The 72,089-nt window shown below is 37.7% G+C and overlaps 1 protein-coding gene across 3 annotated transcripts; it reads left to right on the top strand.

Moving 5' to 3' along the window:
* The first annotated feature begins 34,063 nt into the window (after nt 1-34,063).
* NEMP2 (nuclear envelope integral membrane protein 2) lies at nt 34,064-69,626 on the top strand. Of its 3 annotated transcripts, none has more exons than XM_007494526.3 (9): nt 34,064-34,393; nt 53,947-54,059; nt 54,977-55,208; nt 55,353-55,425; nt 56,908-57,001; nt 59,144-59,258; nt 60,889-61,114; nt 64,254-64,363; nt 66,958-69,626. In XM_007494526.3, the coding sequence occupies exons 1-9, from the start codon at nt 34,267-34,269 to the stop codon at nt 67,332-67,334; spliced, it is 1,467 nt and encodes a 488-aa protein (XP_007494588.2). In that variant the 5' UTR covers nt 34,064-34,266; the 3' UTR covers nt 67,335-69,626. The 3 variants fall into 3 exon arrangements, with proteins under 3 accessions (XP_007494588.2, XP_007494590.2, XP_007494589.2); XM_007494528.3 differs by having other exon boundaries at nt 64,254-64,358; nt 66,958-67,312; XM_007494527.3 differs by having other exon boundaries at nt 64,254-64,430; nt 66,958-67,312.
* The last annotated feature ends 2,463 nt before the right edge of the window (nt 69,627-72,089 follow it).

Below are 72,089 nucleotides of genomic sequence, written 5' to 3'. Positions count from 1 at the left end.
TTCAATGAAGACTTGACTCTGGGGCAAGGGGCTGAGGAGTTTTCCCTGAAGGCATGGGGGTGGTTCTCATGATTTGGATCAATGGGACAATCAAAGGAGGATAATCCTCTCAAGGTCAGATGTTTTGGGTTGGGAGTCCAAGGGTGTAAGGGAGCAAAGGAATTTCCCTGATAATAGTTAGAGTTTCTGGGGGTACAATGCCCATGACAATACCACCAGAAAAAATCAGCCATTGAAGGCATGAGTCATTCTGCCATCTTTGTGCTCTAGCCACAAATGCCCTTTTCTCTCTGTGCTATTTAAAATTTGTCACTAACCTCATTAATGGTATGTATAATTGTGGGATAGTGGCAGATTGGTGGTGCTGTGGATAGAGTTCTGGACCTGGAATCAATAAGCCCTATATTCAAATCTAGCTTCGGCCACTTACTAGCTATGTGATCCTGAGCAAGTCATTTAATCTCTGTTCCCCTCAGTTTCCTCAACTTTAAATTGGGGAGAATATCACTTGCCTTACAGGATTGTTGTGAGGATCAAATGAGCATTTGTCACAGTGCCTGGCACAAAGTAGACACTATAGAAATGCTCATAACTCTTCCCTTTGATCACAATCCCTGGAACTCTTCCAATAAAATCTCATTTCCTGGGCCACTATTCCCTAATATGTACTATCTTCCTCTATTAGAATATAAGCTCTTGGAGTACAGAGCCTCTCTCACTTTTGTATTTGATTCTTTAGCACCTAGCTGAGTGCCTGAAATACATTATAGGAGGCATTTAAATTTTAATGTGTTTATTGAATATATTATAATATATCATAATTTATTTAATATATTAGTTTATTTATTTTAATGTAAAAATATCTCTCATTCATTCAAGGCCAGCTTTAAATACTGACAGTTTGATTTGATGGACTTACAAGGACACACACCCTTTATCTCATTAGCCCTCTCCATACTTGAAACTACAGAATCTCTTAATAATAATCTTGGCAAAATGTCATGCAAGAAGGAAGAGAAAAGTTGTGGTCTGGAGAAAGGAAGAAGATGTCTGGATACCTAATTAGGCCTAATTAGGACATAAACCACTATTTCAAATGGGTGAATCTCTAAGAATGGAATTTCAAGCTCTATGGCAATAGAATTGGGATTTTTTTTTTAAAGCATAGCCTCATCCTAGGGCCTTTTAAATAGACCTAAAGTCCTCATTGGGCAGCCTCCTAAATGGTACCTACACATCTGGCACAGCTGGCAGAGCTCTAGAGAAACCAGGTCTGGACTGTGAACTCTGCTATGGACCGTATTTCAGTGACAGGCCCAGAAGTGTTGGGATATCCCATTTGTCATTTACATTTCAATAACAGTTATTTAAGTAAAAGTTATCAATAAAGATAACCAGGGTTCCAGAGTCCAGCATTTCCATTCAAAATATGAGGGGCTATTTTTAGGTTTTGCAATAGGGAGTGAGGTAGAAGTTGGAAAGAAAGGGCCTTCTCTTCACCAAAAAAGTTTTCCACACTCTCATCCTACTCTAGGAGGAAAAGAAAAGCTAATTATTGTACATGAGTTTGGGTGGTGGGGTGGGGAAGATGACAAAAATATTCCTTTACCAACAATCTATTTGAGGATGAGGCTTATTAAGAAAGAACATAATGGTCACCAGGCACATTACAACCTTTTAAAAAAAAAGATAAATATATTCTATAGGCCATTCTTCAGCTTGTCCTGCTACTGTGGGAGTGAGAACGAACAGGTCCTAGCATGTGAATGAGATAACCAGAGAGTAGGAGGAGGAGTGGGAGAAGACAAGAGAAGGTGGATGTGTGGGATGGCAAGCTGGGGAGAGCCAGTCAAGCGAGAGGGCCTGGCAGGTAAATCAGACCAGGTGGAGGAGAGCTACTGAGAAGGTGATGAGTGAGTGGGTGGATGAGTGGGAGAAAGAGAATAAACAGTCACAAAGACCACTTTACTCAAAGTAATTTGAAGCTCTAACTTAAGAGACTCTTTCCACATGATTATTTCTTTAAAACATGGAGATTTTGAGGTTTCTTTCAGGAGACAATAAACTATGAAATCTGTCATGAAGTCTTATAGTACTGTCAATGTGACTTTTTAGATGACTCAGTTTATCTTTACTTTTGAGAATCTCTGATACTAAGCACATCTATTTTGATTTAAATATTAAGCACTTTTTTGTTACGGAGGCTTCTCTATTGGTTGAAAGTTTTCTCTAAGGAAGCCTAGCTCCTGAGTTTGACTAACCTTTTTCTAATGTCAGTTGTTGAGTGTTTGGAGGTTTATTCACCATTTGTAGTTAGTCTTTGTAGGCTTCCCAAAGGTATAAAGAGACTCTCTGATCCAGTATCTGGTTGGAGTTGGCACTAAGAGCTTTGTCTTCTCCTGAGGATATGGTTTTGTAACAGAGGCTGGCACATAAGAAAAAGTGCCAGGCTGAAGAGTATGTGGAACTGATCACCTCAATGGGGGAGGGGCCCCAGGAGTTTGGAATCTTGAGGAGAAGACTCTGGCTGGTAGAGGAGTTGGTGTCTCAGTCTGAAGAAGCCAAAGAGAGAAGGTTGAAAGACTTTCTCCTGAGGGTTACCCACTTTTTCCTGCTTGTGTGACAAGGAAATCACTTTAAAAGACTGATATATATTAATTTAAGGTCGCCAAGGAATTCAGCTATGTAATTCCTAAATGAAAACTCAAGTCAGCAGTCACTCTTTTATGGAGTTTAATTACAACAGGAGGAAGAAAGGAATTAGAGATAGAGAGAGAGAAAAGGGAGAGAAGGGAATAGGGCTTAAATACCCCTTCTGTTTAGGCTGGGCCAAAAGGCCCAAGCCCTTAGATAGCTGGGGCAAAGAAAAGAGATCAGTCCCTATTACTCACGTGACCAAAATGGAGAAACAGTCTCAGAGGCCCCCACCTTCAGCTTCCTTCAGAGCAAGCTTCTCAGAGCACACCGCAACCACTCCGACAAACTCCTCAACCACCACCTCCAGTCTTCAGACCCCCCTGATCTTTAAGGAAACCATCCAAGTTCCCTCCCCTTGGTCCTCACATCTACCAATCACCTGTCCATCAATTTCCCTGTGCTAATGGAGGCTCTAGCTTAACCCAGGACCGCCCAGAGGTCTCTGGCTTTGCACATGTCTGTTGAAGGTCATATTTTCCAATAATTAAATCTTTGATCCTTTGCTACAGCCCTTTCTAAATCCTGTTAACCTGAGTAGGGTAGAGATTGGAATAATTAAATTTTGATCTAGGCTGCAGCCCTTACTCAATCCTGTTAGGACTGAATAGGGTGGAGATTGATTCCAAGTATCTCCATTGTATCAATTCTAAAATCAATCATGACTCAAAGAAATTCCTCTTCTATGCTTAAGCATAGGTCAAAGTCCTTTCCATTGTTCAGCAAAAGGTTTCTGTCCTAAAGTAATCTTAAGAAGGGAGGAGAAGGAACCTTCCATGCCAATGGGGTTCACATTCCAATAGCCAAGACCCACTATCAATAGGAAATTTTTCAAGTATGAAATTTCCCAATGGTGAAATTTCCAACATTTATAAGTCTAAGAAATTTTGAGGTTTACACTTGTGACTAGAAATCTCCCTCCCACCCCCCACCAACACTTCCCAATTGAAGGGACCCAGAGAAGAGAAACCTGAGAAAAGGCATTTTGAATCTCTGTCAGACTTTATTTCAGCTCCTGTTGCCCTGAGTCTGAACTGTGGCCAAGGGGCCAAACTCAGGATGAATCAACCTGACTTTCTCTCAGGGGGCTCAGGCTGCCAAGGCCTGAGTTCCCCCCAAACTCAAGGAGGGAGGGAAAAGGGTTTAGATAGAGACAGGGACCCCCTTTTCCGTACTTTCCTCTCCCATTCTTTCTCTGCCAGTTATTCCTTTATATTATCCTGATTGAGTTGACATTAAGTTATCTTTTCCCCAAGCTGTGAATCAAGGGTAAGTAAACAGATCAAAGGGAGACCCTTTGGTCTTGATTAGTGGAGGGGGGACAAGAGGGACAAGAGCAAATCTGGGAGAGCAGCCATAGCTAAGGAGGCAAGGCAGAAGGGGGAAATCTTCAAACTCCCTCTCCTCGCTCTGAGCCAACCTTAAAAATCAACTGTCTCCCCTGAACCTCACTCTGAGAAGGGGGGGTCTCCACTCTTTTCCTCTCTATACTGAAAGACTTTAACCCCTCAAATACAGTTTCCAGAGTCTCAGAACCTTTGGTTCTGTATGGAATGTGATTTATGACTCTGTGTGGTGCCCAGATTAATGAGCCTATCCCTTTATTCCTTATTAAAGAGTGGGTTTTCCGAGGGGGTGCCCATCAACTGGGGAATGGCTGAACAAACTGTGGTATATGTTAGTGATGGAATACTATTGTGCTAAAAGGAATAATAAAGTGGAGGAGTTCCATGGAGACTGGAACAACCTCCAGGAAGTGATGCAGAGCGAGAGGAGCAGAACCAGGAGAACATTGTACACAGAGACTAATACACGGTGGTACAATCAAACGTAATGGACGTCTCCATTAATGGCGGTGTAATGTCCCTGAACAATTTGCAGGGATCCAGGAGAAAAAAACACTATTCATAAGCAAAGGATAAACTATGGGAGTGGAAACACCGAGGAAAAGCAACTGCCTGACTACAGCGGTTGAGGGGACATGACAGAGGAGAGACTCTAAATGAACACTCTAATGCAAATATTATCAAAAAAGCAATGGGTTCAAATCAAGAAAACATCTAATGCCCAGTGGATTTACACGTCGGCTATGGGGGGTGGGGGGAGGAAAAGAAAATGATCTATGTCTTTAACGAATAATGCTTGGAAATGATCAAATAAAATATATTAAAATAAAAAAAGAGTGGGTTTTCTAACTACTTGGAATTTTTGTATTTATTTCCAAGTTAACAGTATTTAACATTTTATATTATGAAAGAGGCAGCTAGCACAGAGTACCAGGCCTGAAGTTTGGAAGACTCCTCTTCCTGAGTCCAAATCTGGCCTCAGACACTTACTAGCTGTGTGACCCTGGGAAAGTCATTTAACCCTGTTTTTCATCTGTAAAATAATGAGTTGAAGAAGAAAATGGCAAACCAGTCCAATATCTTTGGTAAGAAAATCCCAAATAAGGGGAAGCTGGGTTGCTCAGTGGTTGAGAACCAGACCTAGGGATGGGAGGTCCTAGATTCAAATCTGGCCTCAGATACTTCCTAGCTGTGTGACCCTGGGCAAGTCACTTGACCCCCATTGCCTTTAAAAAAAAATCCCAAATAGAGTCACAAAGAGTTGGACATGTCTAAGATGACTGAACAACAAATAGACATACATAACCTGGATTTCAGTAATGCATTTAACAAAGTTTCTCCTGCTATCCTTGAGGATAAAGTGGAGTTGTGTGTTCAAGATGACAGTATATTAATTAGATCAATTCAGAAATGGTTGAATAACTAGACTCAAAGAATAGTGATTAATAGATCAGTTATCAACTGAGAGGGAAGTATCCAGTAGACTGCTCCAAAGACACATGGATTTGACCAAATGAAAGAATGATATGGATCAACTGTGTGATATGGCACTCAAAAAAATTAATGACCTTAGACTGCTTTAAGAAAGGCATAGATGGGGGTGCAGCTGGGTGGCTCAGTGGATTGAGAACCAGGCCTAGGGACAGAAAGTCTTGGGTTAAAATCTGACCTCAGACTGACCTACCTGTGTGACCCTGGGCAAGTCACTTAACCCCCATTGCCTAGCCCTTACCACTCTTCTGCCTTAGAATCAATACAGAGTAGTAGTTTAAAAAAAAGGCATAGATGATAGTTCTCCTATACTAAAACCTGATCAGTTTTTATTAAGCACCTACTATGTATCAGACAATGCTAACCAAGCCCTGGGGATATAAAGAAAGGTAAAAGATTATCGTTGCTCTCAAGGATCTCCCATGATCCAACCACACTGAGAGCAGAAATCTTTAAACCTTGTATGAATCATGGACTTCTTTGGCAACATGGTGAAGATTATGAATCCTTCTCAAAATAATGTGTTAAAAGATGTAATATAAAATATAATATGACAGAAAAAGCCATATTTTTTTCCCATATGAGTTCACAAAACTCTTGAAATCTATCCATGGACCCCAGGGAAATAAATACTGACCCAGAGTATTCTATTCTGTTGTGAAGACCACATTTTAGAAAACATATCAGCAATAAGAGCACATCCTGAGAAGGATATAAGACCAGGATAATGAAAGGACTGAGGACTGTGCTGTATGAAGACCTTAAAAGCAACAAAGAATACTAATTTTTTAAACTCTTCCTTCCATCTTCGAATCAATACTGTGTATTGGTCCCAAGGCAGAAGAATGGTAAGGGCAAGGCAATGGAGATTAAGTGACTTGCCCAGGGTCACACAACTAGGCAGTGTGAGGTCAGATTTGAACCCAGGACCTCCCCATCTCCAGGTCTGGCTCTCCATCCACTGAGCTACTGTGATATGGAAATCACATTAAAAGACTTATATATATTAATTTAAGGTTGCCAAGGAATTCAGCTATGTAATTCTTAAATGAAAACTCAAGTCAGCAGTCAACCTTTTATGGAGTTTTTAATTACTAACAGGAGGAAGAAAGGTATTAGAGAGAGATAGAGAGAGAGAAAGAGAGAAAGAGAGAGAGAGAAGGAAAGAGAAAGGAGAGAGAAGGGAATAGGGCTTAAATACCCCCTCTGCTTAGGCTGGGCCAAAGGCCTAAGGCCTTAGATAGCCGAGGCAAAGAAAAGAGATCAGTCCCTATCACTCACGTGACCAAAATGGAGAAACAGTCTCAGGGCCTCCACCTCAAGCACCAGGCTCCAACAACCTCCTTTCCTCCACACAGGAAGTCCCCAGACTCCTCAGCTGTCCTCTACCTCACTTTCTGTGTCTCCCTGTGCCAATGGTGGCTCTAGCTTCACCCAGGACCGCCCAGAGGTCTGTCCCCTTTGCACATGTCTGTTGAAGGCCACATTCTCAAATAATTAAATCTTGAGCTTTGCTGCAGCCCTTCCTAAATCCTGTTACCTTGAGTAGGGTGGAGATTGTAGTTTCCAAGACCTGATTCTGTCATTCCAAGTATCTCTATTGTTATTGATCAGGAAATAGCCAAATCCCATCCTCTAAAGAATGGTTTGAACAGGGTTGAGTAGTTTTGAAATTCACACTATCCAGCTGCCCCCAACAAGGAATACTTAATATAAAGAAGATAAAACAGGACAACCAGAACATCTGTTCTTTAAGCACAGTGGGTCCTTGTGGTCAGCCTCATTCTCTCTTCTAGTCATCAAAGTCCAGTGAGCAAGACAAAGGGCAGGATGACTGGAGATGGCCTGGGATGCAGTAATGATGACCTTGGCTTCTTCTCTGTCCAATCAAGCTCTAGGTGCCCCATGGCCCCTGTTCCCATCCCCTTCATGGCCCTTGGAACAATTATTCTCATCTTCCCATTCTGGGAAGGGGGGTAGGGGTGGGGGAGTCTTCAGATGCTGGGAGTAGAGAACTCATAACTCACCTGTAGCTTTAAGGTCTGCCAGTTACCCTCCGCCTGGTTTAGCCAACCTGCAGAGACTGTTTTACTGGGATGTGTCTGCTGCCCATGCCTCTTGGAGCCACAGGTGAGAATCAGGTGAAAGGTGAGCACCAAAGATGGATGAGCAATTCTGAAGAGAGCTCCCTGAACAACTCATATACCCCTTTCATTAAATTGTATCACATTACTGACATTTTGGAGGAGATGCCATAATAATTAATTTATTCCAATCCAATGAGCTCCATCCTGAATTATGTGTCTCCTAAAAAGGGGCCAGAATGGGCCTGGATTAAGGAGGCAACTTTCTGTGGCTGATAAGATTAAATCTCCTTGATTCAAAACTAATTTGCCCCTTAAAAAGGGCCCCTCCAGGTGCTAAAAGACTGTCTGCCCTTTGACCCAGCCATAGCCCTGATGGGTTTGTACCCCATAGAGATAATAAGGAAAAAGACTTGTACAAGAATATTCATAGCTGTGCTCTTTGTGGTGGCAAAAAAAATGGAAAATGAGGGGATGCCCATCAATTGGGGAATGGCTGAACAAATTGTGGTATATGTTGGTGATGGAATACTATTGTGCTCAAAGGAATAATAAAGTGGAGGAATTCCATGGAGACTGGAACAACCTCCAGGAAGTGATACAGAGTGAGAGGAGCAGAACCAGGAAAACAATGTACACAGAGACTGATACACTGTAGTACAATTGAACGTAATGGACTTCTCCATTAGTGGCAATTCAGTGATCCTGAACAACTAGGGGGGATTCATGAGAAAGAACATTATCCACATTCAGAGGAAAAACTGTGGGAGTAGAAACATAGAAGAATAACAACTGCTTGATCACATGGGTAGATGGGGATGTGATTGGGGATGTGATTGGGGATGGAGACTGAACGATCGCCCCAGTGCAAACATTAATAATATGGAAATAGGTCTTGATCAATGACACACATAAAACTCAGTGGAACTGCAAATTGGCTATGGGAGGGGGATGGGAAGAGGGGAGGGAAAGAACATGATTCATGTAACCATGGAAAAATATTCTAAATTAATTAAACTTTAAAAGGGGGGGTGGGGCCTCCAGGGCCAAGTAGCCTTATCCTCCAAAATATCCATCCTGGTGTAGTAGTATTTTGATTCTCCATCCAGGGCACCCTTCTGTCTATCACTAAACACTTATTGAGCACCTACGGTGTGCCAAGTGGCATGCCAAGTGGTATAACAGAGGTTCCATGGAGCAGTTCCAACATGGCGTCCCAGAAAAAGCTGCTGTATTTTTTTAATTTTTTAAACCCTTACCTTCTATCTTAGAATCCATATTGGGTATTGGTTCCATGGCAGAAGAGCAGTAAGTGATAATGAGGAGTTAAAGATGGCACTGAGGTGGCAAATTGCAGAGACTAGAAGGATGGTGCTTTGTTTTTTTTAAACTCTTACCTTCTGTCTTAGAATCAATACTGTGTATTGTTTTCAAGGCTGAAGAGCCAAGGGCTAGGCAATGGCAGTTAAGTGACTTGCCCAGAGTCATACAACTAGGCAGTATCTGAAGCCACATTTGAACCCAGGACCTCCCATCTCTAGGCCTAGCTCTCAATCCACTGATCCCCCTAGCTAGCCCCTACTTACTTACCCTTGATGAATTCAAATCAACTAGCACAAATGAAGTATATCCTTGGTTATGAGACTCGATTGCCGAGTCACTGTGAGGGATATTTGAAAAAAAGCATAGAAGATCAATTGCTTGCCAAGCCTAGAGAATTTTGTATGTGCTGCTTCGGTGTGACTCCAGATTGGTGGTGCAAAGGCAGGTATTAGCTGCTGATCCTGCATGATTGGGTGAAATTTTCAGGAGATGTCTGGAGAAGAAAAATATTTTTTCCTTAAGACATCATGCATTCAATATGTGCCAGGCACCTAGCTAAGGGCTTAACAATTATTATTGTATTCACAACAACCCTAGAAGGTAGGTGCTGTTGTTATCTTCATTTTGCACATAAGGAAATTGAGGCAAACAGGTTAAGTAACTTACCTAGAGTCTTGTATCTAGTAAATGTCAGGGGCCAGATGTGGATTTAGGGCTTCCTGACTCCAGCCTTTGTACTCTATCCACTACACTTACTTGCTGGTTTACTTATTATTCACTGTTTGTGATGCTTTTGTCTATCATCTAGTGGGAAGGAATCAAGCTGACAAGGGTTAGTGAACCATAAGGAAGTTGCTTTTTTTGAAAACCAAAATCATGCTCCATTGCTCTGCAGTATTTAGGGAGGCAGACAGATTTTATTCCAGGCTAGTACCTTTTTTATACACTAGAGGAAAGAGCATCCTGCTTTGTGGTCCTTCTCTTACTTCCCTGACAGAAGGAATTACAGCCTTCCATGGACAAGGCAGGGCAAGATTTTATAGATATCTGTCAATACATCTTATGATGTGCCTTCAGACACCCCAGGTGGATACACATATACACCCACATATTTGTTGTTGGTCATTTTTTTGTTGGTGTATGACTCTTCATGACCCCATCTGGAGTTTTCTTGGCACAGATACTAGAATACTTAGCCATTTCCTTCTCCAGCTCATTGGACAGATGAGAAAACTGAGGCCAATGGGATTAAGTGATTTGCTCAGGGTCACATAGCTAATAAGTGTCTGAGACCCCATTTGACCTCAAGTCTTCCTCCAGCTTGTGCTCTATCCACTGTGCCACCTAGCTGCCATATAGGTTTCTGTGTGTGTATACACATATAAAAATGATGCATATGCACATGTATAAATGCCTATAACATAGAATATGTATACCTATGCATATGAATATAAATCATGTAAAGACACACCTATCTCTCATGCAATAGATACCCCAAGATTGGAGAAGGGCAGATATCCTAATTTTCTAAAGAGAATTTTCAAGAAGAGAATCTGTAAAGGAAATCTGAATACAACACGCCCATCCTGCCAGTTAAAAAACCAAAAAGAGGGCCTGATGGCAAGCACCTCTATAGATTCATACAGGATCTGAGGGCAGTGAATAATCACGTTATAAAGAGACACTCCATAGTTTCTAACATAAATGCTATTATTTCTTCTATTCCTAGCACAGCCACATACTTTACAGTAGTAGACTTGTGTTCAGCCTTCTTTTCCATACCTATACATGAGAACTCCAGGCATATTTTTGCTTTTACCTGGAAGGGCTCACAATATTCATGGAGTCGGCTGCCACAGGGTTATGTGGAAAGTCCGAGTTTATTTGAGCAAATTTTGAGCCAAGACACAGACAATATAACATTTAAAAATAGTAAATTAATCAAATATGTAGATGATCTACTCTTGGCTTCAACAGACGCAAAAACATGTCAAGAAGATAGCAAACACCTTCTTTTGGAATTGCACAAAAGAGGACATAAAATCTCAAAGGATAAAGTTCAGTGGTGTCTCCCTAAAGTAGAATATTTGGGATTCATCTTGACTGCGGGTACTCGTTATATTTCTCCAAAATGAATTGAGAATATTCAAAATTTAAGCGCTCCTACTACTAAGAAACAGTTGAGAGCAATTTTAGGAGCAACAGGGTTTTGCAGACAATGGATTCCTTGCTATGGGGAAATTACTAAACCCCTTATAGCATTAACAAAGGATTCGGTTCCTGAACCCCTCAAATTAGAGCCTGAACACTTGTCAGTTCTATCAGATCTAAAAAAGGCTATCATGTCTGCCCCTGCTCTAGGCATCCCAGATTACAACAAGCCATTTACTTTGTATGTGCATGAGCGAAGAGGAGTAGCTTCTGGCGTGTTAACTCAGACTTTGGGACCTTCTCAGCGCCCAATTGCTTATTATTCTGCTAAATTGGACCCAGTAGCAGCAGGAGCACCACCATGCCTTAGAGGAGTAGCTGCTACAGCCTTACTAGTAACAAAAACTGTTGATTTAGTATTGGGATGTCCATTAACAATAATGTGCCCACATGAGGTAGAAGCATTATTGATAAAACATAGAACACAGGCATTCTCAGATCAGAGAATTACAAGATATGAAATAACCTTATTAAATAGTGAAAACATTACTTTAAAACATTGTACTACTCTTAACCCTGCCACCTTACTTCCAGATTTACCTACTTCAGGAGAACTATTACACAATTGTGAAACATTAGTGTCCATGGCAGAAAAGCCTCGAGATAATCTCTTGGACACTCCCTTAGACAATGCAGATCTGATTTTATTTACCAATGGTTCCTCTTTTATGAGGGATGGCATACGTTACACTGGAGCTGCTGTAGTCTCAGAATTTGCCACTGAAACGTCAACTTCACTACCTTCTAACATTAGCACTCAAGGAGCAGAACTCATAGCTCTGAAGCAAGCTTGTATAATTGCCAAGGATAAAAAGGCAACAATTTATACGGATTCTAGATATGCTTTTGGCATTTGTCACTCAGTCGGAATGTTATGGCTCCAGAGAGGATTCTTAACCTCAGCTGGAAAATCTATAGCTAATGCAGAAATTATTAATGAAGTTCTTTCTGCTCTCCAGCTTCCTGAAGCCCTAGCTGTAGTTCATTGTTCTGCCCATACAGGTGGCTCTGACCCTGTCTCTAGAGGAAATCATCGAGCAGATGCCGCTGCAAAGCTAGCAGCCATAGAAGGGCCTGAATTAATTTTAACATTAACAACTACTAAATTTACCACTTTCCTATAATGAAAAGGAAGTGGAAAAATGGAAACAAAAATTCAAAGCAAAACAGATTAATGGAGTGTGGGTGTCATCTGAAGGAAAACCCCTGCTCCCTAGAAGTTTCTATAACCAAATTTGCCAATCTATTCATAAAAATGGTCATTTTGGCACCCAGGGCATCATGGACTCTGTTAAGAGAGTATGGATAGCCCCTGGTATAATTACCATACCATAGCCTCTAAAGTGTGTTCAGCCTGCCCTACCTGCCAGGCATATAACCAACATGGATTTTGTGGAAAAGCCTTTGGTGGACGTCCTCTGGCTTACACACCTTTTGAACATCTACAGATAGATTTCATAACAATGCCAAAGGCTGGACGTTATAAATTTTGTCTAGTAATTGTAGATCAACTAACCAGATGGCCTGTAGCATTTCCTGCGACCCGAGCCACGGCGGATTTTGTTGCAAAGATACTTTTAAAGGAAAATATTCCTCATGTTGGCCTGCCAGCACGTATTGATTCAGATAGGGGGAGTCATTTTACTGATTCTGTTCTAAATCAGATATATTCTTGCTTGGGAATAACTCCCAAATTTCATGTTCCATATCATCCCCAGAGCTCAGGCCAAGTAGAGAGGATGAACAAAGTACTTAAAACTATGATTGGCAAATCATGCACTGAGACCCATTTAAAATGGCCTGAAATTCTCCCTCTGGCCCTATTTTATCTTAGAAGCAGGCCTAGAGGAGACTTACATATTTCACCATTTGAGATGCTTTTTGGACATCCGCCTATACAGGCTAAGCCTTTCTCCCCGGCATATACCTCACTATTAGGGGGAGATATTACTATTGCTTCCTATATATAGGAGTTACAGCACAAACTACGTGAACTTCATGAATCCAGAGCTGCAGTACAAACTGGACCACTAGACTTTTCTCTGCATGACCTGAATCCAGGAGATAAAGTTTATATTAAGAATTTCCAGTGTACCGGAGCAACTCAGCCTTCGTGGGAAGGATCATTCCAAATATTGTTAACTACTCCAACATCCATAAAGATTGGAGAAAAAGACTCTTGGATTCACTGCTCACATATGAAGAAAGCATCTTCTGCTGAGACTGATTGACTGTATCCTATCATATGAATTGGAGATAATAATCCATAGACAAATGGATGCTGTTTTTTTGAGAACACATTGAATTACTGATTTATTTCCTTATTTTTTATTTCTTTTCTTTATTTTGATTAGAATATTTGATTTTTTCTCATTTTTGTACTGAAGGTACACATAATTAATATTAATATTTTTCCCTGCAGTAATAGAAGTTAATATATATTCTTGCTATAATATCAATATATACCTAAAAGCTTTAAACTATGGGAACCTGCTATTTATTGATAAAATATTATAGCACTGTGATTAATGTTTATGTATGATTCCAGAAAATGGGATAAAAAACAAGGAGCATAGACTTAACCTGAATAGTGCCAAAATGAGCACACATGAAATACTGATGTGAGACTCGAGGTTGCGACGCTTGACGTATGTTAAGTTGTAGGACTTCCTTATATCTACACTCTTTACGAAGTACTCATACAAGTACAAAGTTTGACTATCATGCTGGCTCCCTATATCCCTGAGAATGACAAAAAAATCATACGAGGGAATGACATTTCCCTATCAAAATAGAATTCTAATTCTTCTCTTCTTATATTATGGCAACTTCCTGTAGTCTTGGCTACGAATGGCTAAGTGAAATATTACTGCATTCTGTCCTACATACTTGTGGGATAGAAATTACTTTAAATTGGACCTATACAAGGACCTATTTTGAATTTTCCCTTATGTTTTTGATTGTTTTTTCTCTTCTTTTGATAACTGACTCATACACCCCCATAACTCAACATTGCATTCTGAGTTGAACTGAATGTTTTTTAACACCTACTTCAGGGGGGATTGTATTTTAATTTAAAATCTAAGAATTTTTGAATTTTGAATTTTTTTTGAGATTGTATTTTTATAGAAATCCAAGAATTTTGATTTTTTGTTTAAGATTGTACTTTTATAAAAATTCAAGATTTTGATTTTGTTCGAGAAAAGATCTTCAAGAAAGAAGCTTGAAACTTTTATATCCAGAGAATGAACTGTTGCAGAAAGATGCCAGAAAACCTACACTTCATTAAGAAGATCAAGAATGAACTTTGTATATGATTGATTGAACTGAACTTTGATTGAACATTTATTGTAAATGTACACATTTATGCCAAAAGGGACTGCCCCTAATTTGGCTTTCTGTCAATGCGCCTAGCAAAACATTGGTTTTGCTTTATTTTCTTTTCTATTTCCTCTCTCACTATTCTAATTTCTCTTAGAAAATTTGAATATTGTGTATATCTATAGTTAGAAATGCATTTAGGATTACAAATTGATTATGTTAAATGATCAACAGGGAGACTAGTCTCCCAATGATCATCAGGGGAGATTGTGAACCTTAAAATTTCACAGACTTATGAATGTTAAAAATTTTACTCCACATTGAGGAATCCTCAAATTCCCTACTGAGAAACATTCCCCATTTTGATGTGAGAACTCGCCAGGATCAGAAATGGGAGGACCTCTATTCCACCTGTACTTAAGAATGCTTTAGGGCTGAAAACTCCTTGCTAAACAAAGAAAGTACTTGGATCCATGCTTATGGTGGGGCAAGGAGTTCTTTGAGCCAGGCCTGTTTTTAGAATTGATACAATGGGATGGTAGGTACCTAAAAGTGTCGGGCAAATTTTCTCTTGATGAGATTAGTTGACTCAGCTGTGTTTTCTCTCATTTAGACTTACTGAGGATCTTGGTCGACACAGCAGCATTTTTTCTGATTCAGATTTACTGAGGAGATTGGTCGACTTAGCAGGAATTTAGATGGGCAGTCCTTTGGAAAGCGTCTACAGTGATTGGTAGATGTAGGGACTTAGGGGAGGTGACATGGGAGAAAAACCCCTATATAAGAAAAAACAGAATCTCTTGAGGTTATATCCTTTTGGAGAAATCCTTTTGGAGAATCTCTGATGAGGATCACTTGGAAAGAATCTCTTGAGAGAGGCTCTGGAGAAGGGAAGCTCTTGGAGGACAATCTCTAAGGAGGTCTCGCTGGAGCTCTCTCTGGTGAAGTCAGCTGAGATGGAGCTGGCCTGGTGTCACTAGAATCCTTGTTTAGGCAGACCTTGTGGTTAGTGTTAAAAGACTGACTGACTGATTCTCTCTCTTAAGACTCAGGTCTAGGCCATATTGGCTTGAGGCCCTTCATAATTATTCCTTTCCTACTCTTTCTCTCTTTCTCTAATTCCTCATTATATTATTAATTAAAAATCTCTATAAAACCCAGTTGACTTGGGTATTTGAATAATTGGGAATATTTCCCTGGCGACCACCTTATATTTGATTTAAAACCAAGACACTGTAGTGAAACATATTTTCTGCGGTCAAATTTACTCACCCTCTCTTATATCTATCACAATGTATATCTTCCACTATTTTAATCACTACAGTTTAAGACCTCAACCATTTTTAAATCTCACACAGGGGAATTGACTTCAAACCCTTGAAAATTCTGGAACTGATCATTAAAAATATGGCAACTACCTAGAAAAGGGAAATTCTGATCCCCAAGAACTGACTTGACAGACTAAAGTCCTTTCCTCTTTTTTGATAGGGTTACTAATCTAGCAGTGAAAAGAATGCTGTGGCCAGAGTTAATCTAGATTTTAGTAGAACTTTTGATAAAGTATGACATATTCTTTTTATTGAGATAGAAAGATATGTATTAGATAATAAAACAATCTGATGGATTGGATTCAGAACTGCCTGGATGGCCAACTCAAAGAGTAGTCATTAATGGTTCAGGGTCAATATGGCAGGAGGTCTATTGTGCAATACCTCAAGGATCTGGGCTAAACATTTCTATCAGTGCCTTCATAAAGACATAAATAGTTTGCTCATCAAATTTTCAGATGACATGAGGCTTGGAGGTTTTAGGAGCCCAGGACATAATCTGGAATACTAAAGGATCTCATCAGGCATCAGGTTGAATCTAGGGATAAACATAAAGTCATACTATTTTTAAAAAAAATCCTAATTCATAAAATGAGGGAGTCATTGATTGTTCTGAAAAAGTATCCACTGGGTTTAGTGAACTACAAGGGAAATAAATTATAGGTTAAATAGCAGATGGGGGCACCTAGGTGGAATACTGGATAGAATACTGGGTCTGGAGTCAGGAAGACATCTTCCTAAATTCAAATCTGACCTTACTAACTGTATAATACTGAGCAAGTCATTTAACCCCGTTTGCCTCATTTTCCTCATCTGTAAAATGACCCAGAGAAGGAAATGGCAAACCACTTTTGTCAAGAAAACCCTAAAGGGAGAGAAAGATCATAAATCATGTAACCATGGAAAAATAGTCTAAATTAATTAATTAAATAAATAAACTTAACAAAAAAAAAAGAAAGAAAACCCTGGATGGGTCACAACTCAATAACGACTAAATAGCAGATATGGAAGCCAAAAAAACTAACACAATCTTGGGCTGTATCTGAGTTTTCAGAGCTAAGGAGCTGATTATCCCACTCACTGTTCTCTGCTTTTGTCAGCCCTTGTCTGGTGTATTGAGTTAAGTTCTGGGCACCACAGTTTAAGAAGGGAATTCATGAGCTGGAGACTTTCCAAATAAATTGGAGAGTGGAACAAGGGAGCCAACCCAAATGGAGATCTAACAATGAAATCCTAAATAGTGATTAGGTCAAAGAACAAGTAATAAAAGCAATTGGTAATTATATGAAAGAAAATGATAATGATGAAACAACATACCAAAATTTCTAAAATGAAACTAAAGTAGTTCTCAGGGGGGAAATTATATCCCTAAAATATAGATATATATATATGTATATATATGCATATACATATGCATATACATATATATTAACAAAATTAAAAAGGAGAACATTAAGTAACAAATAACAAACTTAAAATAAGCACAAAATAGAATATTTTAAAAATTAGAGGAGAAATAAACTGGGAACAAAAAAAAGCTATAGAAATGAAAAAAACTAAAAACTAGTTCTTTGAAAAAATCTAACAAAATTGAGGAACTTTTAGCCAATTTGATTAAAAAGAAGGCAGAAAATCAAATCAATGAGAGTTAATGAACAAAATGAAATCACAACAAAACCAGAACATATAAAAAGAATTATTAGCACCTACTGTGCACAAAAGAAATAGAATACCTTCAAAAATATAAAATAACTATGTTAACAGAGGACCAAATAGAAATCAGTCTGGCCATCAATAAAGAGCTACTATGTGCCAGGAAATCTTAAGTCATCCAAAGGGGGACAATCAGAATGATAAAGGGCCTTAAGTTTATGATTTAGAAGTATGGGCTGAAAAACCAGGCCACTTAGACTGGAGAAGATGGGTAAGGGAGAAGGGAAAGAGCAAATATTTTAATTGTATTTGAACGACTGCCATGGCAGAAGGATTAGACTTCTGTTTGGCCCCAGAGCAGGGGACCAAGAGCACAGTCTGGAAGTTTAGTCTTTAATGTCAGCCTTGATATTCTAATTAGAGTTGTCCAAAACCTGCAACGGGCTTCCCAGAGAGGTGGTGAGTTCACCCTACTTGGAGATCTTCAAGCAGAGACCTGTCACGTATGTTACTGTGGGGAGTCCTCACGCGTGGGTTGGATGAAGTGGCTGCCTGAGTTTCCTCCAAACTCTCAAATTCTGTGATTCTGAGCAACATTCAGAATGAGGGGGGAAAGCATCCAAATTTTAGAGGAATTATTTCAACTAGGTTGGTTAATTATCACTAAGCAGAAAGAAAGAAAAAAGAAAAGTCAGCAGAACTCTGTTGACATGGGTGGTTTCCAGTGACACATCTGCCCTGTGGTGAGGATGGGCAAATTCTAACCTGCATTTCTCAGGCCAGAAATAGGGATCTGCTGCTTCTTTTCCCCTTTGCTGCTTGAAAGAATAGCCTATCCTGTCTAACCATTCCAGGAGGTACCCTGGGGAGATTAGAAGGGTGGAAGCCCATTTAACTTAGACAGCTTATGGCTGTAGAAAGCTGTCATGACTCACTGGACTCCACCTCCTCCTTTTTTTTTTCCTGTCCCTCTCCTACCACATTTTTTATTTCTCCTAATTACTTCCCAGGGTGGGGCTCCTAAACTACATTTTCTTTCTAATCCTTTGTCATATCAAATGTCTGTCTTTTATGAAAATTTAGTTGATTAAAATGTTCTTTGACATAGAAGTTATTTTTTAAAAATCTCCTAACCAAGAGAAGCTTTCTAGGGGAATGGAAAGACTCCAAGGGAGGGGAGGGTTGGAATCCTGCCTCTGCTACTAAGTGGAACCTTGGGTCAATTGTTTTCACTCCTTCGGCCTCAGTTTCTTCACCTGTAAAGTGAGGAGGTTGGACTATGTGACCTTTAAGATTCCTTTTACATTGCATGCATTTAATGAGTGTTTTATTCCTCCATCCATTTATTTCAGCTCCAAATCCTATAACTTTAAGTAAATAGAAGCGGGGGGAAAACAAATAATTAAGCTATGAGTGTTTGGCCTTCTGATTCAATATGCAAATACCTGCTAGAATAAATAGATTTATCATAGCACAGTGCAAAGAAGAAAAGTCATTTATAAAAACATTTCCGGCTGCTTCCTTCCCCCCCATTTTTAGCTTTTATACTCATGAAAGATTTTGGTAGGTGTCAGAGAGATCAGTATTAAGAAAGATAGCATCCTTATATTTAAAAAGAGTGGGTTGAATAAAATTATTGCTAAAGTCTCTTCTAGCTCCAAATCTTCTACTTTAAATATGATAACCACAAAATTACTATGTTGATTATCTTCTTGACAGCTTCCTTAGATTCATAAAGTTAGAATCTTAAAAAAAAAGTCCATCAAATGAATGTACAGGTCCAAAAAGCATGGAATATTTCAAACTAATCTGTACAGGCAGCTGGTTGGCTCAATGAAAAGTGCAAGGTCTGCAGTCAAAAAGAATTGAATTCATGTTCAGCCTCTGACACTTCCTGATTGTGTGACCCTGTGTAAGTCATTTCACTTCTATTTGCCTCTGTTTTCTCAATGGTACAATTTGGTACCTATCTTATGTCGTGAGGATCCAATGAGATATTTGTAAATGCTTAGTACAGTGCCTGGCACACTGTAGATAACTTAATAAGTGCTTATTCTTCTCTCCCTTCAAACCTAATTTTTCCCCCTTAACCTCAAAGATCAGATGTAAAAATACAAGTAATTTCAGGGAAGTTAATATACAAAATACACATTACTCAAAAGTGGCAAATGCAGTAGGCTAATGCATTTATATTTCTATGTTCCCAAAATATTCTTCCAACAATACTTAACTATTGTAGAGATAAAAGATTAAATGAAAACATATTATTAAATGCTTACTATGTGCCAGGTACTGTGTGGGCAGGAGATCCAAAGGCAGAAATGAAATAATCCCTGCCCTCAAGGAACTTCTATTCTAATAGAGTGTAAGGGTATGGCAGCCAGGCGGTACCATCTTTGTTTGCTCAGACAAGAGCCCTGCCAATGAAGCAAGGAGGCAGCTCATTGGCATGCCCCTGCCAGAAGCCATGGCCATACCAATCTGATTGCTGTTCCTAGGATGAAAGGTATAAAAGTTGGGGAGAACACAGTCATCCTTCCTTTGGAAGAGGACCAATGATATCACAGGATGATAGCTTGATTTGGGTGTGAATTGGATTGACGTGTTTGTTGGTCTCATTTTCTCTTCCAGACTCATCGAAGTCCAGAGGAAAGAAAAAAGTCAGGATGACTGACGATGCCCTGGGATGCCGTGGATCATCTTGGGCACTCCACAGAATCTGCTTCCACCATCTTCATGGAACAAATTGTTCTCATTCACCCTCTCTACCTAAGGAAGTCTTCCCTTGCCAGGGGTAAACATGCCCCTAACCCTAACTCACTGAAGGGTTTGATGCCTGTCAGTTACCCTCAACTTGATTTAACCCATTGGAGGTATACAAAGCACAAAGAGAGAAATGCTGAAATGACCAGGGTGCACAGATGTGAATGAAGCTTGTTCTGTAGCCAGCTAGACATAGTCCTTCAGGCTACTTTACTGTTCACTCACTAGCTAATAATAAAAATAAAAATAAAAATAATAAAAACAACTGGGTTCTAAACCAAAAAGATGAACTCATCTACAAGATTAATCTGGCAACTAGGTGGCACAGTGGATAAAGTGCCAGGACTGAAGTCAGGAAGGCTCATTTTTCCTGAGGTTCAAAACTAGCCTCAGATACTCTTCCTAGCTGCATGATTCTGGGCAAGTCACTTAACTCAGTTTGCCTCAGATTCCTTAACTGTAAAATGAGCTGGAAAAGGAAATGACAAACCAACCACTCCAGCATCTTTGCCAAAAGGGGTCAGGAAGAGTTGGACCCAACTGAAACAATGAAAGAATACACACAAAAAAATTAATCTGCTTTTGCTACTAAAGTAGCATTACAAAAAATAAAACAGTAGAACTTTTGTCATTTTTCTTTCATAAAATTAAATTTTAAAAATAGTGTCTGCTCCTACTTTCTTTGTTATTCCCTTCCCACACATGACCCTCAAATTTAGCATTCATGATGACCATTAAAAAAATATAACATTAGGCTAGGCAGATGGGTGGCTCAGGGTATTGCAAGTCAAACTGAGAGATGGGAGGTCCTGGTTTCAAATCTGGCTTCAGATACTTCCTAGCTGTGTGACCCTGGGCAAGTCACTTAACCCCCATTACCTAGCCCGTACCATTCTTCTGCCTTATATCCAATACACAGAATTGATTATAAAATGGAAGGTAAGGGTTTAAAAGATATATACATACATATATATAATATCTAATTATGTAACAAACCTATATGCACAAATATAGACAGAGAAAAAACCAGAAATACAGCAAATAGTCTATTGACTATTTGACAACATAGAGTCCACATAGGCAACCTAGAACAGAGGAACAATCTTTGAGACTATGCAAAGAGCTCCTCTTCCTTGAGTTCTCCTTTTTCTAGATAATCCTTATGTTAGCTTTTTATTCAATTATGATTTATCTTTAGCAAAATGAGAATAAGCTAAAGAAAAGTCCCTTTTAACCTCTAAAATTATATGGTTCTAAAACTCAAAATGTATTATGATGATGAGAGTTTAAGCATTCCATCCTAGGAACTGTGAATGGAAGCTAAAGGACAAACTCTATGTTTAAAATGAATTAAAGTTCTCCTGAACCAGGAAATTGGGAAAAGAATCTAACTTGGGAACAAATCAATTTTCAATTCAATCAGCTTTTATTAAGCACCTATTATGTGCTAGGTACAATGCACGACTTAAACAACAACAAAAAAATGTGCTTTTGCAGCCTGACAAAAAACAAAACTGGTACAACTTTTGTTTTGTCATCTTTCTTTTATAAAATTAAATGACACACAAAACAAGGCAAAAGACAGCCCCTGCTCTTAGGGAGCTTATAACCTAATGAGGGAAACAAATATATACAAAGCTTCTTATGAATAGGAAGCAATAAGGAAAAAAAACAACAAAGAAACTCAAAAACATTGGAATTAAGAGGGATCTAGGTCCCAGTTCTGCTACTATTTGTGTGTCCTGGAGAAAGTCATTTAACCATTCTTTCAGATCCTTAGCTTCTTTGGCTACAAAAGGGTGCTTGGATGTTAGACTTGATGACCTCAAAGGCCCTCTTCATTTTGAAACTTTTTTGTTCTTACCAATCAAAGAGCAATGGCAATAGTTAAAAGTAAAATGGGAATTTGGGTTCTGCTTTCAGCTCAAACACTTATTTTACATCACGTTGGATAAATCACTTCATCTAGGAGGGGAGGGAGTGGATTGAATAGTCTCTAATGTCCTTTTCAGCTCTAACTCCTGTGATAAAGGGAGGGAAAAGCAGGACAGCAGAGGAACTTGGTTTTTCTCTGAAAGAAAAAAGTCTTAGACTAGTTTCACACAGCAACACCAGAGAAAAAGTCTAGACTAAATCCTTTTTGCAGTGCCCCATGGTTGGTGTGGAGTCAAAAAGACCTGAGTTCAAGTTCACCTGTGTGACTGAGCAAGTTACTTAACCTTGAGTCTGTCTTAGTTTTCTCAATTGGAAAATAAGGATATTAATAGCATCTGCTTCCCCAGGGTTGCTGTGAAGTCAAATGAGATAATATTTTAAAGTGCTTGGTAAATTACTAAAAATATTTTTTCCTTCCCTACTCCCCAATCCATTTGCATTTTTATGTTCTCTCCCCTTCCAGAAATTTCTAGTCAGTCAATAAACATTTATTAAAACACCTACCACACGTCAGATTAAGCTCTGGGGATACAAAAAAAAAGGAAAAAGGCAATCTTTTCCTAAGAGGATCTCACAGTCTAATGGAGAATATAACATGCAAACAACTATGTACAAACAAGTTACACACAGGATAAATTGGAAATAATCGATAGAGGAAAGGCTGTAAAATTACAGGAGGTTAGTGAAAGGTACCCTGTAGAAAATGAGATTTTAGCTGAAACTTGAAGGAAGTCAGGAGTAGAGATGAGAGAGTGCTTTTAAGCTTAGTCCTTGACATTTTTTTAAATTGATGCATAAATCCTGAAAATAGATACCTAAAGGGGGGAAAGGATGACATATAATTTCTGTAAGCGCTTGCAGGTAGAACCAAAATAACAGGCTCAATGTTTTATCAAAGAGCATACGGTAGTAGAAGGATGTGTAATACCTACTATAGCACCCGGGAGTTACTTTATGTCTAATTCATCATGTCTGATTGTTACGTTGTGACAGTGATGGAGTATTAATTAGCTATGAAGTGCAAAGAGTTCCAGGAATAAGAATGCAGAGGCTGGAAGTCAAATTGTGATCTCTTTCACTAAAAGTCAAACAGAAGAAATAAAACATTCAGTCAAAATCATTATGCAAAGGTTACTTCACACATATATTTCTGTTTAACAAGCATAATGCCATAAAATATCGATTGTTCTTTAGTTGTCTTTCAGTCGTGTCTGACTCTTCCTGGCCCCATTTGGGGTTTTCTTGGCAAAGATCCTGGACTAGTTTGCCATTTCCTTCTCTGGCTCATTTTACAGATGAAGAAACTGAGGCAAACAGGGGTAAGTGACTTGCTCAGGGTCATACAGCTAATAAGTGTCTGAGACTAGATTTGAACTGAGGTCTTCCTAACTCCAAGTCTGGCACTCTATCCACTGTGCTGCCATGAATGGTATCAATACAAATTAGTTAAAAATTCATAAACCATACAATATTTTCACTTTAATTAGATATCTGTCAAAACAGACACCCATTATACAAGCATGAAAGCACAAAGAGCTAGAAGTGCAATATCCCTAAGAAAGAAAGGAGAGGGGGCAATTGAACAGATCAGTGGATTGAGAGCCAAGCCTAGAGATGGGAGGTCCTGGGTTCAAATTTGGCCTCAGACACTTTCTAGCTGCGTGACCCTGGGCAAGTCACTTAGCCCTCTTTGCCTAGCACTTACTGCTCTTCTTCCTTGGAAACAATATACAGAATTAATTATAAGACAGAAGGTAAGGGTTTTTTAAAAAGGAGGAGAAGGCAAAACAGATTTCCAAAGAAATAGTCATTGTTATTCCAGACAGCACTGCAAGAGAGTACAGAAATTGTCTAGTCCAACCCTTTCATTTTGTGTCTCAGGAAAATGAGGCCCTGAAATGTTATACAAGTTTTCCAAGCTCATAGCAAGTTAGTGACAGAGCCAGAAATAGAACTCAGGTCTCCTGGTTCCCTGTTGAGTTGTGGGTTGGTTTTTTGTTTTTTGTTTTCCTTTTTCTACCAGCTTAAACTACCTCTTCTAATAGTGTGTCATTAAAAAAAAAAAATCTTACTTTCTGTCTTAGTAAGAGACTGCTTTTAAGCTTAGTCCTTGACAAAAGGGCAAGGGCTAGGCCAATGGGGTTAATATGCCTGACACTCTATTCACTGTGCCAGCTAGCTAGCCATTAGAAATGATCAAATTTCTTTTCTCTCAACTTTTTTAGATAAACAAAATTAAGTGACTTGTCCAGGGTCACACAGCTAGTAAGCATCTGGATTTGAAATTGAGGACATGAGTCTTTCTGATTCCAGGCCCAATGCTTTATCTACTGTAGCACCTAATTGCTCCATAAATAAGCTCTAAGGGGAAAAAAAAGCATACCTGAAGGTGACTTCTTAAAATTAACATGTTAAGGTAAAATAAGAAAGTAAAAAAATTGAATTTTATAAAGATAATGTGAATAAAAACTTATGTAGCACAAAATAATTTGCACACAAAGCTGAAGTAGGCAATGCTAAGTACAGTATTCCCTCTCCATATTATATAGATGAGGAAACTAAAGCTTCTAGAGATTAAATGATTTATCTAAAATCGCACAGTAAATATTAGAACCAAGATCAAAAACTCAAGTGATTTGACTTTAAATCATATATTCTTACCACAGCTCATGTGAATGAAAGAGAAAACGCTTTTTGTGAATTTGGGAAATTGAAGAGGAGTCATAACCACTGGCAAACACTAAAGAATGCTTTGAAAGATGGCATACTCAAAGCTCTGATTCTTAGGATGAGGTACGCCTTTATTAGGAAGATTCGAATACAAATCTAGCCTGAGATACTTACTGGTTGTGTGACCCTGGGTAAGTCACTTACCTCTGTCTGCCTCAGTTTCCTCATTATAAAAGAAATAGGAGCAGGTAATGGCAAACCACTCTTGTACCTCTGCCAAGAAAACCCCAAATGGGATGATGAAGAGTTGGACTTGAATGAAATGACTAAACAACAATGTATAGGCAGTTTTCATTTATTTCACACACATAGAAAATATATTTGTATATATGCAGTATCCTGGATCACCCATTCTACTTTTCCTAACAAGTATGAAATAAGAAGATGCCAGTGTGAGAGAGGAATATACAGAAGGGACCATTTGGCATGAAAGAATCTCTCCATGATTTTTGTTACTACTTTTGGTTGGATGCCAATCTGTAATCTAATGATTTGTAGTCATCTCTGGGCCTCTACTCTGGCATTGAAGGGTGCCAGGGCTTCCCAAATAGTCTCTGAAGGACAGAAATAGGAATTGGAAAATGGGGGAAGTACAGTGCCACTAGAGACCATGGAGGCTATATTTCGTTGGAGGAACCCCTCAAAGGGATTAGCTCAAGGCACTCCCACATTTGCCTGATAGGGAAGATTTAGAACCCTCTGCTTCAATGTCATGACAATAACTGATGATAATTATCCCTGAGAACTATCCTAGCCCTCTTGAAGATCATGATAGGGTTCAGAGGCATGGTGTAGGAGCACCCAGAAACTGACCTGAATCCCCACTCCTCCCTCCCATGCCTTCCATAATCTTCCTTTTGCTCTGGCTACTTCCCATGAATGCTTTCTGGGAAGACAATCTCTCTGCCTTCTGCCCAGTTACCATACAAATGACCATCACTGAGCTCCAGGAGCCTGCCATCATATCCTTTCGGTTTTGGAACTCCCACCATGGAGTTGAATTATCTCAATTGCTAATGAATGCAGATAATCTTGACCACTCTATTTAGGTGGCCCCAGCCCAGACGTAATTCAAATCTCATCTGACCATTCATCCATCCATTTTCCTGTATGCTACTGCATTCAGACTTACCCCAAACCTTCCACTTCTTATGTTGGGAACAGTAATCAAATCAGTACTTTAATTTCTGCTGGAGTGGTGTCAACTGGCTGCTCTCTGAATCCACTAACCCCCCCTGTGTCTCCCTAGACCAAAACTTCCTTTCCTGGTAACCACTTTCCTATACAGTATATGTAGTCTTCCCCATTAGACTAGGAACGGACTCATTGTTTGTGTATCCACTGTGCCTGGCACAGGTGAGCCCTTAATGTATGCTTTTTCATTCATTTTTCATTCATTCAACTGATGAACACCACAGTTCATCCAGTCCTCTTCTTCACAGGTCTACCAATAAATGCTAAAGCCAAATTGTACCCGTGGCTTCTGAGATTTAGTATATAGTATATACCTTATTTCCTGGGATTATCTTGACTTTGAGCTTGTTTTGGTCTAGCTCAGCTCTGTTATGGATATAGATTTTCAGGTTGTCTCCAAATGCTGAAAATCATATCTTGTGTAAGGTAAACTGGGACTAAGGAAAACACAAAATGATCCGCACAATTCAACACTTTTTAAAGAACCTACTATGTGCAAAGCACTGTGCAAAACACTCGGGGAGATCCAAAATTTAGACAAGGGACACTGGTTGTCTCTGTGGATTCTAAAACCTGATTTTCTATTCATGTCAGAGGTAAATTTATTCTGAAAATATGGTCTGCTGTTTTAAACATACACACACACACACACACATAAATGGGCCTGGCAAAGGATCTCACTCTTAGCTATGGGCTGCTTACTTGTCCTGATAAATATGTCCTTCCTTTCCAAGCCTCCTGCTGACTCATGTGAGGACTTTCTCTTCCATACCACAGAAAAACCTCTTCACTTTGGTTACTCACCCCTGGACTACTTAGACTGGAAGCTCAGCTTCCCCTGCCCATGTGGTCTCTCCTGCTGATTATTTGGTTCCTCCCAGAACCTCCAATTTAAGGAGGAAGCTACACTGCAGACTCCTCCCAGGAGACTTTCTTTGTCATGACCCCACCCCCATGCCCCTTTACTGCTTCCTTTTATTTTTCCCTATTAGGATGTAATCTCTTGGAGGGCTTTCTGCCTGTATTTATATTTTAAGTACATATCATTAGGCTCTTAGTAAATGTTTGTTAATGTGACTACTTGAGTTTATCTTTGTGGAGAGAAACTAGAACTGACGGTAGTAACTACAAAGATTGATGATAGAAACTGATGTGCTAGGGAATATTCTGATTTTAGTTATCTGTGGGAAATAAGGAAAAAGTCACCAGTTTTATCAGTACTCAGTCCTTTTCAGGTTTGCCCCTAAATTGATTTGCCTGGCAAATCGGGCAATTTATTTTGTAATGAAATTCCACAGCCTAGTTCCTGAACAGTTTTGCTAAGTGGAGTCCCTGCGGTGATTTAAAGAGGCGGTAGGGTGGCAATAAAGGGCTATGCTAGGAGTTACAGGAAATTTTGCACCATAATTCCAATAAGATTTTTATATTGAGAGACCCTAAGAAGAAGCAAGAGAAAAAAAGGCTTTAAATTCAAGTTTTATTGATTTATTTTAAAAATATTATCATTAAAAAAATTTTTTTTTACCAGTTACATGTAGTAACAAATTTCCACATAAGTTTTTTGAAGTAATATGATTCAAACTGTCTCCCTCCCTCCTTTCTCTCCTCTTCCTGGAACTAGCAAGCAATTTGATCTCTATTATACATGTGTGATCATGTAAAATAGATTTCTATGGTGTTCATTTTTAAGTGAATACTCATATAAAGCCAAAATCCCCAAATGAAAACCCAAATAAACAAGTGAAAAATCATATGCTTTCATCTGCATTCTGACTCCCACAGTTCTTTCTCTGGAGATGGATAGCATTCTTTATCATAAATCCCTCAGAACTGTCCTGGATCATTATATTGCTAAGAGTAGCTAAGTCTATTACAGTTGATTATTCCACAATATTGCTGTTACTGTGTACAATGCTTTCCTGGTTCTGCTTATTTCACTCTGCATCAGTTCATGGAGGTCTTTCCAGCTCTTTCTGAATGGTCCTATTCATCATTCCTTACAGCACAATAATATTCCATCACCATCATATACCACAATTTGTTCATCCATTCCTCAATTGAGGGACATCCAAATCTTTGCCACCACAACCACAACCTGCAGGTTGCAAAAGATGCCTATCAGGCTCTTGGCCAGTTTCCTATTTGGGGTGTTGAGTAGCAGGGATAAGATAACTGGTGATTTGAGGGAAGAATGTCTTAACCTTGGGGTTAACTTTTGAAAGGGAGGAAAGTTGACTCATCATGCTGGAAGACTAACTCGATCGGGGAAGGGCAGGAAGGAGAGAGAATTCCGGAGAAGGAACAGAGGAACTGGGAAGATCTGAGCATTTGAACTCACTTCTCTTTGGAAAGCCCACAAGGGAGGTTGATCTGAGCAAACCTCTGAGCCTGGAGCATTCTCCTGTGAAGCCAGACCCCAGTATCCAGTGGAAGACAAAACAGAGTGAATAGGACTTTGCCAAAAAGCTATTCACCACAAGAAGATTTCCTCTCCATCCCTCTAGACAGCCTTGAACCTGATATTATAGGTAGGAAAGCTAGGAACCAGGACAGCTCTCACAATTGACACCAGAGGGTCAGGCAGGCAAAGCCTGACCCTGCAGGATTTGGGGAGAAGGGGTTCAATTGTTCTTTTTAGGGACTTCCTAATTTCCACCTTCCCATTACCTTATCCCACAACACACTTGACCTACCTTTCATGTGTTCCTTTTAGAATAAATAGCTGTTTACTAGATCAAGTGCCTATTTCATAGTATCCAAGAAGAGAGACTTGGAGTTTGGGGGGAGGAAGTTAGACTTCTGTCCTCAGAGAGGGAGAAGCTGTCTGTCCTAGACTTTATTTCAACCAAGTCTCTGATGGAACAGTAACTCGTGAATCTGAAGGAAACTAGAGAGAGAGGGAAACCAATCTATCCCCTCCCCACCCCTCTTGGCTCCATTCCATCTCTATCATACTCTGGTCCTCAATTCAGTGATGGGAGACTCCATTTCTCTCCCTCCATTACACTTGTTAGTCTTGGTGTCTCAGTAGCCACCAAAGATCAAATTTATTCTGGTGGGGGTTGCTTCTCAGTAGCTAATACCATCAGACCTTCATGATGGGACTAGAAGTTTCTAGTTAATCCCAACAGGTGAGATAGGATGTCTGGAAGACGGTGGTGACCTCCTTCAAGTCAGAGTCAGTGAATAAATACAGCCCAAGCATCTCTCTGCCTATTTATACAACTCTAGAGCTCTCTTGGACCACTAAAGCTACTTTTTCCAGGGAGATGTTTTTCCCAAATTCCCAAAACAAAGGTTTTATCCATTTCCTTCATACCACAAAATATCTCAAACCTAGAACAGAGAATGGGGGGTCCACACATAAGGGGAGAGGACCTGGTTACTACACAGTGTGATCATACATATAATTTAGGACTATTAAACTATTGTATCTATTTCCCTCTGCTCCTAAGGAAACAAACTCATTGATTGGCATCGAGCCTTTTTCACAAGATTAAAATATGGCAATATATACTAATTGGATAGTGGCTACTTGCAGGGGACCATGCCATGTGTGAAGATTGGATCTAGCTATCTCCTGATTGTAACAATGAAGAAGATACTTAGCTCTTCCTTTATTGGGAAGATTGAATTCATCACAACCAACAGTGGTCAGCCAAATAATGTTAACACATGCCCTGGGGGAGATGCCATGTTTAGCTAGTCCCTAGTCCCTAAACTTACAGTGTAGCAGTGGGATAAAACACCAACATAAAGGTTAGAATGTACATTATAAAATAAACATATCAGAGAGTTACCAAGCAAAATGCTAAATGGGCTTTAAGAAAAAGGTCATTCCCAAATGGGAGTGGAGATTAGAGAAGGTTTCCGGGAAGATGGTACATTTTTAATTGACCTTTAAAGGGTTGGAAGGAATTCCACAAAGGGTTTACGAGAAGGTGGTGAACATAGGCAGCGGGGTGAGAGCACAGAATATATACTAGAAGGAGTATTGTGCAGCTTGGGCTGCACCTAGAACAAGTAAAGGGGAAGGATATAAGGCAAGACTGGACAAAAGGTTGGGAAGGGTCAGGCAAGGTTGCAAAGTGCTTTGAATGTCATGAAAGTAATGACCTCTTAGAATAGTGTTTCTATGGAATTTCCCATTGGCAACAGGAAGGGGGGGAGGGAGGAATAGAATATGATTTTTGTAACCAAGGAATAAAGTTTGAAATTAACCAAATTAAATAAATAAATAAGAAAAGAAAAAAAAAGAATAATGTTTCCCAAACACCCTACTTTGGACAAGTAAAATGTGTAGATTCTGTAAACTTTGGGGGCAGGGACTTCTTTACTAATGAAAGATATTGATTTTAACACCTTTAGAGACGGTAAGATTGAAAGTCTTGTCTCTGTTTGTCCCAAGCTCAGAGGGCAAGATGGCAGCCCTCAGTCCTGGCACTCTCAGTAACCCAATCTGACTGTTTTTTCTATAGTAATGTGTAAATAGAAATTTTATATCCCTGAACTACCTTACCCAGCATCCCTTTCTTTTTTGTCCCCAAGTTGTGTGCTTACCTTGTACTGATAAAGGTATGTGTAACCCCGCCCTCTCTCTCTTTCTGGCAGTGCTCTAGGCTCTTCTGGCTGCCTGTGGGGTCCTGGGAAGCTTCTTTCTTTACTGAGGCTATTACTTTCCTTTTGCTTCAAGTAATTATTTAAACTTTATAAAATATAATACTTGGAGTATTTGGATATTAATTTTTAATCGTACAGTAACAAAAGGTTTTAATGATGTAAATAGACAAGGAATGGGATAGGAAGGAGGGCCAAGGTCCTTCCCCATGCTAATATCTTTATTACTCCACCCTCCAAATCTAAAAGGCCTTCACAGACCTGCCTTCCATTTCTAGAAGCTAAGTAACAGCCACTCTCTCTATCTGTACCCAAAACAATCCCTGTTCTAGCTATCCTGAGGAGGTCACTCCAAAAACAGTCTTTGATAATGGCAAATATAGTTCAGGTTGCTGGATAAGGATAGTGACCAGATGGCAGGGTCACACAGCCCTTCATGCACAAGCCTGTAGGCTTTTCTCAAGTACAGACAGGAAAAAAAAGTCTTCCTCAGGCTGGTTGTCTTCTCAGGAAACCCAAAGGTATCTTGACTTCAGGACAGGAACTCAGTGGCAGAAACCGAGAAGCTTAATCCAGAAGCTGGAAAGGCTGGTCCAAGAGTTCAAAACCTTCAGGCCACAGCTCTCCTCCAGGAACAACAGTTAACCTCCAGGAAGTTGTCACTCCCAAAGTTCCAATCTCCACAGGAACTCTCCTCAGCTTCAGGCTCAAGTCCCTCTCTTATTTTGTCCCAAGGTTCCTTTTAGAATCCCCTTTTTCCCTTAGTTCCTCCTGTGAGTTTCCTGCTTTGTAAACTGTCTTCTTTCAATTCCTCTAATCCTATATTAATAATAATAGCTAGGGCATTTATATAGCTATATAGGTGCCAAGCACTGTGCTAGGAGCTTTACAGACACATTTTATCTTCACAATACCCCTGGGAGGTAGATGTATTAGTATTATTATTATCCCCATTTTACAATTGAGGAAACCGAGGCAAATAGAGGTGAAGTAACTTCTCCAATATCAATCAACATTTATTAAGCACTTAATATGTGCTAGTAATATAGGTAGTTAGGTGGCATTGTGGATAGAGTGCCAGGCTTAAAGTCAGGAAGACATATATCTTCCTGAGTTCAAATCTGACTTTAGATATTTATTGCAAGACCCTGGGCAAGTCACTTAATCCCTTTTGCCTCAGTGGTAAGGTAAGGAGAGCATTTATAAAAGCATAAAGACAGGAAATAGAAGAATGGAGACTTATGTGTGAGGAAAAGAGAAAAGGGCAGTTGGTTAGGATTTTGGAGTGCAGAAAGAGGAATGATTTATAAGGAAGCTGGGGAAATTTATATATTATCAATAAACAAGCAGCAGAGGAAAAGAAAGTCATTTAAGAAAATAATTGGGTTTTAGAGAGAGCTAAATGGTTCCATGGATAGAGAGGCAAGCCTAGAGTCAGGAGGTCATGAATTCAAATATGGACTCAGAAACTTCCTAGCTGAGTCACCTGGACAAATCACTTAATTCCAATCATGTAGTCCTTACTCCTCTTCTGCCTTGGATTCTTAGGATTGATGCTAAAATGGAAGGTAAGGATCTAACAAAAAAAGAGTAACTAGGTTTAAAAAAAATAAGGACCTTTGATATTGGAAGTTTTGTTAATCAGTAAAAATGTGCCAAAGATTTCCAGTGTAGTAGCTCTGCATTCAATTCTACGTCCTTTGAGGAAAGGGGAACTAGGTCTTTTTACTAAACACAATTTTTAATATATTCAGTAAATGTTTGTTCAATAAATCTATTCTAAGAAGAAAAAAGCCCACACCACAGAACCACTTCTAAAAGTTGATCTGTGGTGGAGAAACTTTGGGTTCACTGCTCAAAACTTAGTTTTAAAACTTTTGGCATTTAGCTTTATCCAAGATGATGGAATAATAAATATTGTTTATTTAAAGTCTCTGAAATGTATACAAATATATTTATTAACAATGTATGGAGTAGTGGGATGATTCTATTCATTCTCCTCTATTCACAATATTCGACAAATATTTACTAGGCAAGCAACCACTATGTGAATGGCACCCTATCAAGCACTTTAAATATCCTTTCCTTATTTTTTGGTACATTGCCTTGCTGCCTCCCACTCTACTGCCATTCTAGGCACACCTCCATGAAAATTACTTTGTTTTTCAAGATATCACCTGTTTCTTTTTTGCCTTTCTCCACTGTGATATCCCAGTTTTAAAAATTATTTAAGGAAATATGGCTAGACTAAAAAGGTACATCCCCAAGATGTTATAAACACAGAAAAATAGCAATTTCATCCGAAAAATGTACTGTTCTGAAGATAGCCTTGTGTTATAACAGAAAGAGCTCAGGATATGTGCAGAGGACCTGAGTTCAAACCCAGGCACTGCCACTTTGTGTGACCCTAGGTAAGTCACTTCATTGCTAATCCTCAGTGAAGGAATCATATCAGGTTTCTTTCAGCTTATTGCCCACCACTACTCTTCTATCTGTTGACAGTGGTCTCCTGGTTGTTCCAGGAACAGGACCCTTTATTTCTCAGTTCCTGGCATTTGCTCTGATGGTTCCCCCATGCCTAGAATGCTCTCCACCCCCTACTTTTGACTACTGACCTACCTTCAGGTCCCTGCTAAAATCCCCCCCTCCCCAACCTCTCATAATTCCAGTGCCACTCCTTTTTAAATTATTTCCTATGCTTAATATGGCTTGCCTGTTGTCTCCCCATTAGACTGTAAGCTTCTTGAAGGCAGGAACTATCTTTTGCCTTCCTTTGTATCACCAGGGCAAGTAATAATCAGTCAACACATTAAACTGGAGATTGATCGATGAGCTTTCCGTTCCTATTCTATGGGGGGTTTATGTGCCCTTGAGGAACCAGAAAGAGCAAAACCTAAAAGTCGCGTTGTCTGGCGGGTGGAAATGGGGTTCCACGAGGTGCCAGGCTCACAGCCCCATCAGCCTGTTTAGCTTTCAGGGTGGTCGGTCTGGTGGAGCCAGCCGGAGCCAGGCACTAGGGTCCCTCACGTAGAGATGCCCAGGGTCCTAGGCTAAGCTCCCTGGGCCACCTCCTGGAATGTTTCCGGCAATGCTCCAGCCAAGACAAGCCCCGGAATGCAAATAATCGGCAGGTCCAGGAGCTCAGAGGAAATAGCAGGCTGGGACACCACCGGTTCCCGCCGAGCCGGACGCTGGGGCCAACGCAGTCCCTGACTGCTGCAGAGTCAGTCAACAGAAGAGCCGGGGGCCAGAGGGAGGCGGTGCAGAGATCTTCGGGAGGAGATGGAAACCGCCCAGAAGCAGCAGCTGCAGCTGCAGCACCGCCGGTGGCTGGCGGATGTCTAGAACGGCCGTGGGCGCGGCCTGGGTTGGGCCTGCCGTATCCCTGCGGGGCTCGCCGGTGAGCCCCCACCCCAGCCAGCCCCTTCTCCTCTCTCTCCACTTCCGTTACCACAGCCCCGGCTAGTTGTACGCCGGCAGCGACTGTCTAATGCAGCCGTGGGGCTGAATAGAGGCTCCGGGAGGAGTGAGAGGAGAAGGAGCAGGCGGCTCCGCGGCCCTGTGCCGGGGCGCAGAATGCGGTGGGGCTCCAAGCCACAGCTGCAGCCTCCCTTAGGCCACTGTCTGTGGCTGCTGTGGTTGCAGCTGCTGACCTTCCTCCCTGTGGGCCTGGTGCAAGGGGAGGAGGTGGCGGCCTTATCAGGTAACCTTGCAAACTCGCTCGCCCGCTCTTTTCTGTCCTTGTTTCCCTTTTTTTAGGGTTTGTTTTTGTTTTTTGCGCGCGCTAGGAGGTCCTAGCAATTGTACGCCTGCCTCATCCGTGGGAGGGGAATTTGCTCTCCCAGTGGGAGCCCTGCCCCTGGCACCTAAACTTCTGGAGGCGGGCTGGTCTGGTCTACTTCGTTCCCTCCTCCCCCCACCTCTTCCATTTCTCTTATGTAAGTGACCCCCATCCAGATGTGTTGGAACACCTGACCCCGGCAGAAGGCGGGCTGCCGCTCTCCTCCCTTCTCTTCCTTCCACTTCCCGCCCGCAGGCACACACGCCACCCCTGTACTTCCCAACCCTTTTTTCCCCGGCCTCCCAGGCTTTCCTGAATGGAGTATTTCTCACAAGCCAGTTTTTGGTTTATTTCCCTTCTGTCTCAAAAACCTGGCCTCATCTCTCCAAACGTGGTGCATCCTTTATTAACAGTTTCACCACTTGGAGGCCTACGTTCCAAAAACCTTGTCTCAGTGAAGCATGGAATGAAGGCTATTGGTTAAATGTCCTGCTTTGCAAAGAAAAGCTTTCTTTGGTCGGTGGCCAGGAAACGGTATACCTGAATGAATACTCGTCTCATAAATCCGTATTTGGGCTAACCGGCTTCTAGCCCATTTAGGTTTTGTTTCCTACCCGGCTCTCAGAAACCTCTTTTTTTTTTCTTTCTCTTAGCTTTCGATTGGGGGCAGTGTTCACCAGATTCCTTTTTTCATCCCCGAGAATCTGATTTTTCTTTGTGAATTTAAACACCAGTGCGTTTGCCCACCGCCCTGCCTTTGCCACTGAATTAACCTTCTGAACTTTTGCAAGTCACTTAAGCTTCTTCTTTCTTCATCTCTAAAAGAAAGGCGTTAAACTAAATTATTATTACTACTATTTCCAGCCTTTAAACATTTTTTTATAGTTTATTGGACACTTTCCCCACAAACCATACCAAAAAATGGGGACCTTCGGGTTTCCTTGAAATTACCTTACCTTGTTTGGTGAAAAGCCAGAGTGGGTTAAACAAGGGAGGAGCTTGTGGTTGACTGAGAAGAGAATAGAAACTTAAAAGTGGAGAACCACCCATGATTTGCAGCCAATAGGCGGAACCCCTAGAAACTTTAAAGTCTATTTGTTTGTCTGGGATTCCTGAATTTCTCGGTCTGTGAAATTCACACCAGAGGCAATTTCCACTTCTTAAATCATGCAGACTTTTTCATTGACGTCTGTGAACTTAAGATGTCTGTCCTTGAAATTAAAAGCTGATCTCCAGGCACATCAGTGCATATGATAATCACAGCCCCAATTTCATACTTCCTATAATAGATCCTCTAGAGGAATAAAAATATTGAAAGACATCTGTTTAAGCAGGTCAGAGAGAAGTCAGAGATTGTGCAATATGACTTAATGTGAATCAATCCCATTTGCCATCTTGATACTTGAACCCATTCCATTTCTCCTTAATAGCCACAAAAAGACAAGCAAACTCCTCTGAGTAGAATTTTCTCTGCATCTGCCTCCTCTCCCTACCAGGAAAGAAAATAAAATAGTTGAAGTACATCTTGATAATCATTAGACTCATTTTTTGATCTGGTTATATTTTAAAATATATTTTAAACATAAAAGAAGCTTAAATTTTATGGAAGTACTTTACTGAAATTTTGAAGAAGCAGGCTACAGGACTGGTCTTGGAGTCACAAAGACCTAAGTTCAAGTCCTGTGTTTGATACATGCTAGCTGAAGGGCATGGGAAAATCACTTAAACTCAGTAAATTACATATAAGATGCTGGGTTGCTGATATGTTTCAGTGGTATGAGTTTCCACACTGATATTCCATATATCCATAAAACCACAATTTTTGGACCAAAGAAAACACTTAACAACAACCAAAACACCCAGACTGAAATTTTTTTTTGATTGTTGTTTTAAGGTTGTCTGAGATTTGGGAAGTGTTACCTTCATTATTTATTAAAATTTTTTCCCAATTACATGTAAAAACAATTTTTAACATTTGTTTTTAACGTTTTCAAATTCCAAATTCTCTTCCTCTTTAGTCTCCTCCCTCACTGAGGAGACAAGGACTTTGATGTTTTTTATGTGCAGTTGTGTAAAACATTTCCACGTTAGTTGTATTGTGAAAGAAAATTATTAAAAAAATAGTGTGCTTTAGTTTGCATTCAGACTCTATCAGATTTTTCTCTGGAAGTGGATAACATTTTTCATAATTCCTTCAAATTTGTCTTGCATCTTTGTATTGCTGAGAATAGCTAAGTCATTCATAGTTGATCTTCATATAATATTGCTGTTGCTGTGTACAATGTTCTTCTGGTTCTGCTCATTTCACTTTATATCAGTTAATGTAATTCTTCCCAGATTTTTCTGAAAGAATTTCTTATAGCACAATAGTATTCTACCATAATTATATGTACATTGTTCAAACATTCCCTAATTGACAAGCTTCCCCTCAATTTTCAGTTTTTTGCTACCCCAAAAAGAGCTGCTATAAGTATTTTTGTACATATAAGTCCTTTTTCTTTTTCTTTCTTTTTTAACAAATCTGTTTGGGAGACAGAACTAGTAGTGCTGGGTCAAAGGGTATGCAACAATCTCCAGAATGGTTGGATCAGTTCACAACTCCACTAAAAGTGCATTAGGGTCCCAATTTTCTTCACATCCCCGCCAACATTTGTCATTTTCCTTTTCTATCATATTAGCCAATATGATAGCTGTGAGATTATTTTAACTTACACTTCTCTAATCAATTGTGTTTAGGAGCATTTTTTTAATATGACTATGGAGAGCTTTGATTTCTTCATCTAAATTTGCTTATTTGTTTCTTTTAATGATTTATCATTTGGGGAATGACATTCTTATTTGCCTCAGTTCTTTATATATTTGTGAAATGAAGCCTTTATTGGAGAAACTTGCTATAAAATCCCACCCCTCCAATTTCCAACTTTCCTTTGAATCTTGGCTATATTAGTTTTGTTTGCTTAAAAAAAAAAAACAAAACCTTTTTAATGTAATCAAAATGATCCATTTTGCATTCTGAAATGCTTTTTCTATCTCTTGTTTGGAAATAAATTCTTCCTTTTTCTTACAGATTAACTATTCCATACTCCTCTAATTTACATGTGGTATCACCTTTTTATATCTGACATATCATATACCCATTTTGACCTTGTTTTGGTATATGGTGTGAGATGTTGATCTATTCTTAGTTTCTGTCAAACTACTTTCCAGTTTTCCCAGTAGTTTTTGTCAAATAGTGAATTGTTGTCCCAAAAGCTTGAATCTTTGCTTTATCAAATGTTAGTTTACATATAATCTTATCAATTGCATATTATATACCTAATCTGTTCCACTATCCATCACTCTATCTCTTAGCCAGAATTCAGATTGTTTTGATGTATTTTAATGTATGATAATTTTTGTCTTTAATTATTTAATTACCAATTAATTATTTATTTATATCATGTAATAATAATTAATTAAAATAATGCATTAATTAATGTATGATAATTTAATGTATGATAATAATGTATAATAATGATAATTTTTAATGTAATTTGAGATTCTGTATAGATAAGCCACCTTCTTTCACTATCTTTTTCATTAATTCCCTTTATATTTTTGATCTTTTGTTCTTCCAAATGAATTTTATTATTTTTTTCTAACTCTATAAAAGGATTTTTGGTAGTTTGATTGATATGTCAGTAAGTAAATTATTTTAGATGGAATTCTCATTTTATATTTATCAGCCTACCCATAAGCAATTTATGTGTTTTGTAATTGTGTTCATGTAGTTACAGGGTTTGTCTTGGCAGGTAGACTACCAAGTATTTTATGTTGTCTACAGTTATTTTATTTATTTGTTTGTTTTTTAAACCCTTACCTTCTGTCTTAGAGTCTTGGACAATTTATGATGGGCTTTAAAAACCAAAGAGAGGATTTTTATACTGGATCCTAGAGGTACTAGGGAGTTACTCTAATTGATATGTGCTTTAGGATGATCAATTTGGAGGCTGAGTGGAGAACAGACTGGAATGGGAGAGAATTGGCTCAGAATGACCAATCTACAGTTTGGACTTTGAGGTCATGGAGGCCTGCACCATCATGGTGGCAGTGTCAATGGAAAGAAGGGGGTATAGGGGAGAGATGGGAAGATATGGATTATGGGGGTGCAGGGGGGGTGAGAAAAGAAGGGAGGAGAAAAGAGAGAGAAGAGCTAAAGTTTCAAGCCTGGGTGATTAGGAAGTTAAGTGACTTCCAAGGACCACATAGCTTGGACCTAGATCTTTCTGACTCCCAATTCCATGCTCTAAACACTATGTAAAACTACTTTTTAAGTGAAAAAAACACTTCAGGGAAAAGAGTAACCAGCAATTATTAATTGCTTGGTGAGCTCTATTTCTGAAAATCACATGAATCGTACATAAAAGATTTAGGGGGAGCTGTACTGCTTAAAGAAGCCCCAAAATAAATAAGAATGAAATGAATTACATCTATTTTGGAAGTTTAGATTTGTGTGAGATATTCTTAAACAGAGGTACTTCTATGCAAACACAGAAGCAGCTCTCCAAAAGTAAGATTTAATGAAAGGATGGCCAAGCAACTAAGTCAGAGCATGAGGTATGAATTATTCCATGACTGATCAGACATCCAAGCGTCGTATAGTGAAAAGAACATTGGTTTTGGAAATGCAGAACTTGGGTTTGAATTCCGTCTCTGCTATGTTTACAATTATCTGTGTAACCAAGGATAAACTATTTATTCTTTCTTGTGACCCAGTTTCCTTAGGTCTGTAATAATTAAAATTATATTCTGAGGCTGCTAGTAGCTTTATAACTAATAAAAATTATATTTTAACTAAAAAAAAATCAAAGTAGTAATAGGTCTCTTCCATGTGTAAATCATCCGATCTCCTATGATGAGAACTGGCGAGGACAAAACATCTGCAGGACAGCAGATAGCTAGGGTTGTTGTTCCACATAGGAATATTGTAACCCCTTCAATGTGAAAAATACCAATTTTGGGTCCCTGCAAAAATACCTGCAAGATAAGGCAGAGTTGAGATTTACCCAGATCTTTTTAAAGAATCCAGATCAGATTGTAGGAGTCAGACAGGTAAAGGTTTTAGAGGAATAGGAAATAAAGGGTCAGGGTCATTAGTCTCAATACTAAAGGAAAATTGTTGGGTTTTTAAAGCAGACATGAGATTATCCTAACTGGATGGTCATTTTCTTTTTTAATTTGTTTTTTTTTCCTGTTTATTTATTTAATTAATTTTAAGCACCCCCACCATGGTTATAAGATTCTTGTCTCTCTCCCCTTATTTTATTTTTAAAATGTATTTTATTGTTGATTTGCTCCTTAAACATACCAATGGACTTTTCTATCTAGCCAAGAAAAACAGTTAACTGATTATGTTTGCAATATTCTAAACCTCCACAGGCAGTTAGGTGGTACAGTGGATAGTGTGCTGGGCTTCCTGACTCCAGTTCAAATTTGGTCTCAGATACTTATGTGGGCAACTCACTTAATTTCTCTCAGCCCTGGTTTCCTCATAAATAAAAGTGGGATCTTAATAGCACCTTACTAGCACAAGACCCTAACAGGTAGATCAAATAAGATAAAAAAAATAAAAACCCTTATTTTCTGTCTTAGAATCAATATTGTATTTTGGTTGCAAGGCAGAAGAGTGGTAAGGGCTAGGCAATGGGGGTTAAGTGACTTGCCCAGGGTCACACAGCTAGCAAGTATCTGAGGTCAGATTTGAACCAGCTCCTAACACCTCCAGGCCAGGCAGTCTCTCCACTGAGCCACCTAACTGCCCCTCCAATCTATGATTCTTCATATGAAATTCGTGGCCCGGAGTATAGAGCGATATTGCTGGACTCAGGAAGAACTGAGTTCAAATATAACTTCAGATTTTTAACTAGCAGTGTGGCCCTGGAAGAGTCATCTCTAATGAATTGTCTTTGTCTCTTGGTGTGGAAAGTGAAGATAATGATAGTCTATAAATCCCAGGGTTGTTGTCAGGATCAAATGAGATACTATTTATAAGGCAACCTTAAAGTGCATTATTAATTCTAGTTATTATTATCATTTTCGTTGTTATTCTTGTAGTGAGGAGAGATGAAGAGGTTTGGAAAAATTTATCAATCTTCAAATGTACTGGTTGTTACCAGGATTCCTTATCTATCAGTGACAAGGTTCTCCAATGACTCCTTTTTACAGATATTATTGTATCTTGAACTCGGGAAAGCTACACACTTTCTCAGTGAAATCCCCATTCTCTGATATTTATTAGCAAGATGAGCAAAACGTGTATGTTTTCAAAGTCACTAACCTGTCCATTTCCTTTGATGCAGCCATCCAGCTCCTAGGCAAGGAGATCAGCAATAATTCCACAATATAACAAACATTCATCACAGCATTCTCATCAAAAACTAGAAACCAGTCAATTAACAAGCATTAAATTAATTATAGGCAGAAGGTGCCTATTAACTAGGGAATGATTAAACAAACCGTGGTATTAAATGAAATTAAATATATTGTGCCATAAAGAATGACATGAGAAAATTGGAGAAACTTCTATGTATTGATGTGGAGTGAAAAGAATAGAACCAAGGGAATTGTAAGCACAATTACTACAATAATATAAGTGAGAATGACTCTAAAATGTTGTTGACTAATTGCAATGACATATGACATATCTTGGTCCTAGAGAAAAGAGGAGGAAATGAGGCCTAGTTGATAAAATGTGGAATTGAAATCAGGAAACTCCAAGCGCAAATACTTCCTCAGCCACTTATTGTTTGACCTTGGACAATTCACTTAGTTTTTCAGCCTTAGTTTCCCCATCTCTAACTGACTTCTAAAGTCTGTCTCGCACAGACGGTCTAGAATTCTTTGATCTTATCAATCCTATGGAGGGTATGGATTTTGGGTAGAGAATGATGCAGATACTTCCAGTTATGATTGCTTTGTTGATTGTGTTTTGGAGGATTCAGTAATGAGGAGAATATTAGGAAATAATTGTGATATTTTCTAAAATGAGAGATAAATGAAAATTAGTAATGAGCAAAAGATGTATATTTGGATAGACTTTTGAAATAAACAGTAAGAGAAAGCTGGTCCTAGAAGCAAGTAGGAAAAAGACATCAGTTTAAAACTCATTTGGATACAATGATCTGAGGATTCTGACAGGAATTCTGTCAGGGATTGATGACAAAGAATGCCATCCTCCTTTGGAGAAAGAACTGTTGGAGTCACAAATGTGGATCAAAGCATAGGATTTTTCATTTGTTTATTTGGGTTTATGTTTTAGGATTTTGGTTTTATATGATTCGTTTGCAAAAATGAACAAATATGGAAAAATATGTTTTGCATGATAATACATGTATAACTTAGAATGAATTGCCTGCCAACACCAGAAGGGGAAGGGAAAGGAGGGAGATAAGTTCAATCATATCTTAGGAAAACTTGTGTGGAAATTTATTACCTGTAATTGGTTAAAAAATTATTTTAATTTTTTTAAAGTGATTATAAAAGTTAAAAAAAAATAAAACTCATTTGAATATCTGGCACTTTCTAGCTATATGACCCTGAGCAAGTCATTTAGCCACCGTATTCTAGCCCTTATTGATCTTCTACCTAAAACTGATTCTGTCCAAACTTGATACCTGTATCAATTCTTTATTTTTTTAAATTAAAAATATTTTTTTACTTGTATTCATTCTTATAAGGATTTAAAAAGAAAACAAAAATTTGGGAATTTGTGTGTTACTCTAATAATTAAAATTATGAGGCTGATAATAGCTTAATGACTTTATTAAATCAAAGTAATAGTAGTAGTAGAGGGAAAGGTAGGAAAGAGGTAGAGAGATACTTAGCTTTCTCATCTATTGGCCGCCATCATGGGCCTGTGGCTAAACTCTGACAAGGGTTCTTTCAGCTCCCCATGCTTTAGCCAGAAGACCTAGACTGGTTTCCTGGTCTGACTTTATAAGCTCTTTTCTCTGCCCACTAACCCTCACGCATCACCTCTCAGGAACCAATCATAGTTTCTTAATCTGCCTGACTAATTTTAATTATTATAGTACTGTCAGTGATCTCCAACTGCTTGTTGCTACAAAAGCCCATCTTTTGAACAACAGTCTTCCCTTAGCGATAGCCTACAGCTCCAAATCGTGGAACACCAAATCCTAAAAAAAAAGGAAATTATAATTAACCCAAAGGTCAATAGAAAGGTCAATAGAAAACACCTAGTGGGAGTAAGGAGGCTACAGCATTCTACTAACAATGACTTCTTGGGAGAAGTGGTCTAAAATCCATTATTAAGCAAGTGTGAGGAATTTAAGTTAAATGTGCTGTTCCTTAAAATAATGGAACAATCATTTCAAAGGTAAAATATGTGAAGAGACTATAGGAAGACGAAAGGGGAATCCTTCCAGCTATTTGGGGCAGAATAGAAAGGAGAAGATGGCAGAAGGACCTTTGATGCTAACTAGGTATGAGATTCTTCTTCCTTAGATTGGAAATGGACCATCTTAAGAGGAGGGCCAAATCCAATCTTCACAAAATATAAAAAGGACATTAAGAAAATGGCAGCAGAGAATGGAATTTCTGCATTATGGCTTTTAGATGAGGGGTGCTTATGTGAAGATGAAGTATATCTAAGAAGGACCAGTAAAAATATGTTCAAATGGAAATGTATGGCAAATTAATCAAGATGCATTTAAATTGTAAATTTATTTTGTAATTTTAATTTAAGTATAAATAGGAGGAAGAGGGGGAAAAAATACCTGTACAATGTATGTATGTAACTATCCACCTACTAGATAATACATAGAATAAAAAGAATATTGTAGAGAGGATAAGTAATTCATAAGATAAGTGAACCAGAGATCTTAAAAGGAAGCAAATTTGACCTCATAAGGCAGAGAAATGATAGGATCATAGATTTAGGCCTGGAAGGAACCATAAATCACCTATCCAGCCCCCTCTCTTTACAGTTGAGGAAACAGACTTAGATTAAATAACATTCCAGAGAAACATAGCTAGTAAGCGCAGGAGGAGGGATTTGAATCCAAATCTTCCTGACTCCAAGTCTAGTGCTGTTTACAGTTATCACATGACTGAAATATCCCTACAGAAAAGATTATTCAAAAGGAACAGAATAGATAAAAGCATTATTTAGCAAGATATGCTTTAAAACAAACAAACAAACCCTTGCTTTCCATCTTAGAATCAATACTAAGTATTGGTTCCAAGGCAGAAGAGTGGTGAGGACTAGACAATTGGGGTAAGTGACTTGCCCAGGGTCACATAGCTAGGAAGTATATGAGGACCTCCTGTCTCCAAGCCTGACTGACTATCCACTCTGCCCCCTAGCTGCCCCATAAGATATGCTTTTTTTTTATTTTTAATTTTTTATTTAATTAATTAATTTAGAATATTTTCCCATGGTTACATGATTCATATTCTTTCCCTCCTCTCCTCTCTTCCCCTTCCCGGAGCCGACAAGCAGTTCCACTGGGTGTAAAATATGCTTTGGAAGCAACATAAGAACCAGAGGAATAAATCATATCAGTCTTGTAGGCGAGGATTAGTGGAGAAATGATAATATCAAAATGATAATACCAAAATCTTGGGAGGAAATAGCCGTTGCAGCTAAGAGTTTGTGATGGAGAGGCAAAGAAAATCTGGGCACTGTCTAAAATTCTTTATAGGTTTTGAGAGAGTATATTGAAAAGAATTCAAAGAAGAATATGGCTTAAAATTACTATTCAGTTCTCTTAAAGGAATGGAAAGCCATTTAGAATGAAATTCTAATGACATGAATTATTCCAGTTAGGAAGTGGGCAGATGTTGAAATAGGGAAATTTATTGACCAACTCCAATTGAAAAATATTTGTATTATTATTGATATTTGTAATAGGTGATATTTGTAAAGCACTTTACAAAAATGCAAGCCAAATAAATAATATAAATTTGTTTATAAAACCTTATGAGTTGTAGAACATTATGACCAGCATTTTCAAAAGAATGGAGGGGAAAACAAATTTATAGAAAGCTTGTCTAGAGTTCTAACTAAGCAAAACAATTCTGAGTCCTTTTAAGCATTAAACTAGAAAGAGGATAAATGTGAAAAATTGAAAAGATCTAAAAAGATTTTAATAAGAAACATTTTTTCTCATCATTAACAGTGGGACACCATGTTTGGACTCTGAAATTCTAATCCCCTCCCAAGTGATGCATGAGGAAGTTGAAATGGCACAATGAAAAACAAAAATAAGAAGAGCAGATATACTGGGGAAGGGGTTTGAGGGGATGGGGTAGATGCAAAGTTGGTCTGGGCTGAAGAGGACCCATGTTTAGGAGTACCAAAAGGATCCTTTTCTAAATATCTGAAATGGGAAGATATTAAAGCTGACATGGAAACATCAGATTAAGAAAGCTTTTCTAAATTGGTATTGACTCCATTTTCTTTTAACTTCTTAAGACTACCATTGCTTTATTTCATTCTTTATTTTGGATTTAAGCCTTATAAAGGGAAAAACTTCAATTTCATGACTTATAATTGCCCTATGATGTAAATTAGCAAATTGTTATGTTGACATATTTAAGAAATTCACATAACAGCTGAGAAGTCAAAAACTAAACATTTTAAAGTGATAGAAGACAGAACTCTGAAAGCCTTTTAAGTTAAGTATTAAAAAACAACAACCCAGAAAATGCCTGGTTTATGCCCAAGTGAGCAAAATTACTTTATATATAGAAAGTCTTGAACCCAGTTTTTAGATCTTATTATAGATCATGCTCAAGGACACTATTTATAGTTGCTCATTTGTTTCAGTATTCCTGGACTCTTTGTGATCCCATTTGGGGTTTTTCTTGGCAACGGTACTGGAGTGATTTGCCATTTCCTTTTCCAGCTTATTTTACAGGTGAGGAAATTGAGGCAAACAGAGAAAGTGACTTGCCCACAGTCACGTAACTAGTGAGTATCTAAAGCCAGATTTGAACTCAAGCAGAAATCTTCCTGACTCCAGGACTAGCACTCTCAGCTGTGCTACCTAGTTGCCTAAGAATAATTTTAAATATGATAATCTGATCTCATTGCTTTCTCAAAAAAATTTACCCTCCATTTACAGTTTTCCACAAATCAACACATTCTAAGACCCTTCACACCAATTGAAAATTATGCATAATAACAAACCCCATTATTTAACACGTATTTCTTATACAAAAATGTTTAGGCACTTTGGGACTTTTCTTAGGCTTATCAGAGCTACCTGCATCACTACTTTTGTACTTTGGGGAATTAAATAGCATTAATGAAACAAAGAAAAGCACTGCTTTCATGTAGACACAACTTGTTAAAAGAGGAACTGAGAACAAAGACTGATGTGGGAGCTAATATTTGCTGTGACTGGATTTTTTTTCCTCCACCCTTCCAGACAGGAAGCGACCAACCTCCTACAGGAAGTCACTGACTCTACCAGTTGTCACTTCCAAAGTGTTCCTCCTCTGCCTTCTGCCTGCTAAATCCTTTCTCTTGAGTTCCTAGTACGGGCCTTAAAGACAGCCTTTCACTTCTCTTAAATCTTATCCTATCTCTATTCTTTTCCCATTGCAGCTGCGTAACAATGACATGAATCATACTTGTTAGAATAAAAATTAGTTTGATTGAGCAAACTATGCGAGACTTTACACCACTTGTAAAAATGGAGTAGATTTAGGGAACATAATTAAGTTTTTTAATTTTTCTGTCTTTATTTTTTTTTGATTGCCAATTGAGTATACCTGAATTCCTGCATGTTGAGTTCTAGTAAAAATGAGGTCCTATGATGGTGATGGAATACTGTTGGCATATAAGGAATGATGAACTGGTTGCTTTCTATAAGAACTGGAAAGACTTCCATGAACTGATACGGAGTGAAATAAGCAGAACCAGGAGAACATTTTACACAGTAACTAAAACATTGTTGGATGATCAAATGAGATTGACTTTTCTACTAGCAGCAGTGCAATGATCCAGGACAACTCTGAGGGACTTGTGAGAAAGAACACTATCCATAGCTAGAGAAAGAACTGTGGGAGTAGAAATGCAGAGGAAGACATGATTTATCACTTGTTTATATGGGTGTATGATTTGGGGTTTTGGTTTGGAAAGATTACTCTATTACAAAAATGAATAATATGGAACTAGGTTCTGAGTGAGAATATATTATAACCCAGTAAAATTACTTGTCGACTCCTAGAAAGGGGAGGGAATTTGGGAGGACAACAAGAATCTTGTAACCATGGAAAATTTTTAAATGTAAAATTTTTTTAAAAGAGAAAAGGGGGAAAAAAGGGTCCTTTATAATTCCAGTGCCTTCCTTAGGAGGACCAGATACTGATAAGGAGCTAATCTTACATATGAAAACATAAGTAGCATCTCTCCTCCTGAGTAAATGTTATTCCTAGGTTCAATGGCTCCATAAATATGGTTATTTAAAAGATGCTGAATTTTCTATTTGTAACAAATGATCTGGAAGAGGATGTGTAAATAACACTAAGTCATTCCAAATTGTATTCAGAGAACAGTGTATATCAAATGAATTGTCCATAGTAAAACATGAGTGCCCTTCAGGACCTGCTCCACACACAGGTGTTAATCCTAAAGTAAATAAGCCTAAGTAAAATTAGATTTCGCTTTGAGGTAACTTACACAAGCTAGTTCATAAATTATTTTCATCTTAATTTCTTTTCCTTAAAACAAAACAGAAGATGTTTCTGACTTTAACCTTACTCCTTAATAGGTTTATATCTTGGCCCCAGAAACTTCTGCATCATTATCTAATAATTCCTCGATCATTTTGAGCTATTTCAAGGATCTTATCTTATATTGTTAATAAACAGATGACAAGCTCAAATACTCATCTGTTTAGTTGTTTAGATTATAAAAATGACTGTAATTCCACATTGAAAACACTAAGATATTATGTACTTGCATCTTATAGTGGTGCAAAAGTATAGCAATAATGAGATCATTATATTTTTGAAAATATAATGCCCCAGTGATTAGCTATGAAAGGAAGAAGCAGGGACAGCATCACGACTGGTCCTCCATGCCTAGGCTAAGGGCACAGAGTGACTCAACACATGTATAAGAAGATAAAGCATCCTTATTTCTGTTTGGTTTCAGCTAAGAGTCATATAGACAGCCAGTTGTATGATAGAATATCATAGTCAGGCTCAGACTTCACTAGGTGGGAAAATTTCTTGTATGGGAAATTGAGCTAAGAGGTCCTCCCTTAGTCTTCCCAAGGTTTCCTCCTGCCTCCAGGGCCCCTGAGCTATTCTCCAGGTACAGATATCCACTGGTGGCAGTTCAAAGATGTTACTCCCATTGAGCCACTAAGCATTTTTCTTGAAGTGATGAGGCATTTGACTCTATGACCCAAACATACCTGAAAAACTTGTTCAGCCATTCCCCAGCAGATGGACATCCCTTCAGTTTCTAATTCTTTGCCACCACAAAAAGAGCAGCTATAAATATTTTGTGCAAACAGATACTTTTCCTTTTTTGGGAAGGGACGAGATTACTTAAAATCACAACGCTAACAAATTTGCTGAGATTGGGTTTTTGATTTATATGTTTCAGAGCTGTAATCTTTCAGTAATTTGCTTTAATTGCATTACAGCTCAGGTTTGGGACAAACTTTTTACTACATCGAATCTGGATTTACAATGACAAAATAAAAATCTCATATTTCTTCTAGTGCCACATTTTCTCAGTACTTCACATTATAGGACCTGCTACTCTCTCAGGTCAGCTCTTGCCAAAGATGTAAAAGTGGCAATCTTGTGATTACCTTCCCCTGTGTTAGGGTCCATGAGGTTTTTATATTATTCACCTAACAATTAAAATATACCTTTTTAATGGTCTTTCAAGGACAAGATTTTAGTATTCTAATTCCAAATAATTCCATGTTGCAAATATATAACTAGAAGTTCATGAAGAACAAACACATAAAAGTTTTTGTAGCCTTGTTTCAAAGAAACACCAAACCTTCCTCAAACCTTTCTTATGCATAATATGCTTAATACTTTCTTCCTTACAAACCTTTTCAGGGATCTCAAAGACTATACCTTTCTTGTTTTCCTTATTTCTTTCATATTTTTTTAAACTTTCTTTTAATTTGAACTCCATGCCTAAATTCTCTGTTTCAATCATATTCCATACCAGCTATATAAATAATCTTTACTCCACTGAATTTCTCCTTTATAATTTTAGCATACATTGTTGTTAAACAAACCAATGACTTACTAAAACTTTTACTCCCTAAATTGCAGTTTATTTTAACTCACTTGTTTTTCATTTACCCCTAACAATTAAACTGTTGAATTATTACTAATTAGTTGTAATTTTGTTATTCTCGAGTAGATAAAAGCACTTAGCATTTCATCTTTCTCTCAAAAAGAGAGAAAGGGGTTTATCCTGCTCAACGTAATCCTAATCCCAGCTGTAAACTTCCCCAAATCTATTAAAATATTCTTAGTAATTATAAAAGGGGCAGCTAGGAGATGCAATGGACAGAGTGCTGGTCCTGAAGTCAGGAAGACTCTTCTTCCTGAGTTCAAATCTGGCCTCAGACACTTACTAGCTATGGGACCCCAGGTAAATCACTGAACCCTCTTTGTCTCAGTTTCTTAATCTATAAAATGAGCTGGAGAAGGAAAAGACAAACCACTCCAGTATCTTTGCCAAGAAAACCTCAAATGGAGTCATGAAGAGTCAGAAACAACTGAAAATGACTCAACAACAACAAGCAGTTGTAAAAATCTTTAATAGTTTACCAAACCCTGTTTTATCCAAAGAACAATTAAGTCCTTTTTTTTTTTCACAGAAATAACACAAAGTATTTTTCCAAATTAAATTTCACTTTCATCCAAGCTGCTTCCTTAAATAAACTTCTCTTTTTCTGGGCAAGAAGCAAGGCATTTCCAAAAATTCAAATTGTAAGCTTGCTTTGAAATGTAAACCAGACTAATTTCTCCTTCTTTGACCTGCAGCTATGTGATACTGAGTAGTTCTCATATATCTCTGTGGTAATGCTCCTAAGTTCATCTATACTCTTCTTATGCTAGTTAGAGCAGAAAATATAGAGATGGCATTTAATTCTTATCAGCAATTGATTAACAAAAGCAGAATTAATAATTTCTGCATCATATGATTTGAGTAGATCTAGCCCCAAATCTTGCCTAGCACTTCTGCATAATCTATTAAAAATGAGTAGGAGTCTCATTTTCTTCTTGACAAGTTGTTTGAAATCTATTCCAATTAGTATCCATCCCTGAATCAGGGAGTCTAATATAATTTACAGTAATATTTTCAATTGCAAAATGCACACCAATTTGAAACTTTCTTTCTAAATTGGTTTGTACTTAACTTTAATTTGCAAAAGTAATTCAGTGTTCTAATAAAACTTAATTTACTTTTTTGTTTTTATTTGAATCACAAACTTTTGACTTTTTGCGGGGAGGGGAACCAGAAAAGAGTTAATAAAGGCAAGTAGTTCCGAATGGCCACATCTATTTAAGTGTAAACTGCAACCTATTCTTTTCCCTTTACTTTGAAACTTAATTGATACTATTTAAAAAATAAAACAAAACTTCAGTAATGGCCCCCACTTCCCCAATTACATGTAAAAACAATTTTTGACATTTATTTTCTAACATTTTGACTTCCAATTTTTCTCTCTTCTCTATCTTCTCTTCCCCTTTCCCTCTTCCTCAGATGATAAGCAATTTCCTATGGTTTATACATATACTATCATAAAACATATTTCCATATTCATCATGTATTGGAAGGAGACATTTAAAAAAACCCTTGAAAAAAATTAAATGAACAATGGTATGGGTTTGATTTGCATTTAGATTCTGTCAGTTCTTTCTTTTGAGGTGAATAGCGTTTTTTATCATAAGTCCTTCAGAATTGTCTTGAATTGTTATATTGCTGAGAATACTTAAGTCACTCATAGTTGCTCATCAGATGATATTGTTGTGACTATATATATTGTTCTAAGCCTGTTCATTTCCCTCTTTATCAGTTTGTATAACTTTTTCCTGGCTCTGGAATCTTCCTGTTCATCATTTCTTATAGCACAATAGAATTCCATTTTAATCGTTTCCCATAATTTGTTCAGACATTCCCCAATTGATGGGTATCCCCTTAATTTCCAATTCTCCGCCACTACAAAAAAAAAGCTGCTATAAATATTTTTGTGCAAATAGGTCCTTTTTTTAAAAAAATAATTTTCTATGGGATACAGATCTATTAAATAGTGGGATTGTTGAGTCAAGAATATGAACAATTTTATGACCCCTTGGGAATAGTTGCAAATTGTTCTTCAAATGGCTAGATTGGTACACAACTTCACTAGTAGTGCTTTAGTGTCTCAATTATCCCAAACCCACATTCAATATTTATAATTTTCTTTTCAGTCATTGGCCAATCTTATAGGGGTGAGGTAGTCTTGGAGTTGTTTTAATTTGTATTTCTCTAATCCATAATGTTTGATGTAAGCATTTAGAAATATAAAATGTCCCCTAGTTACTGCTTTGGCTGCATCCATAAATTTTGATATGATGTCTCCTTGTCGTCATTCTCTTTAATGAAATTATTGATTTCTTCTATGATTTGTTCTTTGACCCACTCATTCTTTAATATAAAGTTTATTTAGTTTCTAGTTAGTTTTTAGTCTTTTTTTCTACAGCCTTTTGTTCAGTGTAAGTTTTATAGCATTATGGTCTGAAAAGGATGCATTTAATATTTCTGCTTTTCCACATTTGGTTGTAAGGTTTTAAAAATCTTATTATATGGTTGATTTTTGTGAAGGTGCCATGTACTGCTGAGAAAAAAAAAAGGATATATTCCTTTCTGTTTCCATTCAGTTTTCTCCAGAAGTCTTATCAAGTCCAACTTCTCTAAAATTCTATTCACCTCTTTAATTTCTTTCTTGTTTATTTTTTGGTTTGATTTATCTGATTCTTAGAGGGGAAAGTTAATGTTAGAGGGGAAAGTAAAATTACTAATAGGGTTTTATTATCTATTTCCATTTCCCCTTGCAACTATGTAATTGGAAATCTGTTACCCTAAAAACTGCATTTCCCAGGAGCCCACTGACTTCCTATCATTATGTGCTTCCTGTAGACAGGGGGATCTATTGGGTGGGGTTCCTGGTCTTGGTCTCTTTGCTTCCTGGGTTGTGACTGTGGTGGAGCATGGTTTTTGAACAGGTAGATTCGCCATGGGCGTGTGGTTTCATTTTGTTACTTTTTTATTCCTTTATTTCTAATGATCATTAATAAATCTCCTAAAACATAATATTTTAAATTATTGTATACTAATTTTAATTTTAACATAACTCAGGTAGTTTTTCCTTTAAGAATTTAGATGCTATGCCAGTTGGTGGATTTATGTTTAATATTTATATTATTTTATCACCTATGGTTCCTTTTATCAATATGTAATTTCTTTCCCTAGCTCCTTTAATTAGGTCAGTTTTCAATTTTGCTTTGTCTGAGATTGTAATTGCTATCCCTGGTTTTTTAAACTGTAACTGAAGCATAGTAGATTTTGCTCCAGCCTTTTTGTCTTTACTCTGTGTCTCCCTGCTTTAAATTATTTTTTTGTAGGTAGCATATGGGGGAATTCTGGCTTTTAATCCATTATGCTGTCCTCTTCTATTTTATGGAATCCTATTCACATTCAGAATTAGGCTAACTGTATGTTTTCCTCCATCTTATTTTTTTTTATTTTATTTTTTATTTTATTTATTATTTTATTCTTCTCATTCTCTCCTTTTAGGCTTTCTCTATTCACAGATGTTTTTGTTTCTGTTTATCCATCTTCCTTTAGTTCTCCTTCCTTTTGTCTGTCCCACCTCTTTTTTTATTCCCTCTGTAAGAATTAAAATTAGGACCCTGGTCCTAAGGATCTTTCCTCACACACCTCCCCTTCTTTCTTCCCTATTGGGTAAGAAAGATTTCTGAAGTCATTGGCTTTCATTTGTTTAATTATCATTTTTAGGGAGCCATTTTCTCCTTTGAGTATTTGTATTTCCTTTCTAAGAGATCTGTTTTCCTGTTTCAGGTCTGATTATTCCTGTTTTAGGAAACTATTGACTTCAGCGAGTTTTTGTTCTAAGTTTTTTTTTCCTATCATTTTCTTTTCAAACTTTTCTTATATGTTTTTTCTTATTTGTTTTTCTAGATTTTTTTTTTTTAGAGATCTTCTAGGGGCTTATTTTGGGTCTGGCATCCTTTCACATTTTCTTTTGAGATTTCATACATTTTCATTTTTGTATTGCTATCCTCTTCTGAGCTTGTATTTTGGTCATCTCTCTTGTTGAAGTATTTTTTTCTATCATCAGGTTTTCCTATTAGAAAAATGCTATGTTGTTATGACAGTGAATTGACTAATATGAATAATTGATAATATATTAGCATGAATAAATAATAATTGTAGACAAATGAATCTGGACAACCGCTAAGAACCAAAAAGATTTTTTTCCTGGCATCAATCATAACCACTATCTTTCAGCACAAAATAAGGAAAGCATGGTATGTTTAGAAAACATTGATGTGACTTAACAAAGAGTACAATAATTTGTGGTCAATCAACAAGTTTTTTTTGTTGTTGTTTTTTTTAAAGACCTAGTTAGTTGCTGAGTGTTCTAACACAATAAAATGAAACCATCTCTACTGGCAAGGACCTTACATTCAAGCGAAAAAAGACGATAAAGAAATATCCAAATGTAAACATAATAAATATAAATTAGTATATTAGTAAATTAATATAAATAATATAAAATAGTAAAATAAATATAAGGTAATTTGAGAGGGAGGGTATTAGCAGTTCAGGGATTTAGGAAAAGTTTTATATAGAAAATGATACTTAATTTGCATTTTGAAGGAAAAGAGAGATTCTCTGAGGGCATGATGAGAAGAGAGAACATTCCAGTTATGGAGGACAGACAGTGCAAAGACATTGATCCAGGTGATGGAGTGTCTTGGGCAAGAAGTGGGATGGAGAATTGAAGCTCAGGGGAGAGACTAGGACTGTATATATAAAAAAACTGGGACTCATCAGCATGGAAATGACCATGGGAACTAATGAGGTCACCAAAGAAGAGTGCAGAAAGGAAAGAACTGTGGGTCCAGGAAAGAGCCTTGGATAGCACCCACAATTTAGGGATCTGGCCTGATTCTTGAAGCAGTGAAGGAGACTGAGGAGGAATGGCAGATATTTAAGTTGAGAGAAGAACCAGGAGAGAACAGTGTCATGAGAACCCAGAGAGGAAAAAGTGATGAGAGGGAGATAAAGCCCATGGGTCAAAAGTTCTGTGAAACATTGCATTGCTCAAAGCCGTGAGAATGAAAAATGTTTCCTAAACATTGGAATTTAATTTTGTTTCAGTTATTATTTTATCTCTTTTTCTCTCTCCCAGCACCATGTAAAATTCTGAAGGAAATGGATATAATTAAGAGTTCCGAATCAGTATGTTACTGCTACAACCAACTTACCCAGATGGAATGGAAATGGATTTGGTCCACCATCCAGGTAAGCTGACCCTTAAATCCTAAACTCAGAGATGATATGCAAAAATAGAAAACAGGTTTTTGTGACAGGACCAATTTTTGGTGTTGAAGATATATTGCCAAATTAACAACAAATGAGTATTTTGCTGCTGACACTCTTTTCATCGTTGGATCTGTTTCACTCCCAGTGCTAAAGAACAGCAAGCAGAGAGCACAGCATATACTGGCAGCAGCAGAACTATCATGAGTTAATTCATAGGGAGCTGTCCATCGCCATCTGTTTGGCTCTATAGCTAATGAGTCAGAAAGGAAATGAGATCTGGTACTGGGCCTTTTTACATGGGAAGAACCTTAACTGTATATGTTTTCAACTGATTTGGAGGAAGAAAGAACTGATAATTTTTTCTTCACTTAAAAAAAATGAGCCACTCTGTTTTTTACACATGAATCCTTCTCTCTTATAGCCCTAACAATGTCTCCAATCTTTTGTTACTTGATATCTCAAATGTGCTGTATTGATTAGCTAAATTATTATTATATGTTAAAGAAACTGACAGTTCTCTCTCTCTGTCTGTCTCTGTCTCTCTCCTCTCTCTCTGTCTCTGTCTCTCTCCCTCTCTCTCTCTCTGTCTCTCTCTGTCTCTCTGTCTCTGTCTCTCCCTCTTTCTCTCTCTCTCTGTCTCTCGGTCTCTGTCTCTCTGTCTCTGTCTCTGTCTCTCCCTCCCCTCTCTCTTTTCTCTCCTCTCTCTCTCTCTTCTTCTCTCTCTCTCCCTCTCTCTCCCTCTGTCTGTCTGTCTGTCTGTCTGTCTGTCTCTCTTTCTCTCCCCTCTCTTTTTTCTCTCCCCTCTCTCCCTCTCTCTCTCTCTGCCTCTCTCTGTCTGTCTTTCTCTGTTTGTCTCTGTCTCTCTGTCTCTGTCTCTCTCTTCTTTTTTTTGATAGGTGAAAATTACCAGCTCAGACATGCTCAGCATTGTCTTTGTCATGGAAGAACATAATTGTCGGTATCCAGAAACTATCCTTTCTTTAATCAGATGTTTGAGTCATTCTATTTGGAAACCAAAGGAGTCTAATGATATAACCATTTATGTTAATCCATATGAGAAGCCTGTGTGTTTCTATGTGAAGTCTGCCCAAAAAACATTTTCCTATACAGTGAAGGTGAATCGACATAGTAAGTTGATTTTTTAAAATTATCTTAATATTGAGGATAATATTTAGTCCACCATTTTGTTATACTTAATTGTCTAGATTAAATACTTGTGAGTATTTTTTTAACTCATTTTGCTCTAAATCTTAATGTTTTCTTGTTTTTTAGTTGTGGATGCAAAACTCTTCCTTGTGTTTGTGACAGGGATAGTCCTGTTCTTTAATGCAAAGACCTTGAGTAGGCAAGTCAACTTTCTTTACTAATTTTGTAAATGGGTGTAACTTGAGCTTTTAAAAATGTCCATTGACTTTATTTTAACAGTTTGGTATTTTCCAGAATTCATGTAAATTCATTAGACATTTATTAAGTGTCAACCATATACAAGTCACTGTGCCAGGTACTAGACATTGATAGATGATGCCACATCTAGAGCCTCATATTGACTTTGGGGTAGAATCTCTGAACTTTAGAGAGCTATATTTCCTATTTTTGCTCATTTGAAAGTCTACTAATTCATTCAGTTCCAGAGAGATAAAATTATTTTCCCAAGATCCTAGAGAAATTAAGTGTCACAATGGTGACTAGAACTTGATTCTTTCTGAATCCACAACACGGTGCACCCCACACTTATTAGGGAAGTCAGTATTCCTTTGATAAAAGTGAAAAATGAAAATTTCTTCACCAACCCTATACCCTCACTATTTTTATCCTGCGTATCAGGAAATGAGCTGCTCTGCTTTTATATATAGTATAAATAATTGAAGCTCATTTTTTAAAAGACCAATTTTCAAAAATTTAACCATTTTGGGTGCAAGTCTTTGTCAAATAAATTGCTTATTTTTCTGTTTTTTTTTTAGTTTTTTCTAAAAAGGGCATATTGTACATAGATTGACATTTTCTTACTAACTAAGGGTCATCATAATGAACATCAGTTATTGTATGGTATATTTTCACAGTCTATTCATTCTTTTAGAGTTTTGGACCCTTCCAAAAATAGTTCTATGGTGCTATGCTTTTATATTTATTTTGTGTCCTTTTTGTAATTCTTCTTCTATCTTCTCCCTTCATCGTTGGGAATCTCTTCCTGTCAGTGTGTCCTTCTGACATCTATCTGATGCCCATTTCGTACAGAGTTCATAGGCCTTGGATCACTAGAGTTGAGGTAGACTCCATGCTAACAACTATTATTCTTTTCTGCTCACTAATGAAAGGTTGTTTTTGTTTTTGTTTTGTTTTTGCTTGGGATTTGGGGACATGTGATAAATGACTGAAATTTCCAGAAATCGGAGCTTTGAATAATTGGGTATAATTACATTAAGACCCCAGTCCTCAGCCACTTCTAGTGAGGATATTTTCCCTGCTAACATTTTAGTTCTTAGATGCTACCCTACTTAATATAATCATCAATTATGAACTTTATCTATCTCATACATAATTTTAAATATGTGCTATATTATCCATCAGAAATGAATTTGTATTTAACATATAAAATCACAGGGTGTATGTGCCAAAAACAAGCAAATAATAGTAAATGTCAGGCACCAGTCATATCATTCTTATTAAATAAAACCAGGCATATTTAGTGTGATCCACTGCTCAAGTGTATAGTTTTTCTTTTAAGATTTTCTTTTTTGGCTATTCGAATATGGCTCAAATGTCTGTGCTTTACATTTGAAAATAGTAGTTTTCAGGTAAATAGTATCTGACTGTTTGTCTCTTATAGGAGCACTGTTTTCTATTATTCTGCTGGAACCGTGCTGGGCATTCTTATGACCTTGGTCTTTTTCCTGCTGTTTATGAGAAGATACATCCCCAAGGTAGTTGTCCTATTTATAAAACACAACTAAAAATGGAAACTTTGATGTGCTGAGCATCAGGACCTGGAGGGGTGGGGGGGTGAGGGCAAAGGTTATTTAATTCATTTGATCCTATCTATTCCCAATTCCATACTGTGTTGCTTCACTCTAGAAGATGTCTTTAAAATATATAGATTTTCAACAGATATGGTAGAAAATCTCATTATTTTTAAGCCACTGAAATAAGTTCATAGTTTTGATATGCTTTTTAACCCTCTATCTTTCAAGCAATACTTTTCCTCCCCATTCAGGTAAAAATTAAATTACGTGCTAAAAATCTCTCCCTATTGAAAGGGTGTGGAAAGTAGCCTGGCATCCTTACTTTAAGGCTTTAAATTACAGTTTTTCGACACCACAGCACATTTTCCTTAGAACCAAATCACATTTTCATACCATCTTGGCATGTATCTGTTCAGTAATCAACATGTATTCATTATTGTAGGGCAAAAAAGGATTTGAAGTGAAAGAACCTGAGTTCAAATCCAGGCTCCTCCACGTACTACCTGTTTGGCACTGGATAGGTCAGCCCGCTTGTCTCAGTCTCATCATCCTCACCTGTAAAATGAGAGGTTGGACAAGATCGGGGATTATTGACCTTTCCTTTGTCACAGTTCCTTTTGTCAGTCCAATGAGATCTACAGACTCCTCAGGATAATATTTAATTGTATAAAATAAACTCTATAAGATTATAAAGGAAACCTGATTATATTAAAATATCTGTATTCAAATATTTAAAGGAAAAAAATAAACAAGTTTGCTGATCCCCAGATGAAATATCTACAGACTGGGAATTTTTTTTTTAAATTAAACCCTTACTTTCTGTCTTGAAATCAATAACATGTATTGGTTCCAGGCAGAAGAGTGGTAAGGGCTAGGCAGTGGGGGTCAGGTGACTTGCCCAGGGTCACATGGCTGGGAAGTGTCTGAGGCCAGATTTGAACCTAGTCCAGTCCCTGTCCTCAAGGAGCTCACATTCTAAGGGTGGAGACAACATGTAAATCTCTAGATTCATGTAGATTATTTGATAGTAATCTGAAAGAGGAAAAAGAAAAATAGCCACGGGAGAGACCGAGAAAGACCTCTTCCAGAAGATGGATTGGAAATAAGGGAAGCTACCGAGACAGAGATGAGGTGCAAAGTCATGAAAATGGAGCTTGTCATGGGATCAGCATTATAGGTTGATGATTCACTAACCCTAGCCGGTTTCTTCTATCAGAACCTGGAGAATAGATCTTTCTCAGGTGTAGAAAACTGTGGATAGTAAGATCAAACTCTTTTGAGTGTTTGTAGTTATCATAGAGGAGGCTTTGCAGGGATCTGGAGCTTGATACCATCAGCCCATTGATTAGGGAACCCCTCTTCCTTTTATTGTTTATTTTGTTGTTGTTGTTGTTGAAAATGTTATTTAATCAATTTAGACCATTATTCCTTGGTTACAAGAATCATATTCTATTCCTCCCTCCCCTCCCCCCCTTCCCGCAGCTGACATGAAATTCTACTGGTTATTACATTTCCTTGATCAGAATCTATTTCCATGTTCCCTCTTCCTTTTAGACTCCATATTGGGCGTCCTTCATGATGAATAGCTTTTGCAAATGTGCCTTTCTTTAATGCCCTATTTAATATTAATTTTTAGAGGAGCATCAACCAAAGTTATCCGTTATTACATTCTTTAAAGAATATTATATTATTTTTTTTAAACCCTTATCTTCTGTCTTGGAGTTAGTACTGTGTATTGGCTCCAGAAGAGTGGTAAGGGCTAGGCAATGGGGGTCAAGTGACTTGCCCAGGGTCACCCAGCTGGGAAGGGTCTGAGGCCAGACTTAAACCCAGGACCTCCCAGCTCTAGGCCTGGCTCTCAATCCACTGAGCTACCCAGCTGCCCCCGAGAATATTATATTATCTTTGGGGAAGAGAATCTTCAAGGTTTTGTTCTACCAAATAAAATACATTTTTTTTTTTTCATTAAACGGTGGGTAGAATGTGATCTTTAAATCCTCCAAACCTTTCTGTCTGTGGATAATAAGGTATAATGGAATAGTGGTTTTTCATTTAAGAAATAATAAATTGGAATATTCTTTATCTCTTTCCTTCCACACACAGTATAGCACCTTTGGGGCCCTCATGGTTGGTTGTTGGTTTGCTTCGTTTTACTTCGTATTCCAGTTAATGGAAGAATTTAAGTGGCTCTGGTATGAAAACAAAAGGTATATATTAGGTAGGTAAACGGAAAGAAAATCTAGACCATTCTATTGATGAGACTTAAAAGTATGCAGAGGGATTGTCCTGGTGACTGTTTTGAACATTAGAAAGAGGCACGTTTTTGAGAGCCTTTGATGTTTCAGGTGTCTTAAGTTCTCCTGGAGTGGTGGGGAAGGTACTCAGTCCATTAGCCCAGGGCCCCATCTGTCTGAAACTTGGGAAGTTGTGTCCAAGAGCTGCTCTGGCCCTGCAGGCAGGCTGGGGATGAGCCTCTCCCAGAACTTCATCTGGCCTTCAGATGTCACATATGTAGTCCATTAACAAGCCCATGCCTTTTCAAGTGGGTAGGACTTGCCAGATCTCCACTGGCATAAACATGGAGAATCTCAAGTTACTTTCATTCGCGTGGGAAAGTCTGTAAGAGTTCTTATATATATATATATATATATGTACATATATATATGAAAATACATGTTATATATGAAAAATATTTATATATGAAAATATATATTAAACATATATACATTAAAATACATGTATATGAAAAATATATTTATATATTAAAATATACACATATATACATGTATTTTGTATATATCTTCCATATTAAAACAAGGTTTTAAAAAATATTTGAGAACAATTAACTAAAAAAACCAAATGATCTAATATATTTTCCACCTGCTGTGTTAGAGTTGAGCTCCAACCTATATCCTTGTTGTAGTTCAAAATGCTTCTTTTCGTGTGACTTTCGGTGTCCTTTTTTCATGGACATAACATGAAATCATAGTTCAAGACTTAGGCGATCATCTGTTGGCATCTTGGTCTCATAATAAAAATTAAATAAAATTTTATCTCTTAAAAAATGGAAAGATGCCAAGATATCTGGCTTCCTGAGAAATGTCCCCAGTGATATACCTTGTTCAAAGTCTTCACTAAAGGAATTTGCTAAACACCTCATCATGTTGTATTGGTGGTCCCAAGCTGTCAGAGTTATTAGTTGGATTGTTGGATTCAGTTTTCAAACTTTTACATTCTTTAAGCACTTCACTTCTTACATGGAAAGACCAATATTTCAGAATACCTTGGAAAGACCAAGATTCATTAACAGATGCAGTAATTTTTTTTTGTCCATAAAAAAAAAACAGAAAATAAGAGGTAAATGAAAATTTTTATTGCAAAGTACAATTTCTTTGACTACTCACAACTCTGAAGAGCAGTTTCAGTATAGTAAATACTGACTATAGTAGTATATAGTAAAATATAGTAAATAAATAGTAAATAAAAGAAAATCTTGGGGATCTCAGAGGGTTGTCCTCCAGAACCTCCAGAGTCACAAGTTGTTTGGACTGAGAAATCAACACAGATGCCAGCTGGCTTGGAAAACTTCTCAGGAGTTTTATAATTTATAATTTTATAATTCAGCTGGGCATCTTCGAAGGGCCTGTTAGCCAGAGATGTACTTTCTGCCTTAGTGATGGGTTTCTTCTGACGCTGACAAAGGACAGTGAAAACACAGATTTCCGTGAATGTAGACAGTGTGGTCTCAAACCTGGGTTCCTCACACATGGTACCAGGGTCAGGTTTTCCCCACCAATTTCCAGGCTCCTGTCCAAGGACTAATGTTCTGCCCTCTCGTGCTTTCCCAGGCTACATTCTGATTGTGGGATCCTTGAGCTTTGCTGCTTGTTATAAGCATGGACCGCTGGTCCAAGAAAGGAGCATCAACCTCTTCAAGTGGATGCTGCAGCTCTTGTCCTTGGTCATAATTTACCTTGGGGTTACCACAGTCCAGGTTGCTTATGCCGTGATAGTACTCCTGATTTCTTCTCAGGGTCTCCATTACCCATTCAGAGCTTTCTGCTATGTGAGCAGGTTAGTATCTCTCCGGTGAATTTGAAATGATACAAGAATGGCTTAAAAATATACACGTAGAGGATATAGATGGTGGTTGTTCGGTCATTTTCAGTTACGTCTGACTCTTGGTGACCCCCCCGTTTGGGGTTTTCTTGACAGGGATATTAGAGTGGTTTGTCATTTCCTTCTCCAGCTCATTTTACAGATGAAGAAACTGAGGCAAACATAGTTAGGTGACTTGCCCATAGTCACACAGTGAGTTTGCCATTTCCTTCTCATTTTACAGATGAGGAAACTGAGGCAAACATAGTTAGGTGACTTGCCCATAGTCACACAGTGAGTTTGCCATTTCCTTCTCATTTTACAGATGAGGAAACTGAGGCAAACATAGTTAGGTGACTTGCCCATAGTCACACAGTGAGTTTGCCATTTCCTTCTCATTTTACAGATGAGGAAACTGAGGCAAACATAGTTAGGTGACTTGCCCATAGTCACACAGTGAGTTTGCCATTTCCTTCTCATTTTACAGATGAGGAAACTGAGGCAAACATAGTTAGGTGACTTGCCCATAGTCACACAGTGAGTTTGCCATTTCCTTCTCATTTTACAGATGAGGAAACTGAGACAAACAGGGTTACATGAATTGCCCAGGATCACACAGCTAGTAAGTGTCTGGAAGAGTCGTCTCCAGGTTCAGATTCTCTCCTCTGTGCCACCTAGCTACCATATAGGCTATATAAGCAAATATATTTTTGTGTGTGCATGTGTGTGTGTGTAGTGAAGAATATATTTGCCAGCATAATTTTCCTCCTTTCCCTTCCGTTTCCTTGGTATTTTTACTCTAAAACAGAAGGAAGAGAGGAGGAAGCTCAGGCATTTGGTTCCGTCCATCTCTCGCCTTTTTATTCAATGTATCACTCTCATTTACTAAGAATTGTATCTCATTCAGAATTGACTTAATGCAATGACAAGAGTTATTTGAAATTTTCTTTCTTTTCAGCCATTTCTTAATACTTAAAACAATTGACTATTTTAAGATCAACATGTCTCTTTCTGAAGGAGAAACTAGCCGAGGGGAATTCATTTTACATGTAATTGAACATTTAGTAGTTTCCTTCCCTTTGAATTTTAGATCTGACCTTTAATCACCTGCCTGTGATTAGAAGATACAAGGTTCTAGCGCCAACTCTGCCGTTCTGACTTGTGACCTTGGATAAAACGGCTGATTTCTCTGGGCCTCACTTTCCTCATCTATAAAGGGAAATAGGATTCAATATTCTCATTTTCTAAATTCTGATTCTAAAATTCAATGAGTCAAGCAAAGAAAGACAGGAGAAAGGGGCTGGTGCATCTCCTGCTATAGCTTCCATGCCCCACCGAAACAAATGATTGTCAATTATCTTTAGTCTAGGACAGCAGTTCTCAAAGTATGGTCCAGGATTCCTAGGAGGCTCCCTAAGATCATTTCGGGGAGGCCCAGGAGGTCAAAACTATTTTCATAATAATCCTAAAATGTCTTAACTTCTTTTAAATTTTTATTTTTAAATTTTTTTAGTTTTATCTTTATTTTATTTCAAAAAATGTGCATGTAAGTTACATGATCCCTAAATAAATAAATGAAAAATTTAAAGACAAAGTTACATGATTCCTAAATAAATACACAAAATAAATAAATAAAATATACATGATCCATAAATAAATAAAAAATAAAATAAGTTACATGATTCATATTGGTTCCCTCTCCCTTCGCAGAGTTGGCTTTAACTTGTTATTTTTAATATTTACCTTGTCTTGGTATCAGTTCCAAGATAGAACACTAAACAATTTTGGGGAGAGTTAAGTGATTTACCCACAGTCACACAGCTAAGACATGGCAGTTTTGAAACCAAGACCTCCCTCTCTAGACCTGCTTCTCTATCCATTGAACTACTTAGCTGCTATTTTTTAAAAAATAAATTATAATCATGTACTTCCAAAAAGAAGAAGGGGAAAAAATTAGTTTTTTTGTCAAGTCAAGGAAACAATGGGAATGTTAAAAAAAACAAAGCTCATTGACCAAGTGGTAATGTACTAAAACCATTTCATTTGTAGTCTTCAAAGAGGGTCTCCTTTGGGCAAACTAGATTATAGTCTCTTGGCATCTGGATGGAGAGGGCCTCCTCCCCTCTGCTGGCTAACTACCACTAGGTGGAGGCTATACCCCATAACATCCTCTGGCTTTTTTTAAAACATATATCACTTAAGAGACTTTTGGTGAAATATTTACTCCTACTCCCTATTTGTTTTCCAAATAAAGACTTCCTGAATATTCCATTTCCCTAGTGCCACTGGCCTGTTTCTTATTCCAGAGGTGAATCAAATCAGATGCAGTAAGGCCATTACTTTAAATTGATGATGACAAAAAATCCCAGGGAAAGGAATTTATTTATTTTTAGCATCTATGCTTAAAGGACAAAACCCTTAGGACCTCATTTGTTTACAGGGTTGTCTATACAGGGAGAAAGGGGGCAAAAGTATACTTGAGACCAAAACTCTGTACCTTGTCTGAAACCCTGAAAATCTTACAAAATAACAAAAAAAAGAGAACACTGTAGTTTGTGGGACACAAAGGTTCTTAACCATGAGTCTGTGAACTTAAATAAAGAAATTATTTTGACAATTGTATATCTAGGTTCCAGTTGTTGAGTCATTTCAGTCATATCCAACTCTTTGTAACCCTATTTGGGTTGTTGTTGTTGTTTTTTTTTTTTGGCAAAGACACTGGAATGGGTTGCCATTTCCTTCTCCAACTCATTTTACAGATGAGGAAACTGAGGCAAACAGAGTTAAGTGACTTGCCCAGGGTCGCACAGCTAGGCAGTGTCTGAGGCCAGATTTGAAGTCAGGAAGATGAGCCTTCCTGACTATAGACCCAGTGCTCTATCCGTGGCATCCCTTAGCTGCCTTTATTCTCATTTTACAAGTGAGGAACTCAGAGAGATGAGCTCATCACCTAATTTGATGCTAGGGTCAAGATTCAGAACGAGGTCTTTTCTGACTCCGATTCTAGCACTCATTATGCCAGAAATGCCATATGGATCATTAAAAATACTAGTAGAAGTTACATAAAATTTACATTTTCCATTTTAAATTTGTGGCTTATTTTTTGTCATTTTAGAAAAATCAAGGAATATTATAAATACAAAAGAAGGGCGATTAGGCACCTCACTGAAGAAGAATACAGGGAGCAAGCTGAAATCGAAACGGCCAAAGCGTTGGAAAGGTTGCGTGAGTTTTGCCACAGCACAGACTTCCCATCGTGGTTAACTGTATCCAGACTGCAGGCCCCTAAAAAGTAAAAGAAAACTCCCTCCTCTTTGAAAGCTTTCTTTGTTGCATAGGCATTCGACCCGGCTCAGACAGTCTCAGTTCCCCTCTAGCTCTTGTGCCGATGACTCTAACTGGGTTGGTTAGACTTTTGTGAACGTTATAGTTCCTTCCATTTCAAATACAAAAATCTAGATGAGATCAGCACACCTAGTATTTTGCTTTCCCTTCAAAAGAAAAGAGAGCAGATGAATTCTTTTTTTTATTCAAAGATATTTTATTGTCCCAATTACATGTGATAACAATTCTCAACACACATTTTCTGAAATGATAAGATCCAGATTGTCTCCCTTCCTTTTTTCCCTCCCCACTCCCAGAGATGGGAAGCAATTTGAGCTGGGTTATCCATGTATTACCACACAAAACATACTTCCATATTGGTCACTGTAATAAAGAAATCTCATGTAAGACTAAAATCCAAAATAAAACTAAATAAACTAATATGAAAAATAGCAAGTCTGCTTTGATCTGCATGAGCAGACGAATCTTAACTCAAATTCCTTGACTTACTCAATAGAATTGTCTCCAGCAGGTTAAATAGTATAATATGTGTTAATATTATAAAATATTGTGTTATAATATCTATTGATATTATAAATCATTATTCATTAATACCACAGAATATTGTAATGTGATATGTATTAGTATTATGTTTATGAATAATATACAATGTTTTATAATACTTTTTTTATAAAACATTTTTATGTATAATGTTTTATAAAACATTATACAACATTGTATTATGTTTATTAGTGTTATATTATAATTTTATTAATACCAATAATGTTATAGTATATTATAATGTTTATCAATATTGTAAACCATCGTATTTATCAATATCATAAAATAATATTAATATTACAATAATATTAATGTAATTTTATCATATAGAATATTATAAAACATTGCACAAAAATATTAGTGTTATTATAATGTTTATTAATGGTATTAAATATTATATAGTAATATTTATAATACCATAAAATATTACAATATAACATTTATTAGTGTTATATATCTGAATATTTATCAATATTATAAAACATTTATTAATATTATAAAACATGTTTATATTTATTACCATTATATTATTATATTTATTAATATAAAATAATTGTGTTGTAATATTATTACTATAAAATATAATATAATATTTATTAGTGTTACAGTGTATTATATTGATCAATATTGCATATCATATTTATTACTATTATATAACATTATATTATAGTTATTGCCATTATATTTTAATATTCATTAATATAAAATATTGTATTATAATATCAATATCATAAAATATTATAATACAACATTTATTAGTAGTGCAATGTATTATAATATTGACCAATATTATAAAACATTACGTTTCTCAATATTATAAAACATTACATTATATTTCTTTCCATTATATCATAATATTTATTAATATTATAAAATATGGTCTTATAATATTATCAATGCCATAAACTATTATAATACAATATTTATTAATATTGTAATATATCATAATATTGATCAATATTATAAAACATAATGTATATTAATATTATAGAATATTATATTGTGATGTTTAATTAATACAATTAAAATATTCTATATATTAATGTTATGAATATTGTGGTATAATATTCATTAATATTATAAAACATTGTGTTCCAATATTAATATTATAAACATTCTATTTTTCAATATTATAAAATATATTGTAATATTTGGTATCATAAACATTGTATTATAATATTAATATTATAAAATATGTTATGTTTATTAATATAAAATATTCTATTATAATATTTATCAATATTATAAAATACAATATTCTGAAATCATTATAAATAAGGTTATAAAAAATAACTTTTAGGTGGGGGGAACTGAAGTTGGTGGGATATATAGACTGCTACCTTCCTGAGATACTGTAAATTATCTCTGAATTCCCAAGGAGTCATCCCTTCCTCCCTTCCTACAATACATAACTTTCCTTTACTTCTTTGCTTCCTACTGAATGTCAACGCACAAATTAAAGAAACATATGGGATGGGCTGAGATTTCATTGGTATCAGGAGCCTTCCTAATAGAAAAAGACCTTCTTGGAGATTTCCCCGAGGTCACTGAAGACGTCACGTGCCCCGTTCACATAGCCAGTATGCGACAGAGGACAAGCTTGAACCTTTGTCGTCCTGACTGTAAAGCCATCTCTCTCTGCTGTGTGTTGTTAGTTTGAATTTTTCTTTGTAAAAAATAAGAAAAAGAAATAGAATGGACCACCTTGAACATCAGTGTTTTCTTAGGCTTCCCAGAATCCATTTTTCCAGCAATCATATAAGCATCTCCAGTTTTTTACTCCCACTCTTTAAATGCTCTTTAAATGCCATTCTAGACTGATGTAAAGACAAGTTTGATGAGAGAGTCGTCAGAATATCTAGGAAAATTCATTGTCTACTGAGTAAAACTTCGTCTTATTGATTACCTTGTTTATCACCTTTTTTTTTTGCTAGGTTTGCAGATTTTGTTTTGGGAGCGAGTCACCTGTCACCGGAAGAAGTCAGAGCCCACGAAGAGCAATATGGCCTCGGAGGCTGGTTCTTGGAAGAGCAGCTCTTCAACCCTATTGGCCCTCAGGTGGACAATCCACAAGATGATTCCCCTCAGGAAGTGGCAGTCGTTGAAATGCAGGGTGGCTCTCCAAGGGAGGAGGAAGTACTGTAGGGAAAACAAGACTGCCACAGTTTTCCCGGGAATGCAGATGGATCCCAGGAGAAAGGGAAATGAAACAATAAATATCTTTTGTGCCTCCGAGTCATCCTTGCTGGGGAAGTTCAGCTGTTCCTCCTACATCGGTGGCAGCCAGGATGCTTTGAAGGATTCCTTCTGAGTTTCCTAGAATGGAATGGAAAGTCTTCCCCAGGAACAAAGGGAGGCTTTCTCTCTGTCCCTCGGGAGGCCAGCCAGCGCAAAGAGGCGCCTTTTCAGTCTTGCTTAAGTCTTCCTCCTGGTCCTCGCCTTAAGGGAGGCTGACTTCTTCTAACAGCGCCTCTCGGCTCCCGACTAGAGGAAGAGACCCTCGACAATGTGACAGAGAAGCCATAGACGCCAGACCTTATTTATTTGTTTGTTTGTTTGTTTTCGCTGTGTTGGATAAAGATGGATAACTTTGAAAAGGGGAAACCCATTTTTTAAAGACTTTGATACTATTTTAATGGAATGTATTAGGACATCAGTGTTATTTTTCATATTTTACTTGAATGGCCCTGAAGCGTGTTTCCCTTATAATATTTAGATTATTTGTTGTGGTTGTGGTTTTTTTGTTGTGTTTCGTCTCATTTTGAGCAAGTGTGGTGGAGTGGATCGCGAGCGACAGCCAGGGAAACCAGGGAGATCCAGGGTCAGGCCCCATTTTTGAGCCATGTGACCGGCGTGTAATCCTGGACAAGGGACGTCATCTCTCCGAGCTCCTGGCAGCTTTCTGAGACAAGAAGGTGTCGGGCTTCCGTGCTAGAAAAACTTCTCCATTTGGGAGTTCCCTAGACCAGGGAAATGGCGGGTCCTTACCCTGTCCTGTTTCTGTAGCCACACCTCGAGGATCCGGGGAGGGGCGGGGGGGGGGGAGGGGGGAAGTTATGACATTAAACCAGAGAGGAAGGGAAATAGATGACAATATTTTTATAGTAAAGGGGTAGAAACCTGGAACTGAGATCGTTGCCCACAGCCCAATGGCCCTCTAGCACTCATATGTAGTAGCATCCTGGAATTTGTCCTAGACTTTTTCTGTTCGAGAATTCACAAACACTTTCTTAAGCCTTTTTAAAAAAAAACCCTTATCTTTCATCTTAAAATCAATACTATGCATTGGTTCCAAGGCAGAAGAGCGGTAAGGGCTAGGCACTGGGGGTCAAGCGACTGGCCCAAGGTCACAAGGCTAGGAAATGTCTGAGGCCAAATTTGAACCCAGAACCTCCCATCTCTAGGCCTGGCTCTCAGTCCACTGACCCAGCCAGCTGCTCCCTGTATGATCTATTTCAATGACTTCTGTCAGTGTGCCTGGGCATAGAATTGTTCAAGTCATCATTTTAGTTTTAGACCCAAGATGAGACCAGATGATTTTACAAATCTATTTTCTGGAAGGCTCTAGATGGCTCAGTGGATAGAGAGCTGGGCCTGGAAATCTGCTCTCAGACACTTCCTAGCTATGTGACCCTGGGCCAGTTCCTTAACCCCCATTCCCTGCCCCTACCTCTTCAGTCTCAGAAGTACTCCTTAGTATCCATTCCAAAATGGAAGGTAAGGGTAAGGGTTTTACGTGTGTGTGTGTGTGTGTATGATTTATATAAATATATAACATGTATATATAATCTATATTATATATAATAGATAATTATATATAACATATCTATATTATATATAAATATATAACAATTTATATAATATATACATACGTTACATAAAATTTCTATATAAATTTATATAATGCATTATATAAATTTATATATGTAACAACAAAATTTCTGCATAAACATAACATGTATATATTATGTGTACAGATAAACATATAACACATAATGTATGCAGATCTTATATAAAATTTATGTGTGTGTTATATGATTACCTATTATATAATATGCATATAATGATAAGTTTATGTGTGATATACAAATTTTATATATATATAAAACCTGTATATGGAATGTATATTACATATATTTTTATGTATATATTTTTTCCTCCCCTGGTAGTTGTTTATAAGTATCTCCTTTGCCTCAGGCAATCTTGGGCAAACATGGTGGGAGTACATGGTGTGGTTCAGAATATTTGGGGTAATGTGACTAGTCTAATTGAACTGTATTTTGGTAATTGATAATATTTGGAGTAGAACACATAGGGGCCCTCCTCACCTCACCTTCCCTCAGTCCAAACCAGCATCATAATATCACTTGAGACCTTGGGAAAGGGGAGGCGCATGGAGAAATGGGCACGAGGGTAGAGAGAAAGCCCTTTGGTTTGTGTGGGGTTTAGTTTCATGGATATCATTATGCCAGGGTTTACACTTTTGAGCCTTTGAAATTAAAGAAATAAACATTTTTAAGAGAACTTTTTTTATTGTTACCTTAAACAAATTTATTTTGATTACTGTGAAAAGTTGCATAATTAAAATTTGTGCGATTTTGTACATGCCTTTGTGTATTATGTTTCCTTGGGGTGGAGGTTGGGGGGCATTATTTTCATTTTCCCAATGGGACTCAAACAAGTTAACCCTCCCACCCCAGAAAAAAGCCCTGGGTAATAATCTCACTAAGTAAGGGACCTTTCTGATATTATTCGCGGGCTTAAATGGCCTCCTGAAATAAAGAGCTCCACCTCCACCCTTGGTGGGGAGTTGCAGGGCTTGATCCCATTTCTCACCCCACCACGGAGGTGTGCAATTATTCAGAATTGAGCCTTTCCCATGTGGCTTTGCTTACACGAGGTTCCTCACAAAGGCTTTCTGTGCTGAATGAGTTGGACTGTTGAACACAAAATGTGTAGGTAGGCTTTTGCGGAGGTGGCAGGGCTTAAACAATTGTGGCTTTCAAACATTATTTTTAAAATTCTTAAAATCTTTTTTTATGTGTCACTAAAAATGTTTTGTGAAACAATTTGCCTGGGTTTGCCAGTGGGACTTGGGACTAGCCCTCCAGAGGTCCATTCCTTTGACATTCAGGCAGAGTCTTTATTTGGCCTTTTGTGTCATGGACCTCCATCTCATCGTGTGTTTTTTTACACCCTCCACTTCTCTCTTAGTAGGCATTCTAAGACAGAAGTGTGGCAAGAGCTAAGGCCATTAGGGTTAAGTGACTTGTCCAGCTAAAAAGTGTCTGAGGCCAAATTGGAACTTGGTCTTCCCAACTCCAGGCATGATGCACTATCCGTTATGTTACTTAGCTGCCCCATAATAATATTTTTCAAGAAATAAAAGCAAACAACATAAGATTACATAAAAAGGCAATTAAATTGAAAGTTATAAAACTTTTTTTTAATTTGCAAGCCTTAGATTTCGGATGTCCTAGATATTTGATGCCTTCATAGTTTTTAGACACTGGGGAGCAAATGATGAAAATAGATGCTATCAGAAATTATGAACTGGATGATTTTTTTAAGAACTGGAAAGACCTCCATGAACTGATAAAGAGTGAAATAAGCAGAACCAGAAGAACACTATACATAGTAACTGAAATTGTGGGAGGATCAAATGTAACTGACTTTGCTACTAGCAGCAATGTGATGCACCAGGACAATCCAGAGTAATTTATGAGGCAGAATGCTGTCCACATCCAGAGAAAGAACCGTGGGAGTAGAAACACAGAAGAAAAACATACGATTGAATATTTGTTTATATAGGTATGGGATTTGGATTGTTTATATAGGTGTGGTCTTCTAAGATTACTCTTACAAAAATGAACAATATGGAAACAGGTTTTGAGTGATAATGCATATATGTATAACCTAGTTGGAAGTGTTTGTCAGCCCCAGGAAGGGGAGGGGGACAACATGAATCACACTCTAAAAATCATACATTATGCAAAAAGCTAACAAAAAAGAAAATGGAATATACCTGGGGCTGTGGAGAATTTGTCACTGAGAAGGAAAATAAGAGAAAGATGCAAGAATGAGGCAGTGCAAAATGGAAGAAAGGGTGGTAGCTCTGGAATCAGGAGATGGGTTCAAATCCTACCTCAGACGCTCCCTTGGTGACCTACATACACAGCAATTTAATTAACAACTCTGAACCTCAGTTTTTCTTCTCTGTAAAGTGTTGGACCAGCTGGGCTATTGAACAGGTTGTGCTGATAAAGGTTTTTGTTTGTTTTTTAAACCCATATCTTCTGTCTTTGAATTTATACTGTGCAAAAGAGTGATAAGGACTAGATGCTAGGGGGTTAAGTGACTTGCCTAGGGTCACATAGCTAGGAAGTGTCTAGGGCCAGATTTGAACCCAGGAGTTCCTATGTCTAATCTTGGCTCTCTATCCACTGAACCATCTAAGCTGTCCCACTAGTAAAAGTTTAACAATTTGCTGTCTGGCAAAAACAAAACAAAACAAAACCACATACATGACCAAGTTGAGTTTGTGTTCTTAACTGACTCCATCTTTTTAATTGTAGACAATTCACAAACAAATCCAACTCTAATTTTTCTAACATTCACCAGTTTCTGAGGTTGTAAATGCTCACACTAAAAATTTAACATTCTGCTTGTGGAAGCTAGTTACAAGATGGTTCCAGCAAGCTACTTCTTCAGTCTAGATCTCTGAACCTACAGTACTAGAACCCTTGACACAATCATTCAATAAACATCTATTAATTGCCTACTGGAGATAGCTAGTGACTCCATGGACAGAGAGCTGGGGTTAGAGTTGGAAAGCCCTGAGTTCAAATCTAGATTCATATTCATTAACTGTGTGACTCTGGGCAAGTCATTTGTTCTCTACCTTAATCCACTGAAGAAGGAGAGGGCAAACCACTCTAGTATCTTTGTCAGGAAATCCCCATGGCCAACATGGTTAGCAGCCATGAAATGTGCCATGCAAACTCTGTATCCAAGTGGCTCCCACATTCATGGTGGACATGAGCAGCAGGAGATTACCAGCTTTGGT

The sequence above is a fragment of the Monodelphis domestica genome, chromosome 4 (assembly GCF_027887165.1).
Source record: "Monodelphis domestica isolate mMonDom1 chromosome 4, mMonDom1.pri, whole genome shotgun sequence".
Lineage (NCBI taxonomy): Eukaryota > Metazoa > Chordata > Mammalia > Didelphimorphia > Didelphidae > Monodelphis > Monodelphis domestica.
Note: the sequence above shows the minus strand (reverse complement) of the source record. Positions and strands in the feature narration are given on the sequence as shown.

Excerpts from the sequence above, each read along its gene's own strand:
- NEMP2 (XM_007494526.3), top strand. The coding sequence starts at position 34,267 with ATGCGGTGGGGCTCCAAGCCACAGCTGCAGCCTCCCTTAGGCCACTGT. Across the intron at positions 34,394-53,946 it reads GGAGGTGGCGGCCTTATCAG|CACCATGTAAAATTCTGAAG; the intron begins GTAACCTTGCAA and ends TCTCTCTCCCAG. Across the intron at positions 59,259-60,888 it reads AAACAAAAGGTATATATTAG|GCTACATTCTGATTGTGGGA; the intron begins GTAGGTAAACGG and ends GTGCTTTCCCAG.